The sequence below is a fragment of the Onychomys torridus genome, chromosome 14 (assembly GCF_903995425.1).
Source record: "Onychomys torridus chromosome 14, mOncTor1.1, whole genome shotgun sequence".
NCBI lineage: Eukaryota > Metazoa > Chordata > Mammalia > Rodentia > Cricetidae > Onychomys > Onychomys torridus.
In genome coordinates this window covers 45379847-45442550 of record NC_050456.1, presented here as the reverse complement: position 1 = coordinate 45442550, position 62704 = coordinate 45379847, and the positions used below count along the sequence as shown (strand labels likewise).

The 62704-nt window shown below is 47.5% G+C and overlaps 3 protein-coding genes across 3 annotated transcripts in view; 2 read left to right on the top strand and 1 right to left on the bottom strand.

Moving 5' to 3' along the window:
- Positions 1–7817: 7817 nt before the first annotated feature.
- On the top strand, positions 7818–30956 carry Rab15 (RAB15, member RAS oncogene family). Its single transcript, XM_036206133.1, has 7 exons — positions 7818–8413; positions 26539–26599; positions 27384–27444; positions 27888–27965; positions 28936–29025; positions 30230–30295; positions 30460–30956. Exons 1-7 carry the CDS (start codon positions 8290–8292, stop codon positions 30616–30618), a joined length of 639 nt encoding a protein of 212 aa, XP_036062026.1. The 5' UTR covers positions 7818–8289; the 3' UTR covers positions 30619–30956.
- A 4930-nt stretch (positions 30957–35886) lies between these two features.
- Positions 35887–39033, top strand: Gpx2 (glutathione peroxidase 2). Its single transcript, XM_036206134.1, has 2 exons — positions 35887–36200; positions 38368–39033. Exons 1-2 carry the CDS (start codon positions 35976–35978, stop codon positions 38716–38718), a joined length of 576 nt encoding a protein of 191 aa, XP_036062027.1. The 5' UTR covers positions 35887–35975; the 3' UTR covers positions 38719–39033.
- Positions 39034–46365: 7332 nt separating this feature from the next.
- Churc1 (churchill domain containing 1) overlaps positions 46366–62704 on the bottom strand; it is a 19516-nt gene continuing 3177 nt past the window's right edge. Inside the window, exons 2-4 of the mRNA XM_036206135.1 lie at positions 55287–55422; positions 53293–53363; positions 46366–47844 (exon numbers count right to left, since the gene is read on the bottom strand). Of these exons, the coding sequence (XP_036062028.1) occupies positions 47752–47844; positions 53293–53363; positions 55287–55422 (300 nt within the window). The 3' untranslated portion in view covers positions 46366–47751. The remainder of the gene's footprint in view (positions 47845–53292; positions 53364–55286; positions 55423–62704) is intronic.

The following is a 62704-nucleotide window of genomic DNA, read 5'->3' as shown; positions in this document are numbered from 1 at the left end:
TCTGCCTCCTGAGTGCTGGGATTAAAGGCGTGCGCCATGACCGCTAGTCTGTCTTTCTTTCTTGCTCTCTCTCTCTCTCTTTCTTTCTGTTTGCTTTGAGACAAGTTTTCTCTGTGTGACAGCCCGGGCTGCCCTGACGCTCACCTTGTTGATCAAGCTGGCCTGAACTCACTGCCTCTGCCTCCTGAGTGCTGGGATTAAAGGCATGCACCACCATGCCCAGCTTAAACTCTCTCTTCTAGAAGTTCTCTTGGTCCTGGTATCTTATCACAGCATTAGAAAAGTGACAGGGACAAAAGTTAGTACCAGAGACTGTTGCTGTGAAGATCTGGCCATGCTATATTTTGGAAGAATGTGCGAGACTGAGATTTTGGACTAGGAATGTTGTAAGTGGGGCTTAATAGGTCATCTTAGGAGCAGCTTGGAAGAGAACAGTGCCAAGAGCAATGTAGACTATGGAGGCCCAGCCCAGGAGGCTTCAGAGGGGAGCAATATTAGTAACTGGGCTAGAGAGCATTCTTGTGATATTTTGGCAAGGAATATGACTGCTTTCTGCTCTTGTCTTAAGAATCTGCCTGAGGCTAAATTGAAGAGTATTGGATTAATACTTGACAGAGGAGATTTCAAGACAGTCCAATATTAATTCTGCCAAGTGGTTATTAGTGATCACTTTTATGTAGATCCACAATGAAAAAGATCAAGTAGGGCAAAAGAAATATAAAATGTACAGTGTGAAGGGAAAAGGCACCAGGAGATAAAGTATTGGAGCTGAGGCTTGTGCTGAAAAAGAAGATTTAAAAAAGGGCTGTTCCAAAGTGGAATAAAGAGGGGCGACCTCAGCACAAGACCCCACCCAGCTAAGCTTCCAACTACTATAAAAAAGAGAAGCCTGAGGAATTCTCTGCTTCTAAAATGACACAACAAGGGAAGCTTCTGCAAATGTGGGGGGCCAGGCTTTACCCCAAGTGGTCAGCAAACTTGACAGTGTTATCCCCGTGGTTCCAGCCTTGGAGTCATGAAGGATACATGAGTAAAGGGGTTGTGGAATCTTCCTCTGCCGTTAAGGAGAGCCACCAAAGCCAGGAGTGTGGTGGGAGGGTACCTACATGGAGGCCCTTAGAGGCCATCATGTGAGCCTGTGAAAATGAAGCCTGGATTGTGTTGGAGACTCCAGGATGTTGGAGACACCAGAGCCATGAGGCATCTGCTAAGGAGAGCTGCATACCGGGAATGGAACCAGCCCAAAGCCAGAATGTTAAAGTCATCTGAGCCCTGTGACATCAGACATAGAGCTGCAGAATTCAGAGTCTGCCCTGATAAGTTTCGGTCTTGCTTTGGTCCAGTATTCCTCACTATGCCCCCTTTCCTTCCTTCTGGAAAAGCAATGTATATTCTTTGCCATTATACATCGAACACATGTATTTGCTTCTTTATTATTCTACAGGGAGTTATAATTAAGAAGTTACCTTGAGTCTCAGAAGAGACTTTTTGGACTTTTAAACATTTTTGAGAATGTGCTAGACTGTGGGCTAAATGCACTTTGCATTATGATATGGCTATAAGCCTATGGGGGCCAGGTTTCACAGGGTAGCCCTACTGGCCCAGAACTTGACATGTAGACTAGGCTGCCTCCAGAGTATTGGGATTAAACGTGGCCCCAGCACACCTGGCTCAAACCTAACTTACTATTATTTTTTTTTAAGATCAAGGACATTTTTTGTTTATTTGTTTATATGGTTTTTTTTGTTTGTTTTTGAGACAGGGTTTCTCTGTGTAGCCCTGGTTGTCCTGGAATTCACTCTGTAGACCAGGCTGGCCTCGAACTCAGAGTTCCACCTGCCTCTGGAGTGCTGGGATTAAAGGCGTGAACAACCATCACTGGGCATGATCAAGAACAATTTTATTAGAATTTAAAAGAAAAAAAAAAAAAAAAAAGCCAGGACAGGCAAGCTGTAGATGTCAACAGTTGCCCAGTAAAGGGAAATGGAGGAGAAAAGAAAAAGCCCGTGCCAGTTGAGTTCAGCCAGCATGAAGGTTTGCCACATGGCCAGGGAGGGGGGCTTTAGAAAGAGAGCAAGGAATCCCAAAGCACCAGGAAAAGCACACTTAGGTTCTGGCCAGCAAGCAAAAGAAAGGAAGAGGCAGAAAAAACAAACAGGAAAAGTTGTACCTTCTAAACCCTGAAAGGTGCTGGACTGGCCCAACCTCCCATTGCTTGGCTCAAAGGGACTGCCCCAGGGGAAGGGTTCTGGGAAGGGAGAATTCAGTCTGGAACTGAATTCTGACAGTAAGTATTTAAGATGATGTGTATCTCATGGTTGCTGGTTGCAAGTCATGTCTCATAAAGGGAAAGATCTCATTTCTGAGACATTCCATTACAAAAATCCTCCACATGGAGGCCGCCTGCCAGGAAGCTGTGAGAAGTACCCACAGCTCTCATTCCCTGCTGTGAAAGAATGAAAGATTCCTAAAGCTCTGGCCACACAGGAAATTATGTGTGATGAGGCTTCTCAGGTTTGGTGTCTATTGTGGGCTCAATGATAGGTAGATTCCCCAAAGCCTGTGTGGCCATCTGAACCTAGGACTCCAAGTCCTAAACCCTATTCTCAATTAGCAGAGAGACCTTCTTTGATAGAAGTTAAAGTAAAAATGACTACAGGATGCATGAAAAAAAACAAAACAACAGCAACAAGAAATATCAGAAATCTTTAGAGATGTCCTTACAGGAGGAAGAATTCCTTACTTTATCATGAGGAAACAAATCTGCTAGAAGGAATGATTTTCTGGAATCTAATAATGCCTTGAAAGGTCTGAGGACACCAATGTGATCTGTTTGATTGACAGTTGACCTGGGCATTCTAATGCACTTACCGGTTTAATGCCAACGCTAGTTTATCTTGGGGTCCAATGGTCTGACTTGATAAGAAGAGCCTGGGTTTACTTTCCCTTTAGTAGGTACTGGTTCTGCCTAGCTAGACCTGTGTTTCCAGACTTACAAACATAATCTGCACCTAAATAAAGCCCTCTGGGGCTTGGGTCTAACTCAGTGGTTTCCTAGTACTTGGCTTTGTTCCCCAACAACTGCGAAACAAGATGAAGAAAAAAACACTGTGGGTGCTTTGTTTTAACCCTGTTTATGGTTTCTTTGTTTATAATTTCTGGACATACAGATTTTAAAAAGGTAGCTAAGGCTGGGCATGGTGGTGCACATCTTTAATCCTCAGGGGCAGAGGAAGGCAGATCTCTGTGAATTTGAGGCCAGCCTGGTCTACATAGTGAGCTCCAGGCCAGCCAAGGCTATATAGACCCCATTTCCAGTATGGCTGGTACAGTTTCATTAATATATATTTAAAATGTGTATATATGTATAAGTGTGTGTGTGTGTGTGTGTGTGTGTGTGTGTGTGTGTGTGTGTACATGTGCCTACTCACAAGTGTGAATGTCAGAGGAAACCTATGTGGAGCTGATTCTCTCCTGCCACCTTTATAAGGATTCTGGGAATTAACTTGGGTTATCAGACTTGCACAGCAAATGTCTCCACCCACTAAGCCCTCTCGCCAGACCCCTGGTTCATGTCTTTATATGAAGAAGTGATCAGGAATTAGACACGCACAGAAGAAAAGACTATCTACTCAGGAAGATGCCATCTCCAAGGTAGAGACAGAGGCCTCAGAAGAAACAGCCTTGTCAACACCTCATTCTAACTTCTCACCTCCAGGATTGTGGGAAAATAAATATCTGTTTTTCAAGCCACCCAGTCTGTGGCACTTTGTCACAGCAGCCCTAAGAGTGGTGGCCAGGAAACTGAGGGCAACTAGAAACATCATTTCGTTTGTTTGTTTGTTTTGTTTTTCGAGACAGGGTTTCTCTGTGTAGCTTTGTACCTTTCCTGGAACTCATTTGGTAGCCCAGGCTGGCCTCGAACTCACAGAAATCTGCCCGCCTCTGCCTCCTGAGTGCTGGGATTAAAGGTGTGCGTGCCCCGCCGCCGCCACCACCACCACCACCACCACCGCCCGGCGGAAACGTCATTTCATATCAACACAAATGACCACAATTATTTCCTTTTTTGTTTCCCAGCCTTAAGAGATCTGCATCTCTAAGAACTTGTTTTCTTCCATTGCAGAGTCACTTTTTCCCCATTTCAGGATCAGACCTGTAATTCCAACACAGGGAGATTGAGGCAGAAAGACTGCTATGAATCAGGCTAGGTTACTACATGATACGTTTTGGTCCAACCTGAGCTACAATGTGACACACCCTGCCCTCTCTCTTTCCTCCTTCCCACCTAAAGAAAACAGAAAGCGGCAGGAAGGTGGGACTGACATGGGGGCTGTGTGTGTATGTGCGCGCGCTGGGTGGGGTGGGGTGGGGTGGGGGTGGTGGTGATGCGGTGGGGGTGTCTGTCATACTTTTTCTATTTCTAAGCTGTAATCTTCCTGGAAGGTGGGCACTTCACCCACTGTCATGCGCGCTTGGACACACGAGGATGAATCTGAAAGAGACATCGAGAACAAAGCTAATGAGGAGCCTGTGGACCAGCTGTGTTGTCTCAGTGGTGGGTGGGCTGCCCACCGAGCATTGCTCCAGCTATTGGGCTGTTGCTATGGCAGATCCCACAGTGGTGCCCTTGGGAGCATGCTCAGTGTGGCTGGTGTGGGGTGGGGGCGAGTCGGAAGACTTGTCTTCCTGGCTAATGAATCAGTATAATTGAGTGACTGCTTCTAGAAGGCTTGTGGGATCTGCAATCATTTCAGCAATCATTCCTTTGATGTCTCTCAGCTTCACTGAAACTTCCTCAGTCCATGCTGAATACAATTAGGGAGGATGTCAAAATGTCCCACAGTGTGCCTGGGTTGCAGGATGGTTAAAGTCAACTTGGTTGCCTCCACTGATCTACGTGATTCTTTGGCTAACATTGTCTCAACATCTCAGCACCTCCATCCCACAATACTCACAGCTCTGGTCCAGGGATGGGAGTCTCTGGCTGTCAGGACTGCTGTGGGTCCCTGAGGGATCATACTCTTGCCTTACAAACACACCCATACAAACTCACACCTGTGAGACCCTCTGCACCCCTATTGCTGGCTGGTCTAGGCCAGCCCCCTCATCTCTCTAGTTCTGTCTTTTTTGAGAAAGGATCTCACAGTGCATCCCGAGCTGAACTTGAAGTCAAAACATGCCTGCCTTATCCTTTCCAGTAGCTGCGGTTATACCACCACGCCCAGAACACTTTTCTCTTCTTCTTCTCCTCCTCATCCTCCTCCTCTTCTGCCCCTTCTTCCTCTTCTCCCTCCTCCTCCTCGTGTGTGTGTGTGTGTGTGTGTGTGTGTGTGTGTGTGTGTGTGTGTGTAGGTCAGAGATCAACTTATTGGAGTCAATTCTCTCCTTCCACCTTGTGGTACCCAGGGATTGAACTCAGGCTACTAGGTTTGGTGGCAAATACCTTTTCCCAGTGCCCCCTCTCCCCTATTCCCCACTGAGCATCTCACTGGCCCTTTTAAAATTACTGTTTGTTTATTTATTTATTCAGGATTTCATTATGTTATTCTGGCTAGAACTTGACATGTAGACCAGGCTGGCCTTGAAGTCACAGTGCTTTTCCAGACTCTACCTCCCAAGTGCTAAGGTTATAAACATGTGCTACCAGGCCCAATAAATATATAGCCCAGGGTGACCTCAGTCTTGAAATCCTCCTGCCTCATTCTTTTCAACATGTGTTTAGCCATGGGCACCATGGCTACAGCTGGCTCCCTTCATTTGTAAAGACTTACTAATCTGTGTGTGTGTGTGTGTGTGTGTGTGTGTGTGTGTGTGTGTGTGTCTGTGTGTCTGTGCGTGCGCCTGTGGAGAACAGACGAGAGCCTCAGATCCTCTAGAGTTGGAGTTACAGGCAGTTGTGAGCCATCCATTGTGGGTCCCGAGAACCAAATTCCAGTCCTCTGCCAGAGCGGACAGCAAGTACTCTAATCACTGAGTCATATCTCTCCAGCACCGCCCCCCCCACACACTATGCATTTACACAAACAAACAGTGTAAGCTACTGAATTTTTTTTTTTGGGGGGGGGCTGCAGGCAGCTTCTGCTCTGTGCTCTTTGCACTGGTGAGTGGGGGGGGGGGGGATAACAGCAAATTAGGCCTCCGTTCAGCAAAGATATCCCTAGCCATCATCCGAGGACTATTTTTATAGCCCAGGGAAGCAGAAAGGAAGCACCAATGGATTTATTAAGTCAGGGACCATGCTAAACAAAGTCCGTTCTCCACACCACCTTATTTTTAACAATCCTATAAGATTGTCACCCTGAATACCCTCATTTTGAGACAAGGAAAGTGAGAATCAAGGTTCCAAGGATGTTGAGCAGAGCACTGGGAGAACTCATGTGTCTCACCCCAGAACCCCCAGAACGCTCAGAACCCCCAGAACGCTCAGAACCCCCAGAACTCCCAGAATGTCCAGAACCCCCAGAACAATCAGAACCCCCAGAACGCTCAGAACCCCCAGAACTCCCAGAACGTCCAGAATGCTCAGAACCCCCAGAACTCTCAGAACCCCCCAAACTCCCAGAACCCCCAGAATGCCCTTGAAGTCCAACAAAAACTCAATGAAGAGAAATGAACCTGTGAATCTCTTTGTTAATTATCTCATTTATTTATCTTTAAATTTTATTTTATGTGTGTGGGTGTTTTGCCTGCATGCCTATCTGCATCATATGCATGCCTGGTGCCTGCAGACCAGAAGAGGGCGTTGAACCCCCTGGGACTTGAGTTAAGAGGCCGGTAAGCATCCACGTAGGTGTTGTATGCTGTATTAAGAATTGAACCTCGGGAAGAGCAGCCAGTGTCCCCAACCACTGAGCCGTAGCTCCAGCCCCACACCTGTGAATCATAATGGACACTCTAGGATCAGTTCCTTAAGACCAACCAGAATGGCGATTGGACTTAAGGTTTCCCCCCTTTAATATACATTTAGATACTTTGCTTGAAATATAGTTCATTTGAAGACAATAGGCTTACCATTTTCCCTGATCTCCTACAGAGAAATCCATTTTCCATCCAATATTCAGCCTGAAACACACACGCACACACACACACACACACACACACACACACTGTACACACACACACACACTGTACACACACACACACTGTACACACACACACATTGTACACACACACACACACACACACACACACACACAGAGCGTCATTTCTTTTTAAAGATCCAATAAACTAGATTTGCTCTCCCCTAATACTAGTTCTTAAGCTCAGACAATTTTCTGAACTCCAGAGAGGATTGATTTTCCTCTCAGGTGATAACACATTTGGCAGTAGTAAACTGGGTCTCAAGAGAGGACATTCATTCTTGGTACCATTTATATACAGCAATATTTAGTAATCAGAGAATTCATCCTAGCAACTTAGACCCAAAATAGACATTTGAAGGAACCGCCTCCAAATATTTTTGCATTAGGATTATTTCTTAAGTGATAACTTATCTGTCTACCCTGAAGTACTGAACGGAGTCCGCGGGTGTTTTTCCCGGTGTAAGACAGAATAGGGGAGGTGGGATTGTGAGACACTCTGTTGTGGGGAGGCCAGATGGCAAAGAGAAAATTCCGCAACACACTGGAGTGTTGGTAGAGGGAAGGGCGTTCCAATCCAGACCCTGATGAAGGCCCTCCAACCAGGGGTGAGCCCAGCTGAGGACCTGCCACTGGTTAAGCTGGGCCAGACCGCTGCAGGGGCCAGTGCCCAGGTAGGGCGGGGTGACTAGAATCAGGCTTGGGGTGGGATTCAAGGAGAAGCGAAGGGACTGGGAAGTCAGGGTTGGCGAGGTGGGTTGGGTGAGCGCTCATCCCAACTCCGCCACTCAGATCGTCGGTGGAAAGACGCAAACGTTGCCCTCCCCGACCCTGGTCCGGTCCCTGCACCCCAGGGCTTTGGGAGCTGAGCGGGGACCCCCTCCCGGGCCGGCGTCGGGGTCCCCGCCGCTCCCCTCCCCCTCTCCCGCTGCGGCGGCGGCGCAGGGGACGGGAGGAGGGCCGGGCAGGGGCGGCAGCGGCGGCTGTCCCCTCCCACCTCCCGCCAGCGCGAGCTCCCCGGCGCCGCGCTCCCGCCGCAGCCGCGCTTCCCCGCTCCAGCGAGCGAGCGAGCGGGCGGGCGGGCGGGCGGGCGAGGCCAGCGCCGGGGCCGGGCGGCTTCTTTCTCGCCAGCGGCCGCGATGGCAGAGGCTGAGCGGGGCTGAGCCCGCCGCCGCCCGTCGCCCGCGGGCCCCCTCGAGTCCCTGCCATGGCGAAGCAGTACGATGTGCTGTTCCGGCTGCTGCTGATTGGGGACTCCGGGGTGGGCAAGACCTGCCTGCTGTGCCGCTTCACCGACAACGAGTTCCACTCCTCGCACATCTCCACCATCGGTAAGGGGCGGTGGCCCGGGGGCACCCCATCCTCCCTTCCCGGTACCTGCTTCTTCATCCCCAGCCCGGGAGGGATTGTGCGCCCCTCAAGGTGGAGACGGTGGGTGGCGCGGGAGGCTAGGGAGAGGGAGTACACCTAGGGGTGAGAGGTCCCCGGACTGGGGCTCTGAGCCTCTCCGTTCCTGCAGGTGAGGGGTACACGCTGCCTGCAACCAGGAACTAGGGGTGGGAGTTCAACCTTCCCCTCCGACCTGGGAAGACAGGGGCGGGTGTAGGCCAGAGTACCCCGGAGCTGGGGCAGTGAGACTCACTGCCAGTGAAGTGATATAACCACAGCTCCAGATGAAGAGAGGAGGAAAAGGGGGTCGGGGTGGAGACCAGTCAGTAAGTCCCTGAGGTAACCCTTAGTTTGGGGGTGATTCGATGTGGAGCCAGGATGGGAGTGGGCAGAGGGGGGAGACCTTGATCAGAGGGACGGAGTTTCCAGGGCAGTTGTGAAGGTAAAGCCACAAGACGCCTACCTGGAGGAGGGCAGAGATACAACAGTGCAGAGGCAGGAGGATGTGGGGGGAAGCTAGCGGCTGTTTTGAAGGAGGGTGAAGGAAGATCGGGAATGTTTATGTAGACCAGGGGGTCAGACCTTACACGGAGACAAAGGCCTGGTGACACCCTGGCAAGGCCAGGAGGGTCACTATTTGGAGAGTGAGTCAGTGGTCTCTCCTTCATGGTCAAGGGGTGGCCCTCTCTTCCAGGAGGGTTGACTTGAGTGCTCTCCACCCATATCTGATTCCAGGCTACGGGACTTGGTCGCCTCGGAAGTAGCCTTCTCATGGCTCCTGGCAGAAACTACCTGCCAGCTGCCTGATCATCCAGTAGGAATCCTGCTGCCTTCAGGGAGAGCTCCAGCCCTTAGCTTCTTCCTCTTGTCTCTCTCCCCCTCTTCACACTCCTCCCCCAACACACACGCCTTGCCAAGAGAGAAGGTGAGGGTAGTTGCTGCCGGGAGGAGCAGAGCCATGCTTGTAGGTAAGAGGCAAGCATTCTCAGGCATACCTGGAGCCCTCCTTTTGGGACAGCCTTGACTATGACTTACACTTCTGAGCGGCAGTGTCTCGTCTGTTGACTGGGTCTAATAAGGAGACCTTCCGGAGGAGTCATGTAGATTAAATGAATGAATGCTTGTAAAGCACTTAGCTTGAGTGTGACACTGGCCGGATTCTGGTTGTCTGTCTTATTAAGCTCTTAGGGTCTCCTTAGGTGCTTTGCTCTCATCAAGTCACGTGGAGCCAGAGAACAAACTTGTCCATATTTCTCCAGGGCACCAAAGCCAGCTCCTAAGAGATCCGGGAGCTTGGGTTGGACCACTGTTTGAATAAGAATCGTTTTTGCCGAGATGGGACGGGGACTGAGTGTTGCCTGAGAGAGGGTTGCCTGCCTCTCTGGAGGCCTCGGGGATGAGGTAGGGGTTGGGCAAAGTCATGGGAGTGAGGCAGGGAGTGGCTGAGGAGCCAGATGGGCTATGAGAGAGCTTGCAGGCTTGGGGGCAAAGGGCAACAGGTTACTTCTATGGAAACTTGCCCTGACTATCCTTTATCCTTGACAAGGGTCTGAGGCCAGGAGCTGTTGAACTATCTGCAGTGAGCCAAGGTGTGTGTGTGTGTGTGTGTGTGTGTGTGTGTGTGTGTGTGTGTCTGGATTTTGCCTGAAGAGCAGTAGTTGGCACCCTGCAGTCATGTTACAAGTCCTAGGAGTGACCTGGAGTTTTCCCTTTGAGGGCCTGACTGGTTCCCATCACTACAGAAGACCTCAGGACTCTTGCCTAGTGTGTGAGGAGTTGGCCTCCCCCAGGAGGCATATGCCCCCTTCTTCGGCAGAGGAATGAAGGAATCTGTTTCTGAAGTACCAAATGGCCCTGCAGAGGCTGTGCTTTCCATGAAAGAGAACCACCCCTCACCCCACACCTCTAACCACCAACCCTTGTCTTTCTGCCTTCTAACCTCCCCCAGCTGGCTGGCTTCTTCCAGCTGGTAGAACATAGATAGAGCACAGGACTTTCCCGGAAACTCTCTGGAGTGCACTACTTCGGGGGCAGTGGTGAGCCAGTGAGGTGCTTGGAATGCTTCCATAGCACTCCTATCCAAGCCTTGGCATACTGGCCTAGAACCTATTCCTGGAGTTTGTCCTCTGCCATCAGAAGATGGCCAGGTACCTCTTTCCACAGGATGCACAGACGCCTTAGGATTCTGAAGTCCACAGAAGACAAAGAAATCTGTCTTCCTTCACTCCAGCCCTTCAAAATCTGCCCCACTGGGTTTCTTAAGTGCTTTCTTATTTACAGCTGACGGAAGGCCTGTGCTTCTGCCTGTCTTGGCCACGCTTTCCAGCATTAACTACAATGGAAGGGAGAGAATTGGATGGTCCAGAGAAGCTGTTTCCTTAGGTGATTTGGAAAGTTTCCCAAGGAAGGGGCAGCCAGAAGACAAAGAGCTGAGGAAACGGGGGCTGCCAGCTCAGATTCATAATGCATCCATTAAGAAAACGTGTGTGCCCTGTATGCTAGGCTTGGGAGATTCCATACCGGACACTGAGCTAGGCATCGTTCCTCATTTGTTTTGTTTGTCTCAAGAATGGAGAAAATAAGGCAGTTAATTCACTGTGATTGCTGCTGAGATAAGAGTTCGGATTCTTGGCCCACATTGATATCATCTTGGCTGGTTCTTTGATAATTTCCTGTATATTCTACATAAGAGCCCGAGGCACTCCATGAGAGAACCAGCCGGGGAGACTGAGGTACCAATGTCATCTCCATCTTTCAACCCTGAAGCTAGGTCTGTACCATTCATTCTTTCCTTGCAGCCATGCTTCTAGGTGAGGGTTAGTGGGGAGCAGAGCAGCCAGAGCCTTAATGTTCCTGCAGTTTCCCGATAAGACTATCTCATCTGGTAAATGTAATGGAGTATTCCCATGAAGGCCCATGCTAGGCATTTTAGTGACATTACTCTTTAGTGACTCTACTCTTTCCTGCTTATAGAAGGCTCAGATCTAGTTGAGGAAGCAAGACATGGGCGATAAAGAGCTATTGCCAAAATGAGATAACACCCGAAAGTACTTGGTGAAGCACTCTTCAGATAGATTGGGATGGACGACAGTGTGCCACTGCTCTCAGTAAAGGTCTTGTGGTCCTTCTTCCCGTAAGCCGTGCCCGAGGCAGCCGAGGAGAGACTCAATGAGAGCTGCTGTAGCTACTGGAGGTTAGAAAGGGAGTGGTCCCTGTGGGTTCCATCAGGCAGGAAGGCTGAGGCTGGGCGCTGCAGTGTGGGTTGCCTGTGGGTGGGCTCCTGCAGTGGAAGGGAGCAGAAGGAAGCCCGCGAGCACAGATAACAGAGGTGCGAAGTGAGTGGGTGTCCATGGGACTCTGGGCAGTCTGGCTGCAGCAGAAGGGATTTTTTAGGAGAGAGAACATTCCTCTGTTCTGCTCTGTCTCCTAAACCTTAAGTGATTGGAGAGTGAGGCCAAAGCATATGCCTCTTTGGGCAAGGCCAAGCATCATCTCTAGTAAATGTAGGGCCCGATTAGCAGAGGCCATCAAGGGCCTAGCAATAGGAGGAAGATTTTTTTTTTCTTTTCTTTCTTTCTTTCTTTCTTTCTTTTTTTTTTTTAAAGCAAAATACTGAAGATGTTATCTGGAGTTGGGAGCCCAGCACTCAGGAGGCAGAGGCAGGCAGATCTCTATGAATTCGAGGCTAGCCTGGTCTACAGAGCTAGTTGCAGGATAGCCAGGGCTACACAAAGAAACCCTGTCTCAAAACACCAATAATAATAATAATAATAATAATAATAATAATAATAATAAAGAAGAAGATGTTATCTGGGGGAGGTGAGGACCTGAAGGCCCATCCAGGATGTGCTGCTGCTGCAGTTAAGAGGAACCACTCAGCTCTCCTCCATTCCTCTGGGACCAAGCAGAGGCCTGCACATTCACCTTTATGATCTGGTTTCCTCTCTTGAATAGGAAGTGCCCCCAACCATTAGCCTGGCAGTAAGAGCATCATGTGACCTGTGCTGCCTGGTCCTGCAGGGAGCCTTGGTTTGTGGATGTTTGTGTTCAGGCATCCCCTTTCTGGAGTGTTCTGCTAGTGTGAGGGGGTTTCCCAGGGCTTGCTTCCTTGCTCCTTCTGGACCTTTTGTTTGAAAAGCCACCCTCAGGCTTCTTGGTTTGTGAGTGTGGAGAGGCTGTGGCTTCTGTCTGGTTGGACTGGTCCAGCGGCTTCCACTCGAGGCTGTTTTCTCTTGCTGCAGCCACCTGCCTTAAGAAGTTAACTGGAACTGGGGTTGGGGGTTTAGCTCAGTGGTAGAGTGCTTGCCTAGCAAGCACAACGCCCTGGGTTCGAGCCTCAGCTGAAAAAAAAGAAAGTTAACTGGAACTGGATCTGATTGCCTAAGGCAGGTGCTGGTGGGGGACCAACAGGAGGAAGAACCGGGATCGCTAGACCTGAGCCTGGCCCTAAGTGACCTGATGACCCTGGGCAAATGTTTAGGTGCTGCGACCCCGGAATCTGCAGGTTTCTAGCCTGACAAGCTGAGTACAAAGCCAGTGAGGGTCTTTGTGCTCCATGGCTTTGTTGGATTTTAGCGGATCCAGGGCAGCCTGAGACCCGTCTCCCTCCACCCTGTTCCCCCAGGCCTTGTAGAAAGAAAGGGAGATAAAAAGCACTTGGTAGAATGGAAACGGCACAGGCAATGACCTGCACAGTCTCCATTGCCTTGCCTGCCCTGAGTCCTTCAAACACTCACTTGATCCCAGCGCTTAGTTCTGCAGTTCTAAGCAGAAGAACCTTTCTTAATGGTTGCCTTGGAGATTATAGAGGTTAATAGGCCCAACGCACTTGGGAGAGTCCTCCATAAAATCGTAGCTGCTGTCACTTATTATTCCTAGCTCATAAGAGTGTTATGGAGATGTGTAAACAGTCGGTAATGTGCTATGACGTCATCCTGCCCGTCACTGGAAGACTCGATCATTTGGAACCTATTTTGCATATGTCGTGTGTATGTACAGGTATGTGCAGGCCAGAGGTCAGCCTCGGATGTCATTCCTCAGAATACCCACCTTGGTTTTTGAGGCAAGGCTCTCTCCTCAGGGCCTGGGGCTTCACTGATTCAGCGAGGCTTGCTAGCCAGGGAGCCCAATCTATCTGTCTCTGCCTTTTCAGCACTGGGATTCCAGGCATGTGCTGCCCCACCTGGCCTTCTGCCTGGATGCTGGAGATGGAACTCGGGTCCCCAGGCTTGTGTGGTCTGTGTTTTACCGACTGAGCTATTTCCCTGGCCCTTCTGGGCACCATTTATTGAACAACCAACCACGATGTGTCAGGCATTATGCTAGAGCTGGGGGTACAGTGCTAAATGAGTGGGGAGAAAGCAGGGAGCTGTGTGACATCCTGGGGTGCAGGCTCAGTGTGTTTGGGGTGCAGGCTCAGTGCATTGGACCTCCGTTCCACTACTCCCAGACACTAGCAATGTCTCTAAAGGAAGAGTATAAGTAAGGCTGTACAACAGAGTTGGGTAGCCCAGGAGGACAAATGTGGCTCTGCCTCAGGCTGGGGCCCCTACCAGGCATCACTCTCTCTCAGCCACCTATTTCCCCACCCCGTTCCTTTCTCCTTTTGACACAGGCACAGACTCAGTCTCCCACCCTCTCCCCAAAGGACATCATCCCTGGAAAGAACACAGCTGAGACCCGCAGAAGGTCCTGCTGATCTGCACATCTGTACCACAGGCACAGATCTGCTGGCTCACCCACGGCTTTGAGTACCCCATTTCTCTCCTGCCTCCCTGCACTCCCGGTTTCTTCCTCTTCCTCCTCCTTCCTCTGCATCAGACAATTTGGTAATGAGGTTTATAACACAAAAGTCAATATTTGGCCATTACCCTACTATCCTGGTCGCCAGGTCTTCTCAGAGGGCCTCCTTCTGTAGTCTAATACTTATACCTGTTTTCCTTGCAAAACTGCTACTTTCCTGAACAACCTCTGGCTTCTCCTTGGCTTTTGTGCCTGCTCAGTGAGTTCAGTCCAAGAGGGTCCAGGGCTTCCTCCCCATTTAATTCCTTCTGCTGGGGAGGTAGGAGTTAATTATCCACCCTAGTTTGGAAAAATGTTACAAGTGATGCCATCTTCCCCGCAGGTGAGCCATACTCCAGCCATTCCCTTTCAGTTCTTCCAGACTGGCTTTGGGCAGGCCCTCTATCCCAGAAATCCCTTCAAAGGCTACCTAAGGGAACCTGTCTCCTGCAAGCCAAAGAGCAGAGGACCTCCCCTGCCCCAAAAGAGGGCTCTGCTTCCTCTGCACATCCCTTGAGGGAAGTCTGGGACTGAGGACTGAGGAAGCCAGATGGGGACCAGTAGGATGGGTCTGAGTTCCACCCTTGTACTGCCATTTCGATGGAGATTTCCTGAGAACTCTGCAGTGGGGCACCAGGATCTAGACAGAAGGCCAGCCGTTGGCTTTGAAATGTGGCCTATTCCCTGACTGCTCTTCCCTGATTAAAATTGTCTCTTGGCTGTTCTTTGCTCCTGGCAGACACTGTATCCATTCATGTATTCATCCACTCACTTCCCCATTCATTTTTTTTCTTGCGTGTATTCAACTTCGTTGAATATTATTTAATGAATCTCCCTTTCTGCCAGGCAAAGAGAAGACAAACTCATAAGATGATGCTCTGCCTTCTAGGAGTTCACAGGGTCATTGGGAGCCAGGCTTCCCGACAACCAGGATGTTACCGTGTGACAAGGACAGGATAGAATGTCAATGTCCTAATGCTTTGAACTCATGGAGAAGGGTGTCCCTCCTGGCGCATGTGGATAAGGCTTTGCAGGAGCGACATTTGAGCAGATCTTGAAGGCTAAGTCAGTTCCTCCTGGGACAGGGGTCAGGGTAAGGTGCTGGAGGAAGCAGGACCAGCAGGACCATACCATAACCTTACCTGGCTGTGTGTCTGGAGGCCCAGTCCTTTCCACTGAGGCTGGATTGGTTAGGGTCAGAGCCTCTGTGTGTGTGTGTGTGTGTGTGTGTGTGTGTGTGTGTGTGTGTGTGTACATGTGTTCACACACATGTGAGGGTCCCCATAAGACCCAACAAGATGTAAGAGTCTTGCATGTTTTCTGACTTTGTGACAAGGAAAGGAAAATGTTACCCCTTATTCTCTTTCTTTCCCAAGAACTGTGAGCTTGAGTTGGACCAAGACAGACTCCTGCCTGCAGATGCCTGTTGCTTCCTCTGCCTGGATCGCTGATCCTTTAGCTCTCTCTGTTGTACACCCTTGACACTGACACCTCCACCCAGATACCACCTGGCTTGAGAGAATTCCTCTCAGTGGCCCGCTTTTAGTGGCTTGTGACTCTTCTCCCTCTAACCCACCCGGCTTCTTTTTTTTTGGTTTTTCGAGACAGGGTTTCTCGGTGTAGCTTGGCACCTTTCCTGGAACTCGCTTTGTAGACCAGGCTGGCCTCGAACTCACAGAGAGCCGCCTGGCTCTGCCACCCCAGTGTTGGGATTAAAAGCGTGCGCCACCACCTCCTGGCTCCACCCGGCTTCTTGACCCTCATTACCCTCTGAAATCACGCCTTGGTTGCTTTCCTCAGCGTCTGTCCATCCACTCTAGTAGAATGAGTGCACTCAGAGCTCCAGGCTGTTTGTAGGTTCATTGCCTACTTCAGTGAGCTTAGTTCCTGACACAGTAAGCGTGTATGAACTGTTTATTTGAACAAATGAATGAATGCGTTTTCCTAGAGGACTCTTCCCCGGGACAGTCAAAAGGTAGTATTGGCTTTGGGGGACTCAGAAAACAGTGAGAAACTCAGTAGCCAGGCATGGGTAGGGCTGCGAGAGGAAGTGAGGAAGACTTCCGCAAGGGTGAGCCGTTTGCGGTAGCTTCCAGCTCTTTTGCTCTGGCACGTTCCACGGGCGACATCAGACATTTTAAAGAAGGATGCGGTGGCTCCCATGATCTCCATGTGAGCGGAGTTCTCTGGGCAATACAAGGGTGAGGGGTTGGTAGTCTAGACTAAAGTTAGTGTTGCTTGTTTACCAGGATTCCAGGGGTGAAATGATGCCCATCAGCTCAGCCAGGCTGCCAGAGTGACCTTGCTAGACCATGTTAACAGCCAGGGAGCCCTGGAGTAAGAACTTTCTTGGACTCAGGCCCTGGGACCATATATGGTCCAGTCTCATGAGGCCCTGTGTTTGACAGGGAGCCTTCCACTACCTGTTAAAAGACCCTAGGCTCGTAGGTTCCCAAAGACTGAGTCTTTAAGCTTTCAAGTGGAAGGAAAGGCCTCCAGTTATGATCATGGTCTACCACCCCTTTCTAATTTTTTTACTTAAAAAATTTTTTTAATAGCAGGTGAGATGGCTCAGTGGGTAAAGGTACCTGCTGCCAAGCCTGCTGACCCAAGTGTGGTTACTGGGAACACATGGTAGGAGAGAACTGACTTCTGTAAGGTGTCCTCCAACTTACACACACATACACACACACACTCATGCATGTGTACTATGGCACACATGGGTATTCATACATACACACACACAAAATAAGTATGTAATACAAAATTTAATCAATTATTATTGGTGTGTGTTAGAGGACACACAAGTGTGTGCATGTGTTTGAGCTTTAAAACAGAACAGCCAGAGTAACATTGTGAGACTTCCAGAACTTTCAGTGGATAGAAATCTGAATCAGAGGCTTCGAGTCCAGGGCTCTGGAGGTTAAAACACAGACTTGAAGTAAGTTAGAGGATCAGGATTCTGTCTAGACCAGGGCACCTTCTTTTGTTTCTGCTTCCTGACACATCCAGAGGAAGGCGGTATGATGGTGACTAATGCATTTGCTTTGAGGTCTGTGTGCACCTTTTCCTCAGAACAAAGCCAGAGTGAGGGACGGTCTGCAGTTCCACAGAGGAGAAAGTCAGTCAGCATGTGGTCCAGGACAGAGTGAAGTAAGAGTCACCAGACAGAAGCAGAAGGATGCAAGTGACAGGTTGGGACACAACGTTCTCACCCTTTCCCTGGAACGATTGTGTGTGAGGGCCTTTGTCTTGAATCCTCTCTTGGCTCAGCCTCTGAGCTCTCCCTGTATTTTATTCTTGATCTCACATGCCTCTCAGTGGTGGGGGTGGCATTATTAGTCTCCTGAGGAGTTTTTTTACTCACAGGGAGGTTTGGGGTTTTTGTTTGTTTGTTTGATTTGGTTTGATGTTTTTGGTTTTTTGAGACAGGCTTTCTCTGTGTAACAGCCCTGGCTATCCTGGAACTTGCTTTGTAGATGAGACTGGCCTTGAACTCATAGAGATCCACCTGCTTCTGCCTCCTGAGTGCTGGGATTAAGGGCAAAGGTGTGTGCCACCACTGCCAGGCTGAGAGGGAGTTTTGAAATGGGGATTACTATGATGCCTATATGGCATCAGGCAGCCACCTCCCCACTGAGTCTGCCTCTATCTAAAGCCTGTTTCAGTGTTGATCAGGGTGACCTGTTTGGAAGTGACCTCCTGATAGAACCTGTAGGAACGGCACATGCCCAGCACACACCAGTATCATACCAGAGTAGAGAATGAGGGCATTCACGGGACTGATGCTTGGTAACTGGAGCCGGCATGGCTCCAGAGATTGGGTGTCTGCCTTGGGTTTCAGTTGTATTAAGTTATTCCGTACGTGGCATCTCATTGCTCATGAAAAGGCTCAGGTCACGCTGCTGGTCCTTTAGGCTATGGTTGATCATGGTGATAACATTCGGCATCCAGAGACAGCCCTGTTTCCAGTCAAGCATGTGACATTGGTAGACAGGCAGGCTGGCACCTGATATTAACCCATGAGGTGCCGGACAGAGGGAGGCAGCTACTGATACCCATAGGCACAGCTTAGCTTTGTCAGACTCTGGGGATCCCCTGGGTTCCATGGTTGGTGGTCTTTGCTTTGCCTAGAGCTCTACTCTGTTTCCCTTTTTCTCTAGCTTCCTGGAGTTCTTTCTGTTGCCCGGGCGATAACTCTTTGTTTATTGTCTGGTTTGCTTTTTGTGATGAGACACTAACCAAAAGCAACTTGGGGGAAGGAAAGGGTTTACGTGGCTTACACTTCCAGGTCACAATCCATCACTGGGGGAATACAGGGCAAGCACTCAAGCAGTTACTGAAGCAGAATCATGGAGGGATGTCGCTTCCCGATTGGCTCACTGGCTCATGCCCAGTTAGCTTTCTTATACAGCCCAGAACCCACTTGCGTAGGGATGGTGCTGCCCACGGTGGGCTGGGCCCTCCCACATCTACCGCCAGTTAAAAGAGTCTTTTACAGACATGGCCACAGGACAATCTGAACAAGGCAAATCTCCAGCCGAGGTCCCCTCTTCCCAGGTGACTCTGGGTTGTGTCAAGTTGAAAAGCAAATAAACAGACTAACCAGGACAGTTGCCGTTCTCCTTCTCTAGAGGAGATTGGTGAGGTCCTCAGCCAGCATTTCATAAAGCCCCAGGCCGGATCCTGTTAGGGGTGTATAGATGATCTCATGCTCTTCCCAGGAATCTTCTGACATTGGGCTTGTCCTCCTCCACTGAACAGGTGAGGGAGCCCAAGGTCTAGAGAGATTAACCAGCACTCCCGTGACCACACGGTAACTAGAGAGGAGAGCCGAATTGGAAAATGAACTTTGATCTCCCATTGTGTTCTTAATGCAGTCCCTGCACATGCTTCTGAGGGCTGCCCTTGTCAACGTCTGCAGTGGGTGGGAAGAGTCCCGGATAAGTCCTGTTGCTTTCTTTCTTTCTTTCTTTCTTTCTTTCTTTCTTTCTTTCTTTCTTTCTTTCTTTCTTTCTTTCCTTTTTGTTGTTTTGTTTTGTTTTGAAACAGGGTTTCTCTGTGTAGCTTTGGTGCCTTTCCTGGATCTCGCTCTGTAGACAGGCTGTCCTTGAACTCACAGAGATCCGCCTGGCTCTGCCTCCCGAGTGCTGGAATTAAAGGCGTGAGCCACCACCACACCACCACCACCCCCCCCCCCACCCCGGCCCTGTTGCTTTCTTTCTACAGTCTTCATCTTCACTGCTAGACAAGAGAGCCTGCAAGCCATTAGGATTGATTTTGGAGCCAAGTAAGCACCAGGCCTGTCTCTTGTCCTGTCCTTGTGTCACCTCAGATGTCGGTGCCCAGAGAAGAGCCTAGGCTGTCTTTCCAGTCACTGATGGCTGTACTATCTATCACCGCGCTCTGGCCTGGCAGTCTCTGGAAGGTACTGTGGTGGACGGATGTGCCATGCAGGCTAGGGGCCATGCAGCCAGGACCCAGCAGGAAGAGAGGAGGCCTGAGGTTCCCTAGGTCACAGCCACATGGTGAGGGCAGCACCGTCCACAGTCACCCTGTGCCTGGCATTGTTAGATGGCAGGAAACATGCCTCTGTTCTTGAGTCACAGGCTCATATGTGTCCTTCGCTATGCTCTCTGGGTCATGGGCTTTATTCCCGGTGCCGCGCTGACACACAGGCCAAGACTTAAAAAGCGAAGCAATCAACAACCGTAAGGACAAAACGTCTTAAACACAAAGTGTGTTCTCTGGCCCTTAGGTGCTTTCTATCTAGATAGGGCTTGAAGGCAGCTGTAGGAGGCAAGTAAAGGGAGGAAACATTGTTTTTTAAACTCTTTCTTCCAAATGCCATGGTTGAAGCATTGCCTACCAGCGTGGGAAGCCATTAGACAGCAGTGAGCAGTCACAGGCAGTGACTCCTTTGGAAGTCCCGAGACACTCGCAGATATCACGAAGAAAAATGGCCTGAACTTGGAGCCTGGTCAGAGCTGAACCGCAATACCATGATATAGCACGGCCAACCCCAGCTCCAGCCAGTGTGTTCCCGAAGCAGCTCTGCTCCTCTCTAGCACCTCCCCCCTCCCTGTTCCTCCTGAGATGACCTAGAGAAGCCTTCTGCTTCACTGGGAGGAAGCTGGCTGGCTTCTTTCAAAGAGATGTCTCAAGAGTTGGGTTGTCTCTACCGGCCTTGAACTGCTGAGCTCAAGCAGTTCCCTGCCTCAGCTTCCCGAGCCGCTGAGACCACAGGAGTGTGTGTTACTATGTCAGTTTGGAGAGGGTTGGCCCGAAGTTAGTTAGCTACCCCTCTTTGCCCTTTCAGTGGCTCAGTCAGGAGCTACCTCTCCACAGAGAGCACATTGCACCCAAAACTGATTCCTTGAGCAGAGGCTATGGATCTGCAGCTTTAGCCAGAAAGGACACTGGCTGTGACAGGCACCACGATGGTCAGCAGCTGGCTTGGTTTTGAGTACTGGGTTGGGAGAAGCCCCATCTGCCTGATTCTTTTCTCCTAGGGTCCCCAAAACTTGGGTTGGATCTCGGCAGAGGTGGATTGTTTCTTTACCCTGCTGTAACCTATCATTTAGGGACACAGAAGTGTTTCAGTCAGGCTGATGAATTATTGGAGTCATTAACTATCTCAAAGAACAAAGGGTTCCCTGAAGATATTATAGTGGATGTTAATGAGGGGTGCAATAACAAAGAACCTTTGACTGGTAATTTATTTATTTCTTTTGGTTTTTTTGAGACAGAGTTTCTCTGTGTAGCCCTGACTGTCCTGGAATTTGCTCTGTAGTAGACCAGGCTGGCCTCCAACTTGGAGATCCTCCTGTCTCTGCGCCCCCAGCACTGGGATTAAGGGCGTGCATCACCACCACTTGGCTTGACCGGTACTTTATAAACAACAGAAATGTATAGTTCTGGGGACTGGGAAGTCTAAAATCAAGGTGTGAGCAGATTCACTGTCTGCTGAGGACTCTCTCTGCTACAAAGATGGCTCCTTCGAGCTTTGTTCTCCTGTGGCAGAAGGCCAAAGAGACTCACAAACTTCCCAGGGTCTCTTTTATTGTTTTAGAATTTATTTTATTGTCATTGTATTGTTTTGTGTTCATGTAGACTTGACTGACCCAGAGCTCACTATGTAGACCAGGCTGACTTCAAACTTATCCTTCGTCTACCTACTACCTCTGCCTCCCCAGCGCTGGGATTAAAGGTATGCATCTCTTTTATAAGGACACTAATCTCAGTTATGAGGACCCTTGTCCCATATGATCTAATTACCTTGCCAAGGCCATCTCCCAACACCACTGCATTCCAGCAAGTGAAGAGCAATGGAGTGTGAGCACTCAGACCACAGCAAGGGGCTTGCTCCTTCATGCCCACTTCCTCAAGTCTGAGTGTCTCAAACTATCCGAGTAAGTGTAAACGAAGAAGCAACCTGATTCCTCAGCCTCAAAGAGTTGGAAGCCACTGGCTGAGTCAAGAGCAGCCTAGGCAGACTTCAAGAGACAGGTTTTTCCAGTTCTGACTCAGCTATAGGACACGTGGGGGGGGGCATGAATAGATTGGTCTCTCTGTGCCTTACAATAGCAAGCTCCACACCTACGTGCTTCCCTGGGATTCTGTAGCTAAGAGACACTTTTTTATAAAGACAAGTGTTAATAAGAGCCTTAGGTGTGGTTCTGCCTGAGGATTGGCTAGTTCAGCACACGTAATATTTGACAGGTCTGGGCCCTGAGAATTTGCATCTCAATGCTCCCTCATGAGGTCCTTACCACTAGTTTGAGAGACTCTTGATGAAATCCCTTTTGTGTTGGGTCCTCAGGTTTACGGACCCAGAGCTTCCAGGATCCTTGTTTGTAGAGGGAAGGTAGACATTTCAGTATCTTTTCTGTTGCTCTGATGAAACACCATGACCCACACACCTTATAGACGGAAGGGTTTGTTTAGCTTATGGTTCCGGAGGGACAGGAGTCCATCATGGTAAGTAGCAGACTGGTGGCTGGGGGCTCACATCTTGAACTGCAAGCAGGAAGCAGAGAGAGAGAGAGAGATGGCGTCAGGCCGTGAAAACTTCACGCCCACACAAATGGCATATTTCCTGCAACTAGGCCATGCCTCCTAAGGCAACAGCACCACCAAGTGGGAAGCAAGCATTCAAACATCTGAGCCTGTGGGGAACGTTCTCATTGGAGTCACAGTAGGAATAGGCACTGCAGTGAGTTAGGGGGTATACACCCATTGTTTAGTTATGCCCCACGGCAAACCTCTGGAGGCAAGTGGTATTCTCATTCCACAGGTAAGAAGGGAATCTGGGAGAAATGACTTTCCTATTGTCGGACATTAAGTGCCCAACTCAAGATTCAGACCCTGGTCTTTCTGACTCCAGGGCTGACTAACGTCGCTTCCCCTATGTTATGTTCTCAGACTTCCCTCTAGCTAACTTCCTGCCATACTCTACACCAGTACTTCTCAACCTGTGGGTCTCCCACCCTTTGGGAGTCATATGACCCTTTCACAGGGGTCACCTAAGACCGTTGGGAAGGCACAGATCCTTACATTACGATTCATAACAGTAGCAGGATTACAGTTAGGAAGTGGCAATGGAAATAATTTGGGGGTCACCACAGCACGAGGAGCTGTATTAAAGGGTCACAGCCTTAGGAAGGTGGAGAACCGCTGCTCTACACAGTGCTGTTAAGAATATAGTTTCCAGGTCTTACTTAAAGTATGACTTAGAAGATTTTAGGCCAGTCAAGGTACCTATTTTTTTTTTCTTTTCCTATTGGGGGGGTATTTTTATTTATTTATTTATTTATTATTTGGAAGTGGGGGCTTTTTGAGACAGGGTTTTTCTGTGTAGCTTTGGAGCCTGTCCTGGAACTCGTTCTGTTGACCAGGCTGGCCTCGAACTCACAGAGATCTACCTGCCTCTGCCTCCCGAGTGCTGGGATTAAAGGTGTGCGCCACCATTGCCTGGCTCTTTTCCTTAATTTTTCTTGTTCATGTTTGAATATAGCTGCATTAAAGTGAAAAGAGAAAAAGTCTCTGGGGAATTCTAAATTTAGCCAAGGTTCTGCAGAGTACACACTGAGAGAGACTACCCGTGCAGCCTTCCTTGACGGTTCAGGTGCAAAGCTTTTGAGCCACATGGCTGCCAAACTTAAGATGTATGGGAATCTTCTGGGAGCTGGTTGAAACAGACTGCTGGGCCTCACATCTCTGGGGTTCTGATTCTCCAAGTCTGAGGCAGGACCCAGGCACCTGCCTTTCAAAGTTCAAGATGATGCTATAAGGCTGCAAGTCCTGGAATACACATTGGAGACTGTTGTCCTAAGAGCTTGCCGATGAAGGTACAATCCATGGACCCTGAGGCTTGATACAACTCCTCAGGCTTCGTCTCATACCTCTTGAATTCAAATCTGTGTGCATCTTAACACTGCCTTGGAGAGGCCAGACAGGAGCAAACCTCGGGGTGGAGGTAGATGGAGAATGTCCCTTCTTCCTAAGAGATGCAAATGCAGTAACATGAAGGAGCTTGTGTTAGGATGAGCAGGAGGGTGGACCACTGAGAGACAGAGGATGGAGGACTCTTCTGTAAGGAAGGAAGAGAGATGGTAGGCCTGAGAGGTAGGCTGTGGAGAGACATTCTGTTGGCAGTCAACATGAGGAGAGGGCGCACAGGGGCTGAAACCTTCAGGAGGGAGGACAGTCCCACGAGGATGTGACAGGTGGGACACATCTGAATAAATAGCTGGCTGAGCAGCCAATAGGGCTGAGTCCCCAACAAGGGACTCCGTCAGGGTAGTGTTTTGATTCTGTCTTGCAATAGAAAACAAAAACCAAAAAACCCCAGCAGCCGTGCAGGATAGAGCAAGGTTCGGGGTCAGCACAGGGCACTGCAGACCAGGGTCCCTTTGATAGGATAGATACAATGGGAATTCTGGGGTGTGTGGGGACATAGAGAAGAAGGAGTGAGTACATGCCACTGGAGATTCGTGGGCTATTTCATCTTTATATAAGGAAAGGGTGGGAAAAATCCTTCAGAAGCCATGGACTGTTCCTTCCCTCATATATGAATGCATGTGAATACACGCAGCGGGAGCCCCTGATGTCTCAGACATATGAAAACAAGTCTGGGCATGGCTAGGCTGCAGTGCCTTGAGGGGAGATTGCTGGGGACCCCAGAACTGCCCGGTCTTGACTCCCGCCCATGCAGCTCCAAAGCGAGGGAGAGCTGAACGGGAATCAGGCTCCTGCACGCGCTCCTGTGAATGCCACATCAGCTTGTCTCTTCTATCCCTTCTAACGGCTGTCACACTGTTCCCTCCCTCCCTCTCCCACAAGGAAAAAGTCCCCTCAGCATTGGAAGCTCCCCTTTCAAGGACTCGCAGGAAAGCAGGAAATGAAACACAGTGAAGACCTCTCTCTTAGTTTACGGTTTTGGCACTGACAGAATCACGTGGCAACCACAGGCGGGAAGCAGAAGGAGATGGACGTTCCTGCTTGCCTTCCCATTTTTATTCAGCTTAGGACCCCAAACCCTGAAATGGCATCACCCACATTTGGGTTGACTCGTCCTACCTCAGTTGACAGAATCTAGAGACTCCCTCAAAGGCACTCCTAGAGGCTTGTGACTCTAGATCCTGTCAAGTGGACAATATTAACCATCACCTCTTCCATGTGGAGCTCACGTGCTAACACATGACTCCCCTCACTCCCCCAGGAAGCAATGGTGCAGGGGGTAGCACCATTCCAGCATCAAACAAGACTGTTGGAAACTTGATCCATGCTGTGCCAACCTCAGGCCGGTTGCATCTGGGCCTGTGTTTCCTTCCTACGCACCCCTGGAAGGGAAGGGACCATGTGTCATCATTGCTATGGCCACGTTGAGAGCCAGACCTGTGCAGGGCACAAAGGAAATAGACATTCAGGAATAGAGGCAATTAGACCGCCTATCTCCTTCTCTCCTGGGACTACTATGAGCAAGACATGTTCTTGTCGAGGCTATGAGGGTGAGTAAGGTTTATCATAAGGAAAATTTTCTGTTCCTTCTTGTAAGAAGGGACCATACTTTGAAATAACAAGAACTTCTTGATTACCTCCCAGGTCAGGTTCTGAGGAGAAGCCAATTCCTTATAACTGTTTGTCCAAGGAAGCAGGCTGCTGCCTCCCACCAGGACCAGGTGTCCCTCTCCTTTCATCCTCTTCCTCTTCGTCACCCTTTCTCTTTATGTAGGGACCAATGCCATTTGGAAAAGTACAGCTGGGTAGGTATGAATCAGCTCAGGCAGGCGACAAATGATTCACATCTGACCGACTTGATTTAGTTCAGGTCTTCCATTCTGAAGCCTTTTCTCCCTTCTAATTAAATGATGATTGCTCTTGGTGGTGGGTGGGAAGAGGCTGACTGTGATGTCTGTACTGGTGGAAGCTGGGGACAGGAGAGATAAGGGAACGTGCTCTCCTGCTTGGCAAAGCCCAGGTGTGGCGGTAGAATGGAGGTGGTGTTGGAGACGCTGGCACCCTTGAGACCTTCTGGGTGCAGCTGGTGACAGATAGTCCATAATCACACCTTTCCCTTGTTCCCCAGCTGAAGACTGTGGATTATGATACCCTGTGACCTGCTTTCAGAAAATACATGGACCCGTCGATTTACTCCATTAGACCCAGCTCTTGAATCACTGGGGCTGGGAAAAGGCATGGTGATCCAAGCATCTCTCCTTCTCTTGTCAGCATGCACAATTAAGCCTGCTGCTGCTGCTGCTGCTGCTGCTGCTGCTGCTGCTGCCTTCTCTTATTGTAGATTTCCTCAGATGTCTCTGCTCTGGGTCCTTCGATCTGCTGGGACTGGCAGCTAGCTCCTCAGAGCCTTGGGCCGAGGAACCCGAGAACTCTGGGCTTCCTGTGCCGTCCTGCCGCTTCCTTCCATCAGCTGACAGAGAGGCTTTGTGCATCTGCTGCAGGTCACACACTGCCCCGGGTCAATGATGGCTGTAGTGGAGTGTCTCGGGCCAGCGCTGCGTCCCTCAGGGTCTTCTCAGCAATCAGAAGATAATTTGTGGTGTTCCCACTCTTTACTGCTGAGGAAATGGAAGCTATGAGTTGAATGAACACCCCATCCAAAGCCCTGGATGCCTCTTTAGGGTCAGTTTAGCGTTAAAATGTTAGAGAAGGTGCGCGCTTCAGGGCGCCTCTTGGTCACATGAAGCCAAAGTGAAACCCCTTCCACATGGGTGTCCAGGGCCTTCTTCTTGGGAACCCTTCCTGAGATGCTTGCTCTCTCCAGGTGTCGACTTTAAGATGAAGACCATCGAAGTGGACGGCATCAAAGTTCGGATACAGATTTGGTGAGTTGGGCAGGGGGAGGAGGAGGAGGCGGGTAGAGAAGGGAGGACTCTGAGCTGCGTCTGAGTGCCACTGCCGGCTTTGTAAAATTCTCTTAAGCTTCACCTGGGATAACTGGGGAGATACCTCAGTGAAGAGTGAGATCAGAAACTCCTATCCCTTGTTCTATGACCCTTCATCCTAGCAAACTATGGGACGGATGAGAAATCACCAAAGGGAAGGGGTTAGGAAAAATAAGTGCCGTGAACTCATCTCTGAATCGGGCCCTCTGGAGCTGTCCCACTGTGGCTAAACCTGGAAAGCATCACTCTCTGACTTAGATTCAGACTGTTTTTTTCAGAAGGCCTCAGTACTACATGGTGCAGTTTCCACTACTGGCCACCAGGGGCTGCTGTGGCTTTCTGGCCTAAAGGTCTTGGAAGCCCTTACCAAGTTTATGATGTTACTTCCCAATCCTAGAATGCCATGGGAACTGTCTTTAGCGATGCCCTGGGTACTGGGTGTGTGACAGATCCTCCCATCTGGCCAAGCATGGCCACAGTGGCTGAGTTCTGGGGAGCTGTCTAAGGCTCAGTCTGGTTGTGGGTCCTGAGAAGTAGCCGAGTCCCTGCTGGCCTTTCCTGTGCCCATACTGAGGACCAGACCTCTCACTGCAGACTCAGGTGTGTTTGGATACTCTTGAGGGTTAGAGAAGTACTAAGTCTTCACCCTCAAGTCCCCCAGCTTTTCCTCCCTCATCTTCTGTCCCCATGGTCCCTTCTCTAAGGGATTGGCTTTCTCTTGCAGGGACACAGCAGGGCAGGAGAGGTACCAGACCATCACAAAACAGTACTATCGGCGGGCCCAGGTGAGCCACCATTTCAGGGTTAGGACTGGGGAGCTGCTGTCCACACTTGTAACACTGGGTGTTTGAGATGCCCGTATCACTGAACCCGGAAGCAGGGCCCTCAGACAGCCTGCTGGGGAAACTCTGTCTTTCGCTATTTGTTCCTCAGTTACCCACAGACCACTTACTGAATCTGGGTTCTTCACTCTCACACACAATCTCCACCCTCGACCCTTTACCCCAAGCCATGGACCCAGGTCAAACCATGCAGTGCCTTCTTGTCTAAGAATTCCATGATGGGCCTATGAACATCTGAGGGGAAGGCAGCGTGGCTGCATGCTGAGAGGCCCTCGTTGCACACAGAGAAGGGAGAGTGGGCTGAACATGTAAGGACCACCAGTCTGGCCCCATGACTGTATATTCTACTCTGTGTGTCTCACTCCCCCCCCCCCTCTCTTTCTCAGGGAATATTTTTAGTCTATGACATTAGCAGTGAGCGCTCTTACCAGCACATCATGAAGTGGGTCAGTGACGTGGATGAGGTAGGAGATACTGCTGCACTGATGGGATGGGGGAAGGGTGCCTTAGGGAAAGGCAAAACAGGGGCTTTGGGGTAAAACGAGCTCTCGGGGTTGGCAAAAGGTTACAGCTTCGGATAGAGACCTCTGGGCGAGTGGTGTGGAAAAGCGAACCTTCCACGCTCTTATGTACGCACTGCGCCCTGCTAGGCTCCCATAGCCATGTCTTTCTTGGACAAGCATTAGTCCCAGGATGGCCTCATGGGTAGCTTCGTTCTCAAAACTTCAGGTCCAGATGGAATTACCTCAGGTCCAGATGGAATTACAAGTCTGGGCTACTAGACCTGCTCCTGCACATGGTGGAGCCTTGGCAAGCCATTGCAGCTCCCTGGGTCCCCAATTCTTCATCTGTCAAGTAAAGGCTAGACAAAGTCCAGTGTCCTTGGCAGTTCAGACATCATTTGTTCAACCCAATGAGGCATCTGTATTAGCATCTTCTACCCTAAACTGTCCCTGTGACATTCTTGGGGTGGCTGTGGTATTAGAGTCCCCATGACACTCCGTTCCCAGACTCACAAGGGAAGCTGAGAAGTACAGATAGTACCAAGCCCTTTATATGGTGGCTTCCCTAGTCTTGAATCTCTGGGACAAAATATATAAAAGTTAGAGATAGCAAAAACCAATCAACAGCAGTAGTAGCAAAATCGCAATGTTCTATAACAAAAGTTATAAATTGTTTATCTCTGGCATTTTGCATTTAATATTTTTAGATCAAGGCTAACTGATGGTTGAAATTGTGAAAAACAAAAAAAAAAAACCACAGATGGGGGGGTAGGGGTTCCTGTACCCTGGGAGCCTGCTGTCTGTATCCAGTCAGCCTGCTTGCTGTCCTCAGGATTCTTGAACTTGGTGGTTTGGAGGCCAGAGGAGGCTGTATGGGGGAGCAGGGAATGAAGAGGTGCACTCACTTAGGTCTGCCTCCATTTGTCCTTAGTACGCACCAGAAGGAGTCCAGAAGATCCTCATAGGGAATAAGGCCGATGAAGAGCAGAAACGGCAGGTGGGGAGAGAGCAGGGGCAGCAGGTACGTGAAGGCTCGCTCTTTGGGGGCTTCTCTGGTACTTGCTGAGCCTGTCCTGAGAGCAGGGAGCCAGGAGCGCACTCACCGTCACCCGGCCCCCTACACAGCCAGCTGACATTTATGAGAGTTTGTTTTCTAGTTCTCAGGACAATGACCAGGGGTCCACATGGTGGGGAGAGACCTCTTAGGTAGCACCTCTAGCAGGTCCAAGGCTCCTTAAACAGGATTAGGATCACCTCTGTGACAGTGATGAGGAAGCGAGTTGCCGACATCTCTAACAGACTCTGCACAGCTGATGTTTCGCAGTAAGGGAGGGGGCTCCCCCTCCACCCCCTCCACCCCTCCACGCCCTGACTTCCCGACTCCACATGCCTGGAAAGGGTGACAATGAAAAGTCCCCAAGGAGACAAGCCACAGGGCAGAGAGGGTCAAAGCATATCCGAGGGTGCGGGGAGACCATACTCCCACACGACAGAAAGACTGAGGCAAGAGTCATCGCGCACTCCGAGCGCCTAGAGAGTTTTTCTCTTCCTCTCCAGTCAAGAGCATTCCATTAGTCCTTAGAATAACATTGATCTTGGGGGGAGACGTAACAAATAATACAATGTCATTAAAATGTGAAAGTGGAGACAGACCCTACAGGGCTAACTGTTTTTTACTGAGCACTGCACACGGGGCACTGTGGGAAGTGCTGTTCGCTGTGTGGCCCGTTTAATCATTCTATAAGCCTCGATGCAGACACATTCCCCTTTAATAGAGGATGGCGCTGGGGCTTGGAGAGAATGGAAATAGAAACTTGCTCTGGGTTTTACAGCTCCCGGGTGGCATCTTGGCACCTAGACTGGCTTCATTGCACTCAGGGCCCGTGTTTCTTATGTTTATGCCATGTGCTGTTGTCTGTGTCCTGATGTAGTGGTGTATGTGTGCGTGCGTGCATGGCGTGCGTGTGTGTGTGTATATGTGTGTGTGTGTGTGTGTGTGTGTGTGTGTGTGTGTGTGTATGTGTGTGCGCGCGCAGACTTGGATGAGATGGGTGTATTGGTGGAATAGCTTGTCCCAGTCTTAGAAAGGGCCCCCAGTTTCCCACCCAAGCCATCATCATGTCAATGCAGCATGCATCGAGAGTGCCACGGCAGGAGCACACACCACGCGGTTCGGGCCTCCCATCCCTCACTGACTCTCTTTCAGAAATGCCCTTGTCTTGCAGCTGGCTAAGGAGTATGGCATGGACTTCTACGAAACAAGTGCCTGCACCAACCTCAACATTAAAGAGGTGAGAACTCTGGGGACAGCTGCAAGACGGGGAGGATGGGAAGGGATGGCAGAATAGGAGCCCAGCTAAGGCGGGAGACCCCTTCCGCCCTGGGCAGTTCCAGGGTAACCGGAAGCAGAGAAGCGGACGCTGGACTGACTGACTTGTGCCCCTTGCCTTCCCAGTCCTTCACTCGGCTGACGGAGCTGGTGCTGCAGGCCCACAGGAAGGAGCTGGATGGTCTGCGAACACGGGCCAGCAATGAGTTAGCGCTGGCGGAGCTGGAGGAAGAGGAAGGCAAACCTGAGGGCCCGGCGAACTCTTCAAAGACCTGCTGGTGCTGAGGGTCCTGTGTGGAGTGCCCCCCGCAACTCCCTCCCTCAGGAGGTCCGTGGAAGCAGGGGAGCCTGGGCTTTGCCCACTGCTGTCCTTCCATTTGATGACCCTGTTGAAAACCAGTAGCTGCTACTCCCCTGCCTGGCCCCGTGAGCAGCTCTGCTGTGGCCTCTGAGCAGCCTGTGCCCCCGGCCCCTCTATCCTGGAGTGGGAACCTTCAGCCTGTTCCCCAGCCACAGGCCGGCTGTGATCCCACAATGTGCTGCGGCCAACTCACCACCGGAAGCTCCTGGGACAATGGTCAAGGCTGGAGTCAAGGCCACTTAAAGACTCATTTCTTAGTGCATCTCGTGTGTTCTGCTTCTCTCTTCTTTCTACCCTTTCTGCACCCACTTCCCTCCAGTGTATTTTACATCCGTGTCTCTCCTCCTTTGCCTGTGTGTCCTGCTGAGTGGCTGCTCATGCCCTTCCTTCCTCCCTCCCTCCCTCCCTCCTTCCTTCCCTCCTGACTCGGCCTAAGGGAATGGACCAGGCTCTGCCCCAGGGAAGATGACCCCCTCCCCTCCTCTGGGGTTGGCCCAAGGCTACGGGTGCTTCTCCCTCCCACCCTACAGCCCCCCCCCCGCCTTGTGCCATGGGCTGCCTCCCCAGTGACCTGGGAAAGCAGAACACTTGAGGTGGGAAGGAAGCACTTCCTGGTGGTCCTCGGGCCTGGGCTGGCTTCCTTGGCCTTTGCCTTTTGCTGGAGCTTTGGTCTTGCCCAGCTGCCCACAGGCCTCTGTGAGGAACCAAGTCCAGAGATGGGCACAGCAGAGTCGGGCACAGCAGAGAAGAAAACAAGGATAAGGGGGTGGCGGGGACAAGTCACCTCGATTCTCTACCTCCCATGCAGCGAGTACACGACCTCTTCACCTGGATCCCTGGATTTAAAGATGGGGATCAAGGCCTGAGGATGGCGAAGAGCAGGGGGAGTCCTGGGGTCAGACACTGTGAACTCTAGAAACAGGCCGAAGCAGTTGTGAAGGGCTGGCTCCCAGATGGTAGGGTTAGAACAGAGGCCGGGGGCGCGTCACAAATGTGATTGCGGTGGCAGCCGCCGGGCCTCTTGTGTAAGAACATTGACCCAGACTTCTTGGCAGAGAAGTGACATAAGTAGGTCACTCTTCTGTCACTGAACCCGGCCCTCAGAAGTTAAGATTTTCCTGGGCCGCAGAGTCTGGGGGCAACAGGCCTTAAAACACGGGGAGAGAGGGCAGCCATGGGCAGAAGCACTCGGTACCGTTCTGCCTTCCGAGGCTCCCTCCTCTGGCCCCCAGACTTGTAAGTAGACTTGTAGCTTTGCCAGCTGCCCAGTGGCTACCGAAGGAGGGAAAGGACACCCTCCTCCAGAGGGCTATGCTCAGGAAGTTTCTTTAACCCCGTGGTCAAGGGTAGCTTGAAGGAGGCCCCGACAAGAAGGAAAAACCCATGCTAGGGGTCATCCCAAGGTAGGAGGAGCTCAGGTAGGAGAATAGTCCCAAGACGCACTGCGTGGCGGGGGCTGGGGCCCTGACTGAGCATTCACCAACCAAGGACCTTTCGAATCCAGGACACAGATGTGAAGATAAAGAGCCTCACCCTTTTAGTCCTCCAGAAAGGGAGATGGGGGTGGAAGTTTCTTCCTCACTTAGCACACCAGGAGACTGGTGGCAGGAGAGAGCAGCTCAGGCCTTCTGGTTGGGGAAAGGCAGGATCAGGGATAATGCGCTGTTCACTAGAAAGGTAGCGCGCTGGCTCTAAGACTGACTGAGGTGGCTTCCTTGGGGACTGACTCCTGGGTAGCAAGATCTAGGCAGCATCACACAGCAGGTGAGCACACCTGCCTTCAGCCAGAATCTGAGAGGAGAATTTCCACAGGGCACTGGTTCTAACCTGTGGCAAGTGTCAACCCCTCAAGAAAGTACTTGATTTTCACTACCCTAAGGATTCTGGAAGGGACAGCATGGGGTTGGGACTCTGTGGACTCTGGGCCACGGTCACAGCTCTGAAGTACAGCAGCAGCAGGACAGCTGGGATTTTAGAGGGCACCTGGGCTCACTCCATTCTGCTCTCACCGCTAGTCTGGGAGGCGGCTTGGGCTGTGCCGTTGGCCCTGACTGTTCAGCAGGCTTTCCTGGCCTGTCTGCCCATTGCTGGAGATCAACTCCCCCTGGTCCACCACCTGAGCCCCACTAGCTCCCTGGGATGGGTGAACTTTGTGTACTGTGTCTCGGGTCCATTATATGAATTGTGAGCAGGATTCATCTATTTTAAACACAAATGTTTACAAAATAAAGAATATTTCAAACCACGGGTGTGTGTGCCTGTCTGAACCTCCGGGAGACGTTGTTCTTGGGGCCTTAGTGGTGACACGGGAGGCAGAGTGAAAGACAGGAAGAGGGCCCAGAATTTTAAAGTTACAGCAAAATGACAAAGGGGTGAGCTTGGTCTATCCTCCCTAGTGAACCTGCAGAGACTCCAAAGCAAACCCCCGCCCCCAAACTGTTCTATTGTGAGCTTACAGGAGCAGGCTTAGGACTAGAAGGAGGCTGAACATCAGGGGTGTCTTAACGGCCAGAACGGTGGCCATCTGTTGTGGATGAATCAGGAAGGTCCTTCCTGAAGGCATTGAAAGGGTTGGGTAACATTTCAGATTTGTCATTGGATACCCCATGGAGCAGAAGCAGATTGGCACCTGGGACGATGAGGTGTTGGGGACATGGCGATGCTGGAGATAGACGCTCGGAGTGTGGGCAGAAGGAAGAGAAACAGCAGGGCAGTGGAAGTCCTGAGTCTGCACTGCACTTCAGAGAGCACTCGCCACCCTCCTGAGCAGTCACTGTGTGGGAGGGAGTGCTTATCTTTGTGAACTCAACAGATACGGAAACAGGTTCTCATGGGCGAGCTTTAAAGACTTGACCAAGGGCCCAAGAGAATAATGGTTGTGACTAAAAATCAGTGCCCCAGACTCTCTAGAATCTAGAGTCTAAATGGAAAAGCTTTGGATTATCTATCTAGAAAAACCTCTATAAGCAATTCTGTTGCAGTCAGAACTGAGAACCGCCCACCTAGGCTTTTCTGCCTCCTAAGGCTTAGAACAATTGTTCTGTTGCTGAAAGCCATAGGGAAGACTCTTAGTGTGTGTCCAAAGTTAAAAGCTTCTGGAAAGTGGGGGGGCAGTGTGTACACCTGGAGACAGTACTTAGGAATATCTCATCAGTTTTACTCAACTGTGAGAAGTGAACATCCAGGAGACCCCGGAGGGTCCTAGATTTTCTTGGAGAAAACCAAGCGTGAACCCATTCCTCACTCAAGACTCACAGCATGCTTGAAGGGGGCTTTCAGAGAGCAGGAAACAAAAGGCATCTCTCTCTTTGGAAGCCCAGGCTGCCGGGGAAGCTCCAGATGGCAGAGAAGCCTGGCAAATGAATGTCAAGTTCTTAGTCATCCTTGTCAGCTCCCTCTGACTCCATAGCTCCGTAAGGACATCTACTGGCTATAATATCCAAGGACTCTGTGTAGTCCTGCAGGAGACCTAACTTCTTCCACCATCCATGGCATCACAAGACTCCATTCCCACTTGGATAATGGAAACCTGTTTTTAGGGAACAGTCAGCTGAGCTAGGATTCCCACCTACTTGAACACATGTGGAACAAGCTATAGGCTGAACTGCTGAGCACTCCCTGGCACAGAGTTTCTTTGCCTCTCAACAAATCAAATTCTGAAGATTGGTTGCTCCAGCCTTGTTGACTGTTCTGAGCTTTCCCAATGGCAACCTGTGAAAATACCCTTGGGGAAACATTTGCCTTATTAAAATAGCCAGGATAAGCCTGATTGTTAGTTTTTTGGTTGTTGTTGTTTTTTTTCAAGACAGGGTTTCTCTGTGTAGCTTTGGAGCCTTTCTTGGAACTCTGTAGACCAGGCTGGCCTTGAACTCACAGAGATCCACCTGCCTCTGTCTCCCGAGTGCTGGGATCAAAGGCATGCACCACCACCTCCCAGCATGATTGTTAATTTTACTGGTGGAGAAATTGAGTGTTTCTTAAAAGTTCCTAATTTAGTTGGCCAATGCTTGAACAATGGAGTAGCTTGGATAATGGTCTTTTCTGCTGCTGGACTGAGCCCCAGGAACAGCCCTCAGCAGGGCAAAGATATCCCACCACACACCAATGGCCGGCTTTGAAGAAGTCTTGGCAACCTCCTTGGAAGCACAGCTGCATTGTCTTCCTGTACATTTCCTTCCATGAGGAATGTGTGTCACGGATTCACAAAAGCCTGCTCTTGAAAATCTCAGAGAATGAACCGTTGCCTGAGCAGGAGATAGGTACAATTCGTCTACCCAGATGCACCATCTGTTCCAAGACTCCTCCTGATCACTATGCCAGCAATGACTCCATCCTCATGACTGGTGGAGGAGTGGAGAATGGAGGTGGAGGTCCTGATGTAGGACGTGGCACAGTGCAGGGACAAAGGCCTTAGTGTTCTCCACGACGAGAAACATCGCTCACTGAAAGGCTTTTTGAGACAAACACAACTTCACCCCTTCTGCCGGATGCAAACTGAAGCATTCTTCCTAAGGCTCCCTCTGATTCTGCTTTAAGAAAGCACAGAAATATGAAAAGTGGTATACATCTTTCAATCATTGTCTGTGACGGGTGGACATCAGCCCCAATTCAGACCTGAGAACATTCGACCTCTCCCAATTCAGAGACTGCTGCTCTGTAAATGTGTTTTTAAAAATGTCTGTGTCGGAGTTGGGGATTTAGCTCAGTGGTAGAGCACTTGCCTAGCAAGTGCAAGGCCCTGGGTTTGGTCCTCAGCTCTGGCAAAAAAAAAAAAAAAAAAAAAAAAAAAAAGAAAAAAAAATGTCTGTGCCAGGTTTAAAAAAAAAAAACAAAAAACAAAACAAAACAAACAAAAAAAAAAAAACCAAAACAAAAAACCCAAACCAAACCAAACAAAAAAACCAAACAAACTTGCTGGGGCAAGTAGGAGTCAATCTTGAATGCTCCCCACCTTTTTTCCCTCCCCATTTGACCTTTAAGGCTCTGGTTTCCAGCAAGGAGTAAATTATTCACATCCGCTCATAGATATCAAATTGGCCCTTTCCAGGTTGCCAGTAGGGTGGGACAGAAGGTGCCTTTGTTCAGAGTCTGTAAATAGGCAGAGCCACCGCCTTGTTCAAACAGAACGCAGGTGGGTACTTGTTTTTACTAAACCGTTCCAGAAATGCTCAAAGGCACCTGGTGAAATCTTCTCTACCCTTCCTCGATTCTCCTTCCTCCCCGCCCAGTCAACAGACTTAAGTGGGCTCACACGACTGGACGGTGCTCACTGCACTCGGCCATGGCTTCTTACATCGCCAAGTCTTTCTATGATCTCAGTGCCATCAGCCTGGATGGGGAGAAGATAGACTTTAACACGTTCCGAGGCAGGGCAGTGCTGATTGAGAATGTTGCTTCGCTCTGAGGAACAACCACCCGAGACTTCAACCAGCTCAATGAACTGCAATGTCGCTTTCCCAGGCGCCTGGTGATTCTCGGCTTCCCTTGCAACCAATTTGGACATCAGGTGAGGAGTCCCTTGGGTTCCACCCAAGGAGCTGATTGATGGAGCTTGAGGCAGATAAAGAAGAGGGTGAATGTGTGTTGGAAAATCTGGAACTGAAGGGCATGCTTCATCAGTCTAGGTCTACGTGAATGTGAAATACCACAGGGAAGTAGATATGCTCTGAGATTAAACATTGAAAATGTGACTTTTTTTCTTTTTTACTATCTTTCCAGAATAGTCTATGAGGATTGCAAAGTGATTATTTGTTGAATGAATGAGTGGAGAAAATAGGTTTCAAACTGAGCTGGCATAGTAGACCATTCCTGTAATCCTAGAATAGCAGTGTGAGGTGGAGGCTGAGGATTGATGTGAGTTTGAGGCTAAACTGGGCTCCACAGCAAGACCTCATCTCAGAAGACAGCCTTCGAATATAGCTCGGTTGGTAGAGTACTTGTCTAGCATACACGAAACAGTGGGTTTGATCCCAAGCATTGCATAAACCAGCTGTGGAAACTTGCCTATAATCTCAGCACTTGGGAAATAGAGGCAGGAAGATCAGAAATTAAAGGTGATTCTCTGACTACAGCTAGTTTGAGACCAGCCTGGCCTGAGTTGTCTCAAACAAACAACTGGGGTTAAGCTGAGGAGTACTTGGGAGTCCTTTGTTCCTGCAGCCATGGTTCTACACTTCAATGGCTGATGGCCCTGAAAGATGCACTTAGTGTCCTGTATGACCTTCCTCATCTGTTGATTAAATATAAGTTGCCTTAGCTCATAGGTTTATTGTGAGGCTCAAGGAATAAGACACATGAAAGTGACTTGAAAGATGTTGTGTGGGAATGTAAACCATTTTTATTATTTAAATTAAAGGCTTGGTTTTTTAAATCAGATATCAGAAAAGGAATCTGGGAAAGAGAAAGGTCTGCAGCATGCATACGCCTCCTCTGGGCATCCTGCATACCTGCCTGTCTCTGAGTAATGCGGCAAGTTAGTACAGAGCTTCAGCCCACACACTTGAAGCTATCTTTTAGGGATTCTGTTTCTACTTAGGATTTAACTGTACAAACAAGACAGCTGTCCCTAAGTGGACTGTCTAATTAGAGCCCCTTGTTGAACTCACAGTGGCAGGAAGGTCAGGAAGGACCGGCTGTGGCAGACTAGAGACCCAGTCATCACTGCTCACGGGGGCTCCCCTCTCAAGTGTCTTTTCAGACTTTGAAAGGGTGAAACCTCACTGGAGGCACGTCACCTCCCCGGAGGTGCCTCTGACCTCACACCTTACTTGTGGCTGGCTCGCTGCTGGAAGGGGTCGTCTGCACTGAGGGATCAGCAGTCTAATAGGGATCAGCTGGGGCTCAGAGACGGCCCGGTGGCCCGGACTGTGTTAATGGTCCTAGTAGGTCAGAGGCAGGCACTTGCCGAGGGAGCTAGTTGACTCTGAGCCTGGAGAGGCGGGGTGGGAACTGAAGGTTCTCACTGGCATTTGGAACGGGGTAGGGCAAGGGGGGCAGTGGGGAGGGAGAAACAGGGAACAGGTTCTGAGTTAAAGCATTTGTAGCTGAGTATGGTGAATGAAGACAAGGTTCAGGAGGCCTTTGGATGGCAGTTTAGAAATGAAAGGAGTGATTATGTGCCCACAGTGTTTGTCCTCAAGTCTTTAATTGCTTATCAACCGGCCCAAGCCCATTTCTAGAGGTTAGGGGACAATTTGTGAGAGTGGGTTCTCTCCTTAAATTATGTGGCACTCCCTGGCTTCTGAAGTTTTGGATGTAGCCTAGCAAAGCACCAAAGGCCACGGCTGGTTAGAGGGCCACCAAGCCCAAAGACCTGAATGCAGTCCTCAGAACCCACATGGTGGAAGGAGAGAAGCGAATTCTATAGATGTGTTCTCTGACCTCTGCATGTGCAACATGGCACTCATGACACACACACACACACACACACACACACACACACACACACACTCTACAAAATAGGTGTAAAATATAAAAAAACCAACATTACAATGGCTGGGAAAGAGTAAGGCAAAGCAGATGGAGAAGAAACACACACACACACATACGCCACACATGCGTATGCACACGAAGGAAAGAGTGAACCCAGGGAGGAAAGTTTGGAGAAGGAAGGATTTGCACCTGAGAATCCTTGGTTTCCTCTTCATTTTCGCCTGCTTTGTCTGTTCCTCCAGGAGAACTGTCAGAACGAGGAGATCCTGAACAGCCTCAAGTATGTCCGCCCTGGGGGTGGGTACCAGCCCACCTTCAGTCTGACCCAGAAGTGTGACGTCAATGGGCAGAATGAGCATCCTGTCTTTGCCTACCTGAAAGACAAGCTACCCTACCCTTATGATGACCCGTTCTCCCTCATGACCGATCCCAAGCTCATCATGTGGAGTCCAGTGCGCCGCTCAGATGTGGCCTGGAACTTTGAGAAGTTCCTCATAGGGCCGGAGGGGGAGCCATTCCGCCGCTATAGCCGCACCTTCCAAACCATCAACATTGAGCCTGACATCAAACGTCTCCTCAAAGTTGCTATCTAGACTTGAGCTCTCTGCCTAGGCATCTCCCACTGTTTCCAGTCCCCAGGTATTCCTCAGGGCCCAGCGTACCCCTAGGAGACCCTGGGGGACTGAAGCGTCCCCTTCACTGAAGCACCTAGCCTCCCCTGCCTGCCTGTTTCCCTAAACACGCTTGAGTCCTCTTGGGGCTCTAAGTCTGGGGTAGGCTCTGGGCCTTCACAGAATGATGGCACCTTCTTAAACCCTTATGGGAGATGTCTGAGAAGTTGTGAATGCCCAGAGCCAGCCTACTATAGAGTCTAATAAAGGGCAGGTATGGAGATGAGTGGGTCTTTGTATCTTCCTTTCTAGAAACTTCAAGTGTCTTCTTTTGCTCTGTGTTGTGTACCCGTGTGGAGGTCAGGGGACAACACGGGGGGCTGCTTCTCTCCTTCTGCCTTGGCTTCCAGGGATGGAACTCGGGCCACTGGGCCTGCCTCACTGAGCCATCTTGCTGGCCCTGTGTTTTCTTTCTTGGGAGATGTGGAGGGGTGTAGGAACTGTGGCGAGGTGGAGGGGCTGGAAACACTAAGGTTTGGTGGAGTGCAGCTCTGATCAATGGGGTGCCCTGATTACTGTCTGGACTAGGTTGCAGTCAGGGTGTGCAGTGACAGTTGGGAGTTTCAGTAAATGTGGATTTATCACTTCATGGCTCTTACAGAACCCGTCAAAAAAAGGAAGTAATAAAGAGGAGTAAATAGAAAAAAAAAAAAAAAAAAAAGACAGCAGGTCCTTTGGCTGAGTGTACTGGCTGTTAGCCTACCACCAGGAAGACATCACATCATTGTGGGGCTCAGAACAATTAAACACTAACTGACAACAAGGGTGTAGATGGTGGTTGCCAGGAACACAGGCATGATTGCATTTACTTCCTCCATGAGTATGGGCACACACACAACTTTGGAGCACTGGTTCTCAACTTGGGGGCTGTGACCTCTGGGAATCAAATGACCATTTCACAGGGGTTGCATATCATGTTATCCTCTTCTTGATTACTGTGTTAAATTTAAAATTTCTAAAATTACATTGTGTGTGTGTGTGTGTTTGTGTTCACGTGCGCACATGCACACATGCATGTATATGTATGTACTGTGGCACAAAGAGGTCAGAGGACATGTTGCAATCTCCCTCCACCGTGTGGGTTCCAGGGATTGAGATTAGATCATCAGGCTTGTAAACACAGAAGTTCACGTTCGACCTCTCTTCTTCTCAAGCTCACACCCTCCCAAGTCCAGGCACAAGGCAAACAAATGGAGGTATGAATAAATGATTGGTAAGGACAGAAGACAGAGGCATGACTGCATTTACGTCCTCCAGGAGTATGGAGACACACACACACACACACACACACACACACACACACACACACACTCTCTCTCTCTCTCTCTCTCTCTCTCTCTCTCTCTTTAGAGCATTGGTTCTCAACCTGTGGGTTGTGACCCCTGGGGGGTCAAATGACCCTTTCACAGGTGTTGCATATCAGATATTCACACTAAGATTCATAACAGTAGCAAAACTACAGTTATGAAGTAGCAGTGAGATAATTTTATGGTGGGGGTCGTCACACCATGAGGAACTGTAATGAAGGGTCACAGCATTAGGAAGGTTGAGAACCACTGCTGTAGAGATTGAGTTTATAATCTGCCAACATGACTGGTACTCACTGTGAGGTCAGGTGTGCCAAATGGCTTTGTCAGGATGCCCAGGTTCCTCATCCAGTGCAAGCACATTCAAGAAGGACCACCACCACCAAAGCCAGGGGCTGTCATGCTCTGGGGAAGAGTCCTTCCTGTTACATTTTCCCCTTTGGCCACTAGATGGAACACCTCTGTCTTGAAGCCTTCAAGGAACGGTTCTCCAAACCAGACACCCTGCTAAAGAATGCCAATACTGCTGATGTTTTCCCTTTCATCTGCTCCTCATAATCATTTCCCAAGCTCTTGCATCGTTTGAGAACCAAGTGTGGGACTGAGGTAAATGATGCCTGTCTGACCTTCAGTTCACGCTGTCATTGACAGTGCTTTATGTCAAAGGGGTAACCTGAGTACTGCAGTCGGAATCCTCAGGGCCCTCCTGTTAAATTAAGGTTGCCCTCAGTTTTACTCCTTTGGATTGCCTATCCTAAAGCCAGCAGTTGGAGTATAAATTCTTTTGCAGAAGGATCATGCTAATTTTAGAGTGGTAATGACCAAGACAAATTCTTTCCCTGATGAAATGGGATAAGGCATTTGTGCAGGGTGCTACTGTGGACTTTTGTTTGCATCATGATGGTGCCTGCGATTCTATCTGTTAACAGACCGTTATCATGGATGCTGACTAGCCACTGGCAATTTAGGGTGTGATATGACAGCACAATGTGTCGCATCTTTTCCAGGTGGTTCAAACTAAACGAATAACTAATTCCAGAAGAATTAGAATTTCAGTATAAATAATTTTACAGAGTCAGGAGGGCAAAAATGGTAGAAGTGGGCTCTTCACTTAGGCAGGGTAATGCTGTTTGCTTCAGCCAGGATCTGACTAGTTTTTCTCAGAGGCAGGATGGCGTTCCAGGGTGATGGTAAAATCAAAGTAAGGGTCGCTTTCCTTCATTCATCTACCTACCTTGCCCACGCCTTGTCCTCAGAAGCGGCAGCCTCGGGCCATCAGCAGATAACATAAAGATATAATGGAATCATCCACTTCCCTGAATAAACAAAGTCTTTTAATCAAATTTTCCTGAGGATTCTCAGGAGCAGGAAGAAGTCTCATGAATAAGCTCTGCAGAAGCGCTGAGGTAAAGCTGCTCAGTTTAGAAGAATGCCAGGATCACTTTTGAGGGCTCGCCATTGAGGAGCTTGGGAGTGACTTTCGGGGACCAAGACATACAGACTGAAATGGGTGGTTATGACTTAAAATCTTTATAACTATGTCCCACAGCTACATCTTAGGCTAACAAATATGAGCCAAATTCTAGAACTTTCTGATAAACACCATTAACCAGCCATAATCCAAGTTACTATTACCAAGTTGACCATACTGCAGAGTATATATGCATTATTCACAGGGACTCCAGAGGAATTCTCTCTCTAGAGAGAGAAGATAGCTGGACTGGCAGCACCAAAACCTATAAGACATCCTAATAAACCTCTTTTTCTCTATATATAGATTAATTCTATAAGTTCTGTTCATCTAGAGAAACCCACAGGCCTTTTGAAGACAGTTATAGTGCCAATTACATGGCAGCAGCCTGGAGGGCTGGGCCAGGGGGTCCTCCAGCAGGTGGTATCTGATTTGAACCCAACATATGTCCAATATGCAGCACAGCTGCTCTCACAGGCAGGATCCATGGGTCCAGGAATCAAGGGTGGAAAGGGGAACAGTTCCAATCACTGTCGCCCCTGGAAACTCACTAGGGACATTTTTGCTTCCTGCTCCACCAACCTTAAGTTCTGCTGGACTAGAAGTTCTGGTTCCAGAGCGGGGAGTGCTCCTGCAGGAGCCATAATAAACATTCCACTGACCTGGAAGCGCAGACCTCCCCCTGGCCACTTTGGGCTTCTGGTACCCTTAGGCAACAAGCTCAAAAAGGAGGGGTGTGACTGATCCAGATTACCAAGGGGGAAAGTGGATTGCTTCTCTGCAACAGAGGTAAGAAAGATTATGTCTCAAGTGCAGCTCCTTCAGGGCAGTGGCTCTCAGCCTGTGGGTTGCGACCCCTTTGGGGTCACATATCAGATATCCTACATAACAGGTATTTACATTACAATTATTAACATTAGCAAAATTACAGTTATGAAGAAGCAATGAATTAATTTTATGGCTGGGGTCAGCACAGCATGAGGAACTGTATTAAAGGGTCGCAGCATTAGGAAGGTTGAGAACCGCTGCTTCAGTATGTCTCTTGGTGCTACCATGTCCCGTGACTAAAGTCAATGGGAAACTCTAACAACCTAATCCAGGCAGGAATGAAGGTTCAGGTCACTCCTCCAGAAAAATCCAAGACCTGCTGAGGTGGAGGAAATATAGAATGGTGTCTTAGGATTTCTATTGCTGTGAAGACACACCCATAACCACAGCAACTCTTCTGAAGGAAAATATTTAATTGAGGTAGCTCGCTTACAGTTTTAGAGGTTCAGTCCTCTGAGAGAGCATGGTAGCATGCAGGCGGACATGGTGCTGGCTACATCTTGATCAGAGAGCAACAGGAATGTGGACACACTGGACAGTATCTTGAGCATAGGAATCCTCAAAGAGCCCCCAACAGTGACACACTTCCTCCAACAAGGCCGTACCTCCTAATAGTGCCATTCCCTATGAGTTATGGGGGGCCCAATTACATTCAGACCACCACAAATGGGTAGTAGAGGAAGGTAGTTATAAAATCAGCCATTTGGTCAGTTGCAGAAATGAGGATTTTAATTGACATGAGTATTTGTCATATTTTGTTAAGAATTCGTCTATACAGATATTTGTGTTTTCTTTACTCAAGTTCTTTATCATATATCAATGGCTATTATGTTTGAGATAAAAGGTAACAGAATGTCCTTGTCCTTCAAAGAACACTGCCACCAATTCTAAATTTATAATTCATTTTTGGTTGTATGGGGAAGTTATATCATGTTAGGCATAATTATAATCTGGTTAAATACATAACACATTTGCAATTATATTTGGGATAGTTACATCAGTGTTTAGACATTATTGTAACCTGGTTATTGTTTTAATTTGCAAATTAAGCATGACATAAGGAGATATGATTGTGTGTCAAGTTGACAATAATGGACTTGTGATGCCTATTCTTGGTTGTCAATTTGACAACATCTAGAAGTAACTAAAACTCAAATTGCTGGGCACATCTGTGAGGGATTTTTATTTCCTAATTAAATCATTTGAAGTGGGAAGACACACTTCCAATCCTGATCTTTGAGGTGGGAGGATCCACTTTTAATCTGGGACATACCTTCTGCTGGTAGCCTCTATAAAGGAAACAAAACAGGGAAGCTTGCCCTCTCTAGCAAGTCCACTCCTTCACTGACATTAGAGACTACCTCTTGGGGATCCTGGCGTATACTAAAGACCAGCTGAGACATCCAGCCTTGTGGACTGAACAACTACTGGAATTTTGGACCTTCTGTTGGTAGACAGCCATTGCTGGAGTAGCTGGACCATAGCCTGTAAGCCATGCTAATAAATCCCCCCATATATAATGTATACACACTCTCTCCACCCACTGTCTGTCTGTCTGTCTGTCTGTCTGTCTATCAAGGATAAAGGGGTAGTAAATAGCAGAGTTGAAAGCTTAGCTTTCAACATAGTGAGTTCCTGGCCAAACAGGGTAAGATTCTGAAGAAAAAAAAATTATTTTTTATTATTATATAATTGTTTTGTTGTTGTTTTTCAAGACAGGGTTTTGTGTGTAGTCCTGGCTGTCCTGGAACTCACTCTGTAGACCAGGCTGGCCTTGAACTCAGAGATCTGTCTGCCTCTGTCTGCCTCCCAAGTGCTGGGATTAAAGGCATGCACCACCCCACCCAGCTTAATTACATAAATTTTTTAAAGGTCAATTATGGAGGCTGGGAGACTGCCCAAGAGCACTTGCTGCTCTTCCAGAGGACTCAAGTTTGGTTCCCAGCATCCACATTCATTGGGAAGGCCACAAATGGCTACAACTCTAGCTCCATGAGATCTGCCATGTTATTCTGATCTCTTTGGGCACCCATATATATGAGGCAAATATACACACAGAGAAACATAAAATAAACATTAACAAAAGCTGCCAGGCATGGTGGTGCACACCTTTACTATCAGCACTAGGAGGGAGGCAAAGGCTGGAGGATGTCTGTGCCTATGAAGCAAGCCAGAATTATATATTAGTCCAGGCCAGCAAGGGCTACCTAGTAAGATCCTGTCCTCAAACATACAAACAAACCACACAGCTCAAGTCAGACAGAGTTCCAGCACAGAGGAGAGGAAGTGGGCACAAGCCCTACTGCTAGCCAAGAAGCTATTTGCAATTGACAGGTGCTGGGGAAGGGAAATCACCTGTCTCCAATGGCATGTCACTGGGTACATTAACCACACTCCAGGGCAGGCCTATCTCAGTAGTTGGCCAACACAAGCAGACGCCATGGTTACTCTGTAGTTGTTGTTTTGAGAGAAAGACAAGGAAGGTAGGTGGGTAGGGAGGTGAAGGAGGATCTGGGAGGAGGGGAAAGAATGTCAATATAGTATATGAAATTTTCAAAAAGTAAATAAAAACATAAAAAGGGATACAACTGACTACCAACAAAACACATAAAAATCAAAAGCCAGGCAGGTAGACTCCTGATTGATCATCTAAGGTGAGTAAAGAGAAAGAAGCCAGGGCAGCTAAGGTTCTAATACTCATAGTGGGTGCCTTTCAATAGTAGAGACTAATGAATATCTGCCTTTCCTTGAACAGAAAACCGAGAAACCAGCAGAACTAGGTTTAAGACGTTTTCATCCGTTAGACCCCCAGAAGACTTCCTCGAGATGATAGTGTCAGAAGGCACAACACTCAGTTGGCCGAGTGGCAGTGAAACAGACAGACAGGACCTTGTGCTTTGACATTTTCTAAGCTATAGCCAAATCGCTGGACAATTTTACAATACTCTGTGGTAGATGAGGTGTCTTCAGGGCACACAGGATCATACTCTTCAGCTTCAAATGACTAAGCCAGAATATCAGCAGACTCCAAAAGGAGCCATTCAGAGGCTGCACTCGCTCCCTGCTGCTATTTACAGAAATGAAGCAGTTCTCTGCCTTTGGGTTCATTTTATGAAACGGTTTCCTCAGCAGGTCAGATATAGATTTGTAGCAAAATGAAAAGTATTTTCCAGGAATAAACCAACTGACCCTTCTGGAGAAGCTGACTGAACTTTCTGAATAATAAATCTTTGTCTGACAAGCCTAGGTGTGGAGGGCTGTCATTGACACCTGAACTGACCTCTTCCTAACCTGGCAAAGCTTTATACCTCATGTTCACCCAGCACCCACGCTGGGAGGAGGTCACAGCAGCAGCATGTGAACTCTGAGCTGCTGATTTCATGCAGGTTCTTCCTGGCTCTAAAAGTGGATTACAAGGACCCCACACTGTGAGTAAGTGTGTTCAGTGGCGGCAAGGGCCCCACACTCATGGCAGTGTAAGTAAGTGTGTTCAAGGCTGTGGCACTGAGCAGCACTCAAATGTCACTACTATTACTAGTGCTACAGAATAAAAAAGGTTCCCTGGTATAACACTGTACAATTGCTCACTTTTTGTATATCTTAGTGGGGAACCCTTAGATACAATGAGGAAACAATTTTTTTTTTTTAATGATTTATTTATAGCTGGGTTGTGGTGGCGCATGCCTTTAATCCCAGCACTCGGGAGGCAGAGCCAGGAGGATCTCTGTGAGTTCGAGGCCGGCCTGGTCTACAGAGTGAGTTCTAGGAAAGGCACAAAGCTATACAGAGAAACTGTCTTGAAAAACAAAAAACAAATAAACAAAAACAATTTATTTATTTATTTTTTTATGTACATTGGGTTTTGCATGCATGTATGCCTGTGTGAGGATGCCAGATCCCCTGGAACTTGAGTTACAGACAGATGTGAACTGTCATGCAGCGCTGGGAATTGAACCCGGGTCCTTTAAAAGAGTAGCCAGTACTCTTAACCGATGAGCCATTTTTCCAGCCCCAGCAATTTCGTTTCTGATGCCTGTTCCCTTTAAGTTTGGGTGTCAGACTAAGAACTGAAGGCACATATTGTATCTAGAACACTGTATAGGCGGCTTTCTGAAGTATTTTACATTCACTAATTCATTTGGGTCTCCTAGCAATACTGCAAAAGGAGTACATATCACATTCTGTTAGCCTAGTTTTACAGAAACAGGATACTGAAGTCTAGAGTACTGTTCAGTGGCTGTCTGCTTCCAAAGGACAATGTGGTCTAAATGCCAGTGCTGTCACCACCAAGCTAGTGCTCTTTCAATTATGCACACAACACATTCTACGATCCCTTTGGAGTAAATGAGACCCTATAAACTTATGCTACATCCTTTACTCAGTGTCTCTGGTTTCTCCCATGCGTCCTTCCTCTGGGGTAGGCTTCCATTTAGGTCACATTACATTCAGTTACCATGCCTCCTTTGCCTCCTAGTTTCTCAGATTTTCCTTATTTTTGAAGACCTTAGTAGCTTTGAAAGATACTACCAGTCTGTAGAACTGAACTTGGTGGTTCTTATGATTACAGATTATGGCTCTCTGGGAAGAAAAACACAGAGATCTTCACATTGCATCATATCAAGGGTGCCAGACATCAAGATGGCTAGAATTGGCAGTATTAACCTTGATCGCCCGGCTAAGCCGGGGTGTGTTAGGGCTCTCTTCCTCAAAGTCAATCTTCCCTCTCCATGCTCCTCTGGAGGGAAGGCACACAGCCCACACTGAGGAAGTAGGACATGGGAAATCCACGCCCCTTCCTTTCTCTCTCTCTCCCTCCCTTACTTATTTTTATCCATCCATCCACCCAATCACTGCTATCACCATGGACCCATGGATATTGAGGACACATTCTGGGCCATAATCCAATATCAAGCCTCTTATTTTCAAATTACTACTGCTGTGTTCACTGGGAGTCTTGTCTGACCATCCCTTAATCACTGTGGTTTGTTGTTTGTGGGTTTTTGTTGTTGTTTGTTTATTTTTTGTAGCACAACATACTCTAAGTTCACCAGGAGGAATTCCTCCCCATTTCGTCATTGACTTTTGCAAGGAGTCCTGGATTCCAGCCTCTGAGTACAGAACATGCCAAATAACAGCTAGCAAAGACGTTCCACTCTGGCTGCCCTGATGTGCACAGGGACCTTCGCAGAGGAGCTCGACTCTAGGAAACAGCAACTCCCCAAATTGCTTTTTCTTCCAAGTAGGTAAATGTAAGCAGAAAAAGCCCATAAAGAACTTTCGTTATTAGACAAACCATTAGACCTGCTATATGTAAACCGAGCCAGCATCGTACACAGACCCGCAGGAAGCTTAGAACAACAGAGCCATTTGTCGGGGGTCCTCAGGGAGAATACTGATGGTATCTTCAGCTTTGCCACACAACAGACACAGCATGGTGTACTCCTAGAACAAGACAGAGTGCAAAATTACCTCAAGGGACAGGGAGAAAGATGCTCCAGACACAATTGCTCAATAAAGCTTTCCTACAAATTGTCACTGAGAGTCTTGCTGCACATTAGATTAGCTCTTCAACACTTATTAGCAGGGTTTTATATGTATTCTGCACACTCCTGGAACCTTTTGATTATGTACATAAGAACAGCATTTTGAAGGTACATGGCCATCTCTTGGACTAAGAAAGCCCCATATTTTGCTTAGTGCTTCTATTTAAACTAATGAAGACACCTGGGCTGGGGCCGCATGTAGCTCAGCTGATAAAAGTACTAACGCACCATGCACAAAGCCCCGGCTTCAGGCTCTAGCACTGCACAAACTGGGCCTGGTGGCACACAACTGCATCCCAGTACGCAGAAGATGAGGGCAGGAGGATCAGGAGTTCAAAGCCAGCCTGTTCTCCATGAGACCTTGTTGCAAAAAAAAAAGGGGGGGGGCGCTAGTGAGACAGCTCAGCAGGTATAGGGCATTTGCTGCTCAAGCTTGGTGACCTTGATCCCACAACAGAAGAATGGACTCCCAAGTGTTGACCTCTGAACTCTACACGTTTCATGGCAAACACATCACACACATACACAAACAGTAATTGAATAAATGAACTTTTTTGTTTGTTTTGTTTTTCTGTGTAGCCCTGACTGCCCTGAAACTTGTTCTGTAGACCAGGCTGGCCCCAAACTCATAGAAATCTGTCTCTGCCTCCCAAGTGCTGGGAATAAAGGTGTGCACCACCACCAATTGGCTCAAATGAACCTCTTTTTAAAAAAATGAATAAATAAAATAAATAACAAAGCAGATTGGTTGTGTATTTCTAAGGACAAATTCGTATTTCTAGGGCCATACCTTTCCAGGATATTTATGCAACAGAAAGGGGAAAAAGAGGTAACATTCTCAAGCTGAAAAAGCTATCTTTATCAGCCCTAGGAAATAAAAAAGTCTATTAAATTCACTAGCATGCCACAGCTCACATTTAAACAGTTAACTGCCCAAGAGTTCGGCTATTTCAGTATCTAGATTTTTATTAAGTTGTATGTGTCTTGTGCTTGACAAATGTCTAGACTGCTAACAGAAGGGTTTTATTTTAAGCAAGATTCCTTAGGGCAGAGTCCTGTTCTTACAGCTGTCACAGAGTTGCTCCCTTTCACTTTCTCTTTAGAATATTTTGTCTTGTTCAGGAAAACAAGGGTCTGTGTTGAATCTACTAGTATCTCCACACCCATGTGGCTGTCTGCAAATGGACCAGTCCAGCCGTGTTTCTCGGTCTGGACAGTCACTAGAGAGGACCGTGGAGCCAACAGTGACAAGGGCACAAGTGTCAAGACAAGTGTCTTTCCATTGTGACCGGCACATCCAGCACACAGCAGACAGCGGTGTTTAAGCTGCTCTTGAATTCCTCAGCTGGCTAACTGACTGATTTTCAGTGCTGGAGGCTAAAGCCAGGCTTTGTGCATACCAGGCAGGCCTCCTTCCACTGAGCTACCTCTCTGCACTTGTGATTTTAAAGTCTCCTCTATACACCCAGTAGAAATCCATACAGGCTAAAGCTCAGAGAATAGAAGATACTACTCAGGAGTACAACATGTAATAAGAATTTACAAGGTATCGACTGCTGTGAACCCACCATACATCACCACTGGGAAGGCAACCTCTTACTGGAAATGAAAACAAAAGTAACAAAGTGTAATGGAGAACACTTCTAATCCCACACTTGGGAAACTGAGGCAGGAGGGTCACAAGGCTGAGGTCAGCCTGGGCTACAAGGCGAGACCCTGTACACACACACACACACACACACACACACACACACACACACACACACACGGAGGGAGGGGAGGGAGGGATGGAGGGAGGGAGGAAGGGAGGGCCTATGTGAAACTACACACACACACAGCTGAATTTTGCTGAGAATGCAGCTCAGCTGATGGAGTACTCTTTGCAAGCATGAGGACTAGGGTTTACACCCCAGTATGGCCTCAAACAAAACAAAACACTAAACAACAACAAAATAAAAATATTAATTAAAAGAAATATATAGATAGATAAAAAGATAGAGAGCTGGGATTTTCAACTAACCTAACCACTGTCAAGTCTCTAGTGAATGTTTCCAGGTTCTGCAATGTGCTGTGTGTAATGGTCAGTCATGAACAATGGAAAGAATGCACCCTTGACCTTTACAAAATTAACACCCTTGACTTAGGAATAAAACTGATACAATGCATGATATAACCCGGTAAGATTATTAATCAGTGAGACTGATTACACTTGTAACCTTTGATTTATGGGCTGGCAGGACTTCAAATTTCATTGTAAGTCAATGATTTGGAATTCTCAAGTAGTTCCCCACAGGAGTATGTTATATATGTGGTAGTTAGATTCCCAGGAAAACGCACGACCTTTTAAACTTGCATTGTACAAAGGCTGTGGGATCTAACCACACATTACAGTGCTTCTGTGGGAAAGTATGCCCAGATTCTAAGTTTAGATGCTAGGGACCCAGCTCCCCGAGAGTTCAGGACACCTCTTACCAACCTGGCCAAGTGGGGGGACTTACCACGTGCCACCATCGTTAAACATTTTTTCTAATTATATGTATTTGTATGTGTGCTGCAGATTAATATATGTATGGGCAGTGTCCACAGAGGCCAAAAGAGGGCATTTGGCTAGCTTTAATATAAAACTTTTCAACCTAGAAAAGCTTCTGGAGACAGTACCATGTGACCCCTCAGGAAATGAGGTAGAGCAGCATTCAAGAGGAAGGAGGAGGAGAGGGTAATGCTGGAACAATACTTCACATGGGGTATGTATGGAAGAGCTGAGGGAAATGAGAGAGAGAAGCTGGGGCCAGCTACAGCCTTGGGGTAAGGAGCCTGAGCACAGCAATGATGGCTGTGAAAGGCCAATGAGGAAGTATAAAAGAATAATTAAAAAAACAACCCATCTGATGGCTGAGTGTAGGATGTGGGCTGAGTGAGAGCAGATGTTGGTGAATTAAGACTCGAGGGAGAGCCCAGACTAAGGGGTTTTGTTTTCAGGAGGACTGGAAATTATCTAGGAATTGTGACTACAAGCCATCTTCCTTTCCCTTCTCCTGTGTCTACTCCAAGTAATTTGGGGGCTGTTTGAAGGTGGTTTCACTCAGTCATAAGGGAAAAGCAGCTGGACCCTGGTCTCAGGAAGTGCTGTACAACAGCTCTCTCAGGACATAAAGGGCGATCTCAGTATCTGCTCAGGGCTTTCAAAGACCTCACATGCACTTATGGAAGAGAGCTGTAAACACTCATTTCCTCTCAGAAAGACAAGCTAGGGGTTTTCAAGCCCATGAAATGCTCACCACTCTCATCTGGCCACTACTATTCCCTGAGACCTTGGTTTCGATGTAAGTTACATATATCATATAAATATTTTAAGGCATAAATTTTGTATGTTAAAGAGTTATGGTCAAGATGTTTAGATTAACCAAATTATTTCAGATCAGATCCTGACACATGTGATAACCAAAGTATTTCAGATCAGATCCTGACACATGTGACTATGTATGCTCCTATTTCCACTTAAAAATATGAATGAGGGACTAGAGATTGCTCAGCAGTTAAGGGCACTCGCTCTTCCTTCTGCTCTTGCAGAAGACCTGGGTTCAGTTTCTAACACCCACATGCCAGCTCACAGCTATGTGTGACTTCAATCCCAGGAGATTTAGTGCTCTCTTCTGGCCTCCATGGGTACCAGGCACAGATGTGGTACACATACATACATACATACATACATACATACATACATACATACATACATACATACAAATACACACATACATACATGCAGGCAAAACACTCATAACACATAATAAAAATTAAGTAAAATTTAGGGGCTGGAGAGATGGCACAGTGATTAAGCGTACTAGCTGCTCTTCCAGAGGACCTTAATCAATTTCCAGCATCCATGTGGCATTTCTAACTGTAACTCCAGTTCTGGGGGAATAGGACACCTTCTTCTGTCCTCTGTGGGCACTGCATGCACATGGTACACAGACATACACAAGGGCAAAACACCAACACACATAAATAAGTAAAAGTTTTAAAATATGAGTGGAAGGTATTATGCTATTTTATGGTTCTGCTGTGGCTGATTAACTTTTATTTTCCTAAGTAAATACTATCTAAATTTGATGACTAGAAACAATTCCCTTGACTGTTTAGAGTTCTAACCTGATAAACTCTTATATTGTGGATAAATATGCAGTCCACACAAAGTCAGTCTGAAACACTGAAAACAAGCGCATGAGAAAGAGCCCTGGGTCCTGTTTTGTCCAGAGCTAGGTCCTGCTGCAGTTGGGGTTCTTCCTGACCACAGACCCGCGGCTCTTCAGCAACCCTGGGCCTACACTAGAGGCCAGAGTTCTTCTGTGCTCTCCTGACTGCAGAAGACTAACATAACAAATCCTTTTCTCTACTGATTCTGCTTTTCTCCCCAACCTTCATAGAGCTATCTTTCAATTTAGCTTAACAAATTATACAAAACAAAGGGGGTGGGGCAGGGCTGGAGAGGTGGCTCAGTGGTTAAGAGGTTCAATTACATGTCTGCAATTCAGTTCCATGAAGTGACATCCTCACACCAATGCATATAAAAATAACTATACTTGAGAACAAACAGTTGCTCAAATCCACATGCCAACTAGGGCAAACAAAGACAACCTCCTTATCAGATTTTCATACCCACCAAGTAGATATGATAACACCTAGAACTTACTCTGTAGACAAGGTTGGCCTCAAACTCACAGAGATCCACCTGCCTCTGCCTCCTGAGTGCTGAGATTAAAGGTGTGCACCACTACTGCCACTACCACCCAGCAGCCAACACTTACATTAAGCCAACTGTGCAATTCCCACAGCAGTTGGAGAAAAGGCATCACTGCAGTAATCTCATAAAAACCCATAATGGCAGATTAGAGATGGCTCGGAAGTCAAGAGCATTGTTGCTCCAGCAAAAGACCCAGGTTCAGTTCCCAGCACCCGAAAGGTGGCTCCGGACCATCTGTTACTCCAGTTCCAGGGAGTCTAGAGCCCTCTTCTGGTCTTTGTGGGCACCAAGTATTCACATGGTGTGCACATGCACCCACACACATTAAAACAAATAAATATTTTAAATCTTTTTTTAAAGAAAGAACCCATAATGGGTTAGTTAACTAAAATGACAGGACTGAACTATCATTTTAAAGCACACATTTTGATCAGCGATTCCTGTGAGGATATACAGACCCACCCACCTTCAAGTGTCCTAGCTTACACAAGACAGGGCTGGTCTCCTTTAATAACTGCTAGTCCTTCATTACAGAATTCGTGTGTAGATGCTCCAGGGTACTTTTAGTCTCTATCCCACCTCAATAACACCCATATTGACATTTACCTGAAATTCATCCACGATACTGAATGTATACTCATGTCTCGCTACTACATGATGACAATTCTTACACAGATCTGCCAAAACAAAGACACACAATGAAGTCTGGGAAGTCTCTTAAAACAACGAAATTTCTATTCTTAGCATATAATGCTAAAAAGGAACCTTAACTGTTTCACATTTCACACAGCAGGAAACTCACTCCAATACTGGCCTCAAGAAATCCCAACTCTACCACAGCAGCACCTAATCAGGATCTGAACTCAAAGGCACAATGTATACATATTAATTCCCACTGAAAGCTACCTACAGAAATCAACAAACAGGGCTGGAGAGGTGGCTCAGCAGTTAAGAGCACTGGCTGCTCTTCCAGAGGACCCAGGTTCAATTCCCAGCACCCACATGGTAGCTCACAACTGTCCGTAGCTCCTGTTCTAGGGGATCTGACACCCTCACACAGACATACATGCATATGAAACACCAATGTACATAAAATACAAATACACAAATTATAAAAAAGTCAACAGGTACTTAGGTGTGTTTATTTGTTTGTTTTTCTGTAACTAGGATTGGATCTAGAGCAGGCACTCTACCACTGACTACATTCCCAACCTTCTTGTCACTTTTTTTTCTTTTTTTCCCCCAAGACAGGGTTTCTCTGTGTAGCCCCAGCTATCCTGGAACCTTACTCTGTAGACCAGGCTGGCCTTGAACTCACCGAGATCTGCCCGCCTACCTCCTGAGTGCTGGGATTAAAGGCGTGTGCCACCACTGCCCTTTTGGGTTGAAGTCTCACTAAGTTCAAAACCTGCGCTGGTTTTGAACTCACTCTGTAGCCTAGGCAGGCCTTGACCTTTCAACCTCCTGAGTACCTGAGATCAAGCTGGCAAGATTGAGTAAAGGTGCTTGTCACCAAGTAGCTGGAATAAAAGGCCCGTGCTAGCAAGTCTAGCACTGTGTTTTTTAAAGTATGGCTATCTGGCTATGCAAATACTACTATTATTCTCAGGAAAGACAATAAATGTGCAGCTATACTCAGGTATAAATAAAACCAGGTGGACGTTAAAGTGAATTTGATGGTAACAAAATAATCTACTAACAATATTTATTAACTATGTAACAACAGTTAGTAAACTGTGGTGTGGTTACTGTGTGCCAGATAATCTTTAAACACTTTTTTTTTTTTTTTTGGTTTTTCAAGACAGGGTTTCTCTGTGTAGCTTTGTGCCCTTCCTGGATCTCACTCCATAGACCAGGCTGGCCCAGAACTCACAAAGATCCACCTGCCTCTGCCTCCCGAGTGCTGGGATTAAAGGCGTGCACCACCACTGCTCGGCAAACACTTTTTTTTTTTAGCTATTCATGTAATCTCAAATTCAATGAGACATGATATTATTGCTTTGTCAGGAAACAAAGGCACACCGTGATGAAGTAAGCAGACAAGTGCGGACAGAGGAGGTTTGGAGCAAGAATTGTTAACCTAAGAATGTGGCCCCAGAACTGTGGCTCTTACCCACATTGCCCTGTTCCCTCCAACAAAATACACCTTAGAGGAGACACAGACTTTAAAAGGCAGGCAAAAACAAGCAATAAAATCTCTGTATGTACCTCATTTAAGGTGACAGAAAGTCTTTACAACTGGTTGGGTGTGATGGCACATGTCTATCATCTCAGTGCTGAAGAGGCAGAGACAGGAAGATCCCAAGTTTAGGCTAGCCTGAGCTACATAGCAAGGAAGACCTGACTCATAAGAAAATAAAAGGATCCCCTGAAAAATAATTTTAAAACAATTCCATGCCTGAATCTCACACTTGAGTTACCTACAAAAGTTAGTCACAGTGTGGAGATGAGAGGTAAAGGAAGTCCTAACTGGATTTTCCTCTCAGTAACTGGCAGGTAACTATGTGCTGTAACACAACACTGAATGCGCACTCAGAACTCCTGTATGTCACACCTGATACCTGCTAATGGATTTGCATTTCAAAACAGACTCTACTTACGATCATAGGTAACTATTTCTTCTCCATCTTCCTCCTTCAGGGATCTGTTTGTGATCAGCATAAAATCCAGCTTATTGCACACCGCACAGCCTGTGAAGTTCAGTAAGAATGATCCATTCTCCAGACAGGTGTTTCCCTAAATTATTAGACAGGAATTTACTTATACTTTGAAATATTTGGTGAAACTGATTAATAGACTCAAAAATCACTACAGGCAAAACACACAGCTAGAACATACCTGCTTGAAGTACATTTTTAAGTAGCTGGCTTTCCTACAGATTACTACTTATAAATATACTTGAAGTACCTGTTAAATTCAGAAATCTTTAAGGACTACAAGTGTGTTTACAAGAGAGAGGTAAGGCTGGGGATGTTGCTCTGTGGATTTGTCCAGCATGTGTCAGGCCTTAGGTGCAATCCCTGTACCACAGAGCAAACAAACATAAAAGAACTAAATCCAAATATTTAGAAATAACAAGGAGGGGGCTGGACAGATGGCTCAGAGGTTTAGAGGCATGGGCTGTTCTTCCAAGGACCTGGGTTCAGTTCCCAGTACCAACATGGTAGCTTGCAACTACTGTCTGTAACTCCAGTTCCATTCATAAATGAGAACAATGTGTTTTCCTCTGACAGAAAGAAAGAAAGAGAGAGAGAGAGAGAGAGAGGACGGACGGAAGGAAGGAAGGAAGGAAGGAAGGAAGGAAGGAAGGACAAGGAAAAACAACATTCAATATGAAGAAACTAGAAAATTTTAGAAGTATTTCTAAAGGAACAACCATAAAACTAGAATTAAGAGCCAGGCAGTGGTGGAGCATGCCTTTAATCCCAGCACTTGAGAGGCAGAGCCAGGCGGATCTCTGTGAGTTCAAGGCCAGCCTGGTATACAGAGTGAGTTCCAGGACAGGCACCAAAACTACAGAGAAACCCTGTCTCAAAAAACAAAACAACTAGAATTAAGTCAATCAAAATAGAAACAGTGAGACAATGCTAACAGTGACTATACACACTGTGAAATAGCTTCCCCTCAAGCCTTTATTAATACCACAGAATAGAGGAAAGCATGCCAGCTACAGATGTCAGCCTTTAAGGGTAAGTGTGACTGAGGCAGAGAAGGTTAAGCACTCCAGTTGACCAGACTGGCACAATGGCAAAGAAACTAAACAGATTCCTGGCTTAGAGAGAAATCTCTGTTAAAGATGCTATTAACAGCTGTGAACGGCATTTTTACAGATCATCTAACCCAGTTCTAAGCAACACCGAGTAGTTCTGGTTTTTTGTTTTGTTTTGTTTTGTTTTTGTTTTTTTGAGACAGGGTTTCTCGGTGTAGCTTTGTGCCCTTCCTGGAACTCACTTGGTAGGCCAGGCTGGCCTCGAACTCAGAGGCCTGCCTCTGCCTCCCGAGTGCTGGGATTAAAGGCATGCGCCACCACCGCCCAGCTTATTTCTGTTTTTTAAAAAATTATTATTATTATTATTATTATTATTATTATTATATTTGTGTTTTAATTTTACACATCAGCCATGGGTTCCCCTGTCCTCCCCCTCCCGACCCACTTTCCCCCCATTATTTCTGTTTTTTAAATATATATTTTATTATGAGGGTGAGGCAGTGTGCACGTGCCACAGCTCCATGTGTAGAAGTCAGAGGACAATTCTGTGGAGTCCTCCCACCCTGTGTTGGTTCTGGGATTGAACTCAGGACAAAAGGCTTGAACGTCAAGCTCTTTTAGCCACTGAGGACCTCCCTGCCTGGTTGAGCATTTTTTAAAATGATTTATTTATGTGAATTAGTGTCTGCCTACATTTGTGTCTGTGTAAGGGTGTTGGATCCCCTGGAACTGGAGTTACAGACAGCTGTGAGCTGCCATGTACGTGCTGGGAATTGAACCTGGGTCCTCTGCAAGAGCATCCAGTGCTCTTAACCGCTGAGCCTTCTCTTCAGTCCCAGTTGAGCATTTTTAATAATTAATATTATTTAAAAATCATTCGCAATTTCTCCAAAGCATCTGTGTACCTGATGTCACACACAGCTCCAGGGATGACTCAAGGGTGAGTCAACATGTTAGTGGAGGAAGAGCTATCTTAAACAGCACAGTGAAGTCTTCCTGGTTCCCTGTACCACAATTAACCTCTCCTTTCTGAGGGTGTCTTACCTCTGTGTATTAAGGAAGAGATTAGTTCTGGAGGAGGAATTAAGATATGGGGCTGGAGAGATGGCTCAGAGGTTAAGAGCACTGGTTGTTTTTCCAGAGGACCCGGGTTCAATTCCCAGCACCCACATGACAGCTCACAACTGTTACTCCAGTTCCAGGGAATTCCATACCCTTACACAGACATGCATGCAGGCAAAACATCAATGTACATTAAATAGATTTTAAAAAAAGATATGACTATATAGTTTAGAGATACGACGTGAAAGACACTGACTTAAGACACTTTGAAGAAAAAAAACCAAACAAACCTTGGAATTGTAAGGCTTCCAGATATGAAAGCATTACTAGGTATAATATATAGAGTAAAGGTTATTATGCTGGTTTGTATTAGTCAACTGGACACAACTGGATCTGGAGAGAATCCCAATTGAGGACCTGCCTCCATTCGACTTGCCTGTTGGCATGTCTGTGGGGCATTTTCTTGATTAATGACCAATGTGGGAGGGCCAGGCCACTGTGGGCAGTGCCACCCCTGGGTAGTGGGAGGGTCTGGACTGTATAAGAAAGCAAGCTGAGCAAGCCATAGAAAGAAAGCCAGCAAGCAGCATTTCTGCACTGGTGCTTGCCTGACTTCCCCCAACACAAACTCTGGGACAGGCAAGCCAAACAGACCCTTCCCTCCCCAAGATGTTTTTGGTCAGGGTGTTTATCATACCCTGGACAGTGAATGTGTGGCTGAAGTTTTCTCTGGTCCTGTCCAGCCCCACAGACTCCTCGGCCACTTATAAAATGAATCACTCAGAAGCTTATATTAATTAAAACTCCTCAGCCATTAGCTCAGGCCTACCACTCACTAGCTCTTACATTTAAACTCAGCCCATTTTTGTTCATCTATATGTTGCAACACATTCCGTCCGTGGCTTTATCTGTGTGCCGTTAAATGATGCTCCCTGGATGGTGGAATGGCGTCTAATGACTCAGCCTTCCACTCCCCAGATTCTTGTCTGTTTATCCCGCCTATACTTTCTGCCTGGCTACTGGCCAATCAGCATTTTATTTATCAACCAATCAGAGCAACACATTCACAGCATACTGAACATCCCATAGCATGAATGACTTTAAATGAACGTATCCATCAGGCAACCACCACCTTTATGAAAATATGGACTACTATCCCGTGAAGCTCCTTCACTCCCTGTAGCCTATCTCCAACATCCATAGCATATCTGAGACCCAATAATATTATTCTTTCCGATCTTTCATGTTCCAGAATTTTATGTAAATGGAATTAGAATATTCTTTTGTTACTGGCTTTTTCTGCTCAATATAACACCTATGCTTGTCATTGCTTTTTACTGTCAGGTACCATTCCATGTATTTAGCCGATGGTGGGCATTTGGACTGTCTTCAGTTTGGGGCTATTATGAATAAAGCAACTATGAAGAATCATGTACAAGTCTTGTACAGACACAGGTCTTCTCTTCTCTTGGTAAACGCCTACAAATTCTATTTCTGGGTCACATAGGTTACCTTTTAAGTGGTACTTTTGAACTTTATAAGAAGTTACCAAATGCTTCTCCCAAGTTTTCCTATTATTATTATTATTTTTTTTTTTTGAGGTTTCTCTGTGTATTCCTGGCTGTCCTGGAACTCACTCTGTAGACCAGCCTGTCCTGGAACTTAAAGATCCAGCTGTCTCTGCCTCCCAAGTGCTGGTGCACCACCATCTCCCAGCCTCCATTTAAAAAAAAATTATGGCTGGGTGGTGGTGGCACATGCCTTTAACCCAAGCACTCAGGAGGCAGAGGCAGGCAGATCTCTGGTCTCCAAAGCAAGTTCCAGGAAAGGCACAAAGCTACACAGAGAAACCTTGTCTCGAAAAACCAAAAAAATTATGTGTATGTGCGTGGTCTGTTTGTGGGTTTGTACAAGTTCTGTACAAGTGCCTATGGAGGCCAGAGGTCTTGGATACACCTGGAGCTGGAGATACAGGCAGTTGTGAGCTGCCTGATGAGCTGGAATTGAACTCTGGTCTCTGCAAGAGTAGTGAGTGATCCCTCTCTCTTGCCTCAAGTTCTCCATTTTACACGCAGTCACTCCGCATCTCCCCAACTCTTGGTACTGTACACTTTTTTTTACTTTAGCTATTCTAGTAATGTAAAGTGAGAATATTACCACAGTTTGCATGTCCCCAATGGGTCACAGTCTTCCTGGTTTCCATTTACATTTTTTTATGAGGTGCCCATCCAAATCTATTCTCACCTCCCCACCTTTGTTTTAGACAGGGTTTTGTTGTGTAGCCATGGCTGGCCTGGGCTGTTTAGTACACTTAGAAAAGGTGATTTATATAAAACTCTGCTAAAGACTTATAAAGTTATACAGCATACAAGAATAAATGGCTAAAAACTGTGAAAATGAGTATGACAGCAAAGATTATTAGTTTCATAGTAGTAGAGTATAAAATTTTACAGATTTGGCTGGGCAGTGGTGGCATACTCTTAATTCCATCACTTGGGAGGCAGAAGCAGGTGAGTTCAAGGCCAGTGTGTTCTACACAGTGAGTTCCAGGGCAGTCAGGACTGTTACACAGAGAAAGCCTATCTCGAAAAACCAAACACACACACACACACACACACACACACACACACACACAGAGAGAGAGAGAGAGAGAGAGAGAGAGACAGAGACAGAGACAGAGACAGAGACACGTACAAATTTGAGGGCATGGCATAGTGGCACATGCCTTTAATCCCAGCACTCAAGAGGCAGGGGCAGGCAGATCTTTGAGTTCAAGGCCAACCTGGTCTACAGAGTGAGTTCCAGGACAACCAGGACTACATACAGAAACACTGTCTCAAAAAACAAACAAACAAACAAAACCCCAAACCTACTCACACAATTGTTTCAGTTCTATTAAGACAATTTGAGATTCTTTGCCATAGTCCTTAACCACTACACAACTGCAACCAACCACTTTCCGTGGTTTCCCCTCCCGATCGATTTTACAGAGGCCTACCCATTCCCCTAGCTTCTTGTTGTCATCAACCTTAATTAGGTTGATTTGGTGCTCAGCACAAAGTGCCTCCACCAACTTGACATACATAGGCTCATCACAATTGGATGTGAGCTTGGCGCTTGTAACAATTTGAGCATATGAACTTGGGTAGCTGTTCTTAAATGAAGCATATAAACATGTAATTTTTAATTTATATATATCACCAAATCATAGATTTTTGTATCTGATTCAGTTATTTGTTCACTTCTGCAGCACCGCTGAGTCATTACAGAGTATGAAGCTAAAGGGGAAGAAATGATACACAAGTTTCATTCACACTGTGTTGAAAATATTTTGTTACAATTTTAGAAAATGAGACAATGTTTTAGCCTATGGTGGGATTACTTGCTCAGCCTTGAGGGAGGGGCTTGGTCCTGCCTCAACTGAATGTACCAGGCTTTGCTGACCCCCCATGGGAGCCCTTACCCTTTTGGAGGAGGAGATGGGGGTGGGCTGGGGGAGTGGAGAGGAGGCTGTGGGGGGGAGGGAGCGGGAAGAGGGATGAGAAAGGGGATCTGTGGTTGGTATGTAAACTGAATAAAAAAATTTCTCAAATAAAAAAAGGAAAAAAGAAATACAGTTTTAGTTCCGACTGTTTTGCAAAATGTTTTTCTTGAAAAAATGTTTCATAATTGTGTTTTTAATGAGTTGGGCTTGAGGGCATTGAGATGGCTCATCAAGTAAAAGTGATTGCAATACAAATGTGTCGACCTGAATGCATTCCTGAAGCCCAAGCGGAGGACATGGGACTCCTGAAAATTGACCTCTGACCCCTACACACTCACCACAGCACACCCACATCCACACACAAAATAATAATCATTTATAAAAACTGGGTTCAAATTGGTGGTCTGTCTTCAAGTGAATTCATGCTTGAACTTAAGGTCTCAGTGGAGCATTACAGGCTGGTAGGCTAGAGCCCTGTCGGGAATCTAGTTCAGTGTGTTCTAGTCTTTGAAAAGCACCCATCCAAAGATAAATAATTAAATATCACTACTGTGCACTTAAGAGCTTCCTAACAAAGCCAGACTGGTCGGCATAGTGAGTTTTAAGACAACCAGAGGGCTCTGTAGACAATGTCTTTAAAAAAATAAATAAATAAAAGAGCTTCTTAACAGCTACTGCCTCTATTATTTTATTTTATTTAGTTTTTCCAGACACAGTTTCTCTGTGTAGCTTTGGCTGCCCTGGAACTCACTCTGGAGACCACACTGGCCTTGAACTCAGAGATCCCACAGCCTCTCAAGTGCTGGGACCAAAGGCATGCACCACCTTCTTTAAAACATGTCATGGTCCACACCCACACACATACATGCAATTAAAAATAATAAAAATAAATATGTGAAAATATATGCCTGATTTAACACCAGTTAATTGAAAGAATCCCTATTCTGGAAAAAAATTTCCATCTACGAATGGGAATTAACCAGGGTTCTAAATGGTCATTTAGCTTCTACTGAACAAAGCTGCCCTGAATTCCTTTAGAGTTCTCCATCCCATCTCTGAAGTTGCATGGGAAACTTTCTTAATATCTACCCACTAGTTATTTCTAAATATGTCTTCTCAAATTCCAAAGAAACATTTAATTCATTCTCATGACAGCCCTTTAATTATTTAAACCAGAATAAAAGCAAGAGAATGCTTTAGAATAGCACTTTCTAGGCTTTCCAGAATCGTCTCTATCCTTCACTCTTCAATTTTGGCAGTCTATCTCTCTTTTATTACATCTCTGTATTTACTTTGGGGGTGCACACTTGTACCACATGTGGAGGGCAGAGGACAACTTGCAGGAGCTGGTCCTCTGCGACCATGTGAGTCCTAGGGATGGAACTTGGGTCATCAGGCTTGGCAGGCAAGTGCCTTGACCTGCTAAGCCATCTTGCCAGGCCAATGCATCCTCTAATCTGTTCTATCGTTTTACTCTGAATAAAGTTATCTTACTGCTTCTGGGGTGGTGGTGAAAAGAATAAACCTCTCCTTTTTAAAGATGAAAAATTTTAAAATTGTATGTGTCCTTGTCTGTATGTGGGGGTGCTTGCACACCTGTCCCCCCCAAAATACAGGGGGGGCAGAGTTACAGGATGCTATGAGCTGCTGATCTGAGTGGTGGGAACTGAATTTGAATTTCCTGCTGCAGCATTAAATGCTCTTGACTTCTGAGCCACCCCTCTAGGCCCTAACCAGCTCTGTTAGTAAGCTCCACAGGGAAC

What these genes read in the sequence shown, in the direction of transcription:
- Rab15 (XM_036206133.1), top strand. Translation starts at nt 8,290, where the DNA reads ATGGCGAAGCAGTACGATGTGCTGTTCCGGCTGCTGCTGATTGGGGAC. An exon ending in GGGTCAGTGACGTGGATGAG is followed by an intron (nt 27,966 to 28,935) that starts GTAGGAGATACT and finishes ATTTGTCCTTAG; the next exon opens with TACGCACCAGAAGGAGTCCA. An exon ending in CCAACCTCAACATTAAAGAG is followed by an intron (nt 30,296 to 30,459) that starts GTGAGAACTCTG and finishes TTGCCTTCCCAG; the next exon opens with TCCTTCACTCGGCTGACGGA.